Source organism: Amblyomma americanum, chromosome 8, assembly GCF_052857255.1.
Source record: "Amblyomma americanum isolate KBUSLIRL-KWMA chromosome 8, ASM5285725v1, whole genome shotgun sequence".
NCBI classification, from domain to species: domain Eukaryota; kingdom Metazoa; phylum Arthropoda; class Arachnida; order Ixodida; family Ixodidae; genus Amblyomma; species Amblyomma americanum.
This window is the reverse complement of record NC_135504.1, coordinates 88,749,864-88,821,388: the sequence shown is the minus strand read 5'-3', so window position 1 is coordinate 88,821,388 and position 71,525 is coordinate 88,749,864. Positions and strand designations below refer to the sequence as shown.

At 48.5% G+C, this 71,525-nt stretch overlaps 2 protein-coding genes across 7 annotated transcripts; one reads left to right on the top strand and one right to left on the bottom strand.

Annotated features, from left to right (window-relative positions):
• The first annotated feature begins 17,875 nt into the window (after nucleotides 1-17,875).
• LOC144101988 (uncharacterized) lies at nucleotides 17,876-66,620 on the top strand. 6 transcript variants are annotated; one of them, XM_077635229.1, is made up of 5 exons: nucleotides 17,876-18,164; nucleotides 18,970-19,141; nucleotides 20,966-21,167; nucleotides 34,969-36,242; nucleotides 64,064-66,620. In XM_077635229.1, exon 4 carries the CDS (start codon nucleotides 35,474-35,476, stop codon nucleotides 35,774-35,776), a length of 303 nt encoding a protein of 100 aa, XP_077491355.1. In that variant the 5' UTR covers nucleotides 17,876-18,164; nucleotides 18,970-19,141; nucleotides 20,966-21,167; nucleotides 34,969-35,473; the 3' UTR covers nucleotides 35,777-36,242; nucleotides 64,064-66,620. The 6 variants fall into 6 exon arrangements, 4 of the variants coding, with proteins under 4 accessions (XP_077491355.1, XP_077491356.1, XP_077491353.1 ...); XR_013308135.1 differs by lacking the exon at nucleotides 34,969-36,242 and having other exon boundaries at nucleotides 17,943-18,164; nucleotides 64,067-66,568; XR_013308134.1 differs by lacking the exon at nucleotides 34,969-36,242 and having other exon boundaries at nucleotides 17,943-18,164; nucleotides 64,064-66,568.
• Nucleotides 53,412-55,753, bottom strand: LOC144102593 (uncharacterized). The gene is made up of 3 exons (XM_077635822.1): nucleotides 55,548-55,753; nucleotides 54,325-54,445; nucleotides 53,412-53,804 (listed from the first exon to the last, which is right to left on the bottom strand). The coding sequence occupies exons 1-3, from the start codon at nucleotides 55,652-55,654 to the stop codon at nucleotides 53,412-53,414; spliced, it is 621 nt and encodes a 206-aa protein (XP_077491948.1). The 5' UTR covers nucleotides 55,655-55,753.
• Nucleotides 66,621-71,525: the final 4,905 nt, after the last annotated feature.

Genomic DNA, 71,525 nt, shown 5'->3' with positions numbered 1-71,525 from the left:
CCCTTCCCCTGATACATGGGTTTCGGACCACTACCCCATCGCTCTCAGCCCCAAGCCTGGTAGGAGGGTGGATGGGCGTATCTACAAAGTGGTCCACTGGGACCGCTTCCGGGACCTCCTCGGCAGCCTCCTACTCCAGGGCGATGTCTTGGCCCAAGTGGCAAGGTGCGCGGCAGCAGCCACCATCACCTGCGAGGTCCCCCCTCTCCAACCTGTTCCTGACCTCAAGCTACTCCACCTAAGTGCCCAACGACGGCAGACAGAGAGAAGGGCCCTCCGCACTGACAGAGCCGACTGGACTGCATACAACCGTCTAGATGCCACCTGCAGACGCCAACACAAGAGGCGTCGCAACGAATCTTGGGAGGGCATCTGTGCCTCCCTCGTGACTGCCCGCAGCCCAGCAAGGGCTTGGCGGCTCTTCCGCTCTCTTTGCTCCTCGGACCCAACTCAAGCCCCACCTGGCCATTGCTGTCTCCCAGGGTATCTCTTGCCAGGATCTGGCGGATCGGCTGGCTGATGCTATTTTCTTCTGAGGGGACTTCCGAACACCAGCCCAAGCTCCGGCTCCTGCTCTACCTGGCCTACACCAAGGACTACAACCTCGGGCAGCAGACAGAACCTCTACCTGTACTGCGCCCTTCATCCACCGGGAGCTTTCTGCAGTACTCAGCCACTCCAGGCTACACACAGCCCCGGGTATAGATGGCATCACGTACCAGATGCTGCGTAACCTCGGCCAGGACCACCTGGCTAGCCTGCTGTCCTCCTTCAACAAGGTGTGGCGGACAGGGATCCTCCCCGATGCGTGGAAAACAGCCCTGGTTGTTCCCTTCCTGAAAACAGGCAAGCCGCCATCGGCCATCAGCTCCTACCGGCCTGTCTCCCTCACTTCCGTTCCTTGAAAGATCATGGAACGCCTGTCATGGGTGGGCAACGTCACCGGCCACTTCCCGGAACATCAATCAGGCTTTCGTCACCATGGCTGCACCGCTGACTCCATTGCAGACCTGGTGTCGACCCTGGAGGATACGAAGCTCAACCACCACATAGTGTGCCAGGCTCTCCTCGACATACGAGGCGCCTTTGACAACATCCGGCACGAGGCCATACTGGAGGCCCTCAACATCATGGGCATCTCCAACAACCTCCTCCAGTATGTCCGGGGGTTCCTCGCTGATCACCGGGGGTGTGTGCGCCTGGGAAATGTCACCAGCTCTCTGCGGCACATCTGGCGTGGTGTACCTCATGGGAGCGTCCTTAGCCCCCTACTCTTCAACGCCGTCTTGGCCCTCCTGCCCGACTTCCTGCCTAAGGACCTCCGGCTACTCATACACGTGGCAATCTACCCGGATGACATTGCCATCTGGTGCCGTGGGCCCCACAGGTACAGGGCCCACACCATCAAGAACGTCCAGCGGGTCATTCATGCTGTCGACGCCTTCCTGGAGCGTGCAGCCCGTAGCATCTCTCCCACCAAAACTCAGGCGATACTCCTGAAAACCAGGGTTGGTGCCCGCCATAGCCGCACCTTCCTCTGCGTTGGTGCCGTGACCTCACCTGGAGCCGCCAAGTGAAATACATTGGTCTCCAAATCGACGTCCGACTCACATGGAGCCCGGCAGTGCGCCATTTGCTGGCCCAGTCGTCCAGGATCCAGGGGGCCATACGGTCCCTGTTAGCCAAGGGCAACGGCATCACCCCCAGGCTGGGACTTCAGCTTTACCAAGGCAGCTTTACCGTCCAGCAGCTTTACCGTCCGGCAGTTCACCTACGCTCTACTTCTTGTCCGGCTCACTGTAGCCCAACACTTGGACATCGAGCGCAAACTGCGGGCGACCATACGACTATGCCTGGGGCTCCCTCGCTCGTTTCCTAAGGCTGCCAATCTGGCTGAAGCAGGTTCATGGCCCTTGGAACTCCTCTCCAGGCGCACCTCCCTCCGCCACATAGAGCGCCTTCACAACGCGCCCGATGGGCGCCCCCTCTTGGACCATCTTCTCACTAGGCCCAACTCCAAAATGGGTCAGGTGACCCAGTACTTCGAAGACCTTGTTGGGGGACAGCCTGAGACCTTCCCCCTCCCTCCTCGCCCGGACCTTGGACACCTCTACGAGGTCCACCTCTCCCTTCCTGTTTCCCGGACGAGGCGAGGCGGAACACTGCTGCTGTGGGCCTACGGAAGGAGGTCGCTGCGGTCCTCCAGGACGAACCCCCTGGCACTGTCCCTATCTTCACGGACGGCTCCGTCCTCCCAGGACACTGCGCATCTGCGGCTGCACTGCCCCATCACTCCTCGTGACTAGACAGGCCAGACTCCCATTTGTGTTCTCATCTACAACCGCTGGACTTGCCGCCATTCACTTGGCTGCTGACTTGAGCGAACGCCCTTGGATCAAGGATGCAGCCATCAATACTGACTCCAGGGCTGCCCTCTAGCTGCTCCAGAGGCCCTTCAAAGGCCCACCCATCGCCCGCAGGCTGTGTTGGCGGCTTGACGCAGTTTGCACCAGGGGAACCCGCATCCGTCTGACCTGGGTCCCGGCCCATGTCGGAGTCCTGGGCAACGAGGATGCAGACTCCCTGGCCAAAGCGGCACACTCCCCTGGAACTCCTCTCTTCAAGAACTTCTGCCCCTTGGACCTGGCAAGGAGCATAGTGGATCGCCACTTCCTCCTCGATCACCCAGATTCCAGGGTGGCTAATTGCCATCCTCCACACCCTCTAACCCATCTGTTGGCTTCGACTGCCAAGAGCGCAGTCACCTCCTGAGGCTCAGGGTAGGCTGCGCCAACACCGGCTTCCGCCTCTTCCACCTTGGCCTCTTCGCCTCCCCTGGGTGCACCCTCTGCAATTACCCAGAGGAGACAGCCCAGCATTTCCGATGTGGGTGCCCTGCCTTCGTGCCCGCAAGGACAATCATAGAGGCGGGCTACCGCTCCTTGGGCCTCCCCTACAGCTCAACAGACCACTTTCTGTTCCCCGGCAGCCACCATCCTGCCAAGGCCTTCCGGCACCTCCTCTCCTTCCTGGAGGCCACCGGCCTCTCTGGCCGCCTCTAGGCCTGAGGGGGCAGCACATGTCACCTGACATGATCTTTGCGGCGGCGCGCCTACCCTCTCCTTTCAGTCTTTCCCCTCCCCTCACCCTTCTACGATACGCCGGCAGTGGGCGTGGAGGCTAGCCCTCCAGTAGACAAGCCCGTGTCTTCCCACTTTTCGTCCTTCCTTCAACCACAGAAGAAGATTCTGACGTCCACGAACGAAGTCGCAACAAACTTTGCAACACCGCAGGCGAGATTCTCAAACGGCGTCGCGGGAAACGATTAACATTTGTGCTATTTCTACTTCAGAAAGTTATAAAAGGGATCACATCGCGATCGTGACACAACTCGTTCGACCGCTAGTCGGCTAGACTTCGCTGAAGACGACCCATGTATGCAACCGTTCTAACTACGATCTAAGGCTTTTGCCTCCTAATATTTGAAGAGTGCCCCCATTGAAAGTTACGATATACCCTAACATGCAATAACGATTTCAGAACGACGACGCGATTCGTATCACAAATTCTCGGAGCCAAGGATACGGGACTAGAACAAGCTATAGGTTAGCAGTACATATTCGATCGTGTGAAATTATAACAGGGAAATTCACACAGCTGAGACAAGGCACAGGTCAAAACATCAGTTATTCAAACTAGCAAACCGCAGTCTTTTTACATGTATTTTAATTGCCTTTATTTTCTAGCTTTTCCATTAATCCATGGGCAGTTTAGTTGACAGTAACAATGCCAAGTAAACAGGCCTCCTTGCTGTCTCCCCACTTAACTGTTATTGCAAAACACTTCTGTATTCGTCAATATAGGTAGTGTGTATCTAAATTGTGCATGTATTAAAAATTGCATATTTTAGTACTTTACTTTCGAAGAAGAACCCAAGCACACAAAAATATTACGCCATTCCCAGTAATTTGGACTATGTAAAATCAGTTGTAACTGCAGCAGTTGTGCATTTCACAGAAGAGTGCCCGTGCTACAGTGCTGCTTTCTCTCTGTAATGTTATTCGGTCCGTTAGAAAAGGCAATATTGAAATAGCACAGTGTGGTGACAATTAAAGAGGCTAAGTTATCTATCACTGCGCTGAAATGAACAGCTTTGTTTTTGCGGTGACAGCGGGCGACCAGTTTTATTTTAGCAGTCATTCCTTAACTCATATTGCAATGACAATTGCACAAGCTAGAATGCAGCAGTGCAAAAGAGCCTGGAGAGTTGTGATCAGAGCCAGTCAATGGTGACACATGCAGAAACAAGCTGGCATGTTATCTATACAACTCCAAAAAAATTCTGAAAGTGCCCATGTGAGTGAAAACAAAGCGGTTACTTAGTACTTAGTAAAAGGCATACATGCCTTTCACCTTCAGTGTAAATATAACGTGATGTGGGAGTCGCTAAACTGGCTTACATCTGGACAGCTCCTGGCTGAGGTTGGGAAAGAATACTTCATATACATAGTTTTCACGGACGTCACGTGTGAGGGCTTCTGGGATACGTGCTGCCATCTCGAGGTACTGAGCGGACTAGCGGGAAGGGAGTTAAGATTTAAAAGGCGTTAGGTAGGCGTGAACGCGCGCGCTATCCATCCGTATTTCTGTTTCCGCACTGCGTCACCATGCCGATGTGTGCCATATTCGGCTGCGCAAGCACAAGCAAGTCTTCTGCGCAAAAAACTAACACCGAACCGGGCGTTCGGCTGCACTGTTTACCGAAGGTGATTACACGGCAGTGCGAGCGCACGAAGCTCCTTTCCGAGAAGCGCCGAAGCCTTTGGCTCGCACGGATCAACCGGAAGGACTTGAAAAACCTGGACAACGTCCGCGTATGCGGTCGGCACTTCATCACAGGTAAGAAAAAGTGAACTTTATGGGTTGACCTACGGTCGCTCTCCGAGATGTTTACCATGGCAGCGGCAACTGATAATGAACGTGGATGCCGTCCTCGCCGTCGCGCCTACTTGTTTGTTGCGACGATGCTGTTCGTAGTGAAATGAGTCTGTGTAACGGCGGGCGCACAGTCACGCCTTTGATTTTTCCAGGGAGACGTTCAAGTCTAATGGATGATGCAAACCCTGACTGGGCGCCTACGCAGCACCTGGGTTACGGGAGCGGGCAAAGGCACCCTGCTGGCATGTCCGCCCGTTTCTAACGGTCAAAGACGCGGCACCAGAAAGCTATCGCCGATGCAGCAGCTTATCAGTCATCAAATGACGAATTCACCTTAGAGGCGGCGCCTTCAGATGACTCGCCGAACGGAAGCGTCAGCGTGGGCCCGGAGTCGAGAGCAGGTGTGTTTGATACACAAAATACAAGTCTCCGTGAAGCCAGGTATTACGTTTCCTGTAACCTGCGAAGCTAATAATGGTTTTACTTCTCATATATTACAGAGGTGGCAGTACAGACTGATTTGACTGTGCAAGACATCTGTGCTGTTGAGGATGACAAGCGACTTACTGCAGAGCTGCGCGAAGCAAGAGCAGAAAAAAAAACAATCTAGAGATGACCCAGTCATCTTTTCGTGGCGATGATGCCAAGGTTTTGTTTTATACGGGACTGACTAGGTTTTTTTGTGTTGCTTGCTGTTTTTGAGCTTGTTGAATGTCACGTAAAGCACACTGCTCAAAATGGCCTACCGAAGTTTGAGGAATTTATTGTGTTCCTCATGAAGCTCAAGTGGAATTTTCCAGTGCAAGACCTTGCATACCGTTTCTGTGTTTCCGGTTAAACCGTGAGTAGAATTTTTGACAAATGGCAGCACGCAGCTTTCTGGCGTTTGAAATCGCAAGTTAGGTGGCCTTCACGGCAGGAGATTCAAAAGACGATGCCACAAGCGTTCTTCAAATCTTTTGGGTCAAAGGTGGCAGTCATAATAGACTGGTTTGAAATCAGAATTGAAAGGCCATCATCTCTTGAGGCAAGAACTGAGACGTGGTCCAATTACAAGGGCAGCAATACATCAAAATATCTAATAGGAATTTTCCCACAAGGACTCATATCCTTTATTTCAGAAGGCTGGGGCAGCAGGACTAGTGATAAGCACATAACTGAAAAATGCGGCATTCTGGATAACTTGACACAAGGCGATGTTGTCCTCGCCGATAGAGGTTTTGATACTGCCGACACCTTAGGGCTGTACTGTGCTAAACTGCACATTCCTGCCTTCACTAAAGGCAAAAAGCAGCTGACTGCTTTGGAAGTGGAGAAGACCAGACAGCTCGCCAATGTTTGAATTCATGTAGAGCGGGTGATCGGTCTGGTACGGAATAAGTACACTATCTTGAAGACTGTACAGCCAATTGACTACGTCGCATGCAGGCCTGGAGACAGGTACTCTCCACTAGACAAAATTGTGTTGGTGTGCTGTGCACTCACAAACATCTGCCCCAGCATAGTACCTGCAAATCGGCAAGCAGGTTCTTGACACTGTGGACCGCCAGCCCTGCATAAATGTTGTTTCTTGCATTTATGTATTTTGTGAGAGTCACAAGTGTTCATCTTGGCATCGAAGTGCTCCAGTCGCCAGCCTTATGCAAGTGAAGTGCTGTATTTCACGACTGTCACGCAGCATTAGTGTGTGCTTGTATGCACATGTGAAAAACATCAGTTCTTGTGAAGTGTTCCTAAATGAATCCTTAAGCTGAAGACAATTGTTATTGTTTTTCTGAGGGCTCAGCATGACAAATGCACTTAGTGCACCAGCCAAGATTTCTCCTTTGTAGAAATAAGTGTGCTTTCATACAAAGCATCCAACTTGCTCAAATGTTTCAGCCACTCTCCCCTTTTCTACAACCACTAAATGCACATTTCCAGCACCACTGGGATTGCTTTGCTTTGCAAACTTAGCTGTTTCCATGTCTGGTGCATTGCAGCCCATAATGAGCACAACAGTATGTTCGTATCTTTGCATTTCTTGTCTATTATGGGCTGAAAATGGCCATCTTCATAGTGTTCTAATGAGACAAATGTCTGTTTTCTGACTGTTGCATACCTTGCTTTGTAGTCCCATCAATCATCTCTGTGGATGTGTAGCCATTTTGAATGGCTAAAATTTTGATTGGTTCGTTCAGCCATTTTTTGGCCGTGTTACATAAGGTCATACTCAAAGTATATGCTATGTTGAAGTGTTTATTGACAATAAAGACACAATAGCAGAGATACAGTGCTGCGGCTGGGAACATAACATGATGTGCTGCTTTCCATATGATAGAGGTTTGGGCGACATTTCACTGGTAGGCCTGTCAGCAGTAAACTTGCCAACTGGCATACAAGGCTGCACTGATGTGCTGTTTCTCTTGTAGGAACAAGACAAACAGCTCACTGCGAGTCATTAGCCTGGCTTGCTGCACAGTCTTGGCAGAACCATTTCTTTCCCTTTGGGGCCCGCTTTATGCCCAGGCAAAGGTAATGGAACCACCCATACTTGCACTGCGGGCCATCACATGCAAGCATCTTCCCTGCCTCCGGACCTTGGCAGCAACAAAACTTGTTGACGTCACTTGTTGGCTTCTTTATCACCCTTTTTGAAAAGTGTTGCGAGAAAAGTTCTGGCAGAATTACTCGAGTAAAAAAAAGCTAATGCTGTTGGTACAAGACTCTGAAAGAACTTATCTCTCTCCACTCTTTCAATGTACTCTGACAATAGAGTCCATACAACAAAATCACAGTATGGAACGTCACACACTGCCATCTGAGTCTGCACTTGAAAAAAGTAAGAGTGCTGTCGCTTCAAACGCAGGCAGCCATCATTGTCTTCTAAGCAGAAGTTGCGGTCTTTCACAGCTTCTGCTATTGTACTGTCAGAGTGTGAATAAGGACACTTTACTTCCACGATGCCCATTCTGCAGCATGTGCAAGAAACAGAACTGTCGGGACTTCCTGCTATGTATGCATGTTTTGTACTTAAATAGACACCCGTCTTTTGATGGGAGAAGTCAATGTGGTTCTTCCTCATTTCTTCAGCATAGCTTGTGATTGCAACAGGTTCGTGCTGTAATCCCCACACCGTGGCTAAAGTAGAGAAGGTGTGTTGCTCGGGGTAGCATATCTTCTTTAGCAGACTTATGGACGGTTCGTTCACACTTGTCGAGCACACTTTTCATGAGTGAAGCAGGGATCCTTCCTGCACGATATGCATACCATTTTTCACACACTGACTGCTCCCGCGTGCATTCCTCAGTTCTATTCACCATATCATTGCTGATAAAAAGCTCTTTAACAATTTTCTCGGCAAGGCAAATCAGTTCAGGCAGGCCTTCCGACTGTGCTTCTGGGCACAACAAATCGCGAAAGAGAAGCGGTTCTTTCTTACATGGTGGCTGAAACATGGCATTGTACTTTGAGTGCAACATGAAGAATGCCGGTGCGGCACCAGCATCTACAAGTCTGCAATGAAATGCCGTCAGTTCTTCTTCTGTTGGAGGTGGCACAGACGGTAGCACTTGTGGGAGGACTTCAGGTGTGTACCCGCTACCTGGTTTCAGCTGAATACTGTCCATACGCTGCTTCTTTTTTTTATGACGAAAATTCAATATCCCTAATTGGCTTGTTGCCAGCCCCCGAGTTATGCGCAGGAAGCCACACATTCTTTTTGTCTGTGCATGTTTGGGAGTCTCTGAGTCGTACTGCCGTTTCAACACCAAACAACGTGGCACCAATGTGAGAGCAGGCTTCTCCTGCACCTGCCATGCAAGTGCAGTGTGCAGTCACGATGACTCCGTCAGGCTCGGCCAGAACTCACACCTTCAGTGGTGCCTCCCTTAGCCGTTGTGAATGGCTGACCTGAGAAAAAATGATCAGTAATTAGGTGCTGACAGAAATCCACATCCTTCACAAGAAGTCGCCGCTACCAGGATCACTAGTACGATTCCGGCGCAGGCGGCCGGATTTCGACAGGAGCTATGCAGAAACATTGCATCGGCCAGAAAAGTTCACGCGATACGCTTTTCTTGGGAGAAAAAAAAAAGATATGTTAGCACTGCCTCACGATCTAGTTGTCTTATATATCACCAGTGGAAGCATGCATGTTCACGCACGCTTTAGGACATTTAAGGCGATTGGCATGCGTGACTCTGGACAAGCCTTGTAGCCGCCAGCTGCAGCAGCATCCACAAACCCAACTACGAATTCCTTCCACAAGTTAAGGCTGCAGCGTATTCGAGCACTTAGTCTTGATGCAGTAAACTTATGCCGATTGCTCCATTTCTCTGAATTTGCAAGCACTCTGCACTCATGCATACGCTGTGTACACGAACTTCGATATGCTGTTTGAAACAAATCGACCAAACAGTCTAGAGCGTGCTGCGGTCGGCAGACTCGGCACATTAGCCACAAACAGTAGAACATGAATTAGAATCAGGCGAACGTGAACACACAAACGTGCGCCTACGTGCATAAGCGCCTAGAGGTTAGGCAAGCTCACCTCGCTCAAAACGACAAGCTTCGATGGCATCCGCATGGCAGTCACGCTATTCACCCATCCACTGGTGAAGTAATTATGCGCCTCAAGGGACTTGTACGCCTTCATTTGTTGAAGAGAGACGTAGCTCGTTGACAGCACAAGATAACTGATGATATCAACGTGCGTCACGCCAGGCAGCAAGTCGACATCGGGAGACGAGTCCGTCCCGACGCGTAGCTTGTACGGGTCCACGCCGCCACACATTTCCACCTTGGACTCGTACCGAGCCCGCGTAGGCCCCACAAGCTCGTCGAATACGAGTGGCAAAACTCTTGCCGGTCGGCGTTTGCCATCGTGTTGCAAGTGTTGCTCCGGTAAACTGAAACAGCCGCAGCGAACGAACGGGCATGGCAGCGAGCCAAGGAGGCTTTGGCCCAGCCAGTCCAGCTACAGTACCTGCTAATGGCGGACATCCGGCGGAAGCGGCTAGTGTGACGTCACATGAAAACTATGTATATTCAGGGAAGCAGGATACACTGACCATGCACAGTGTTATCTCAAGCAGAATCTGTAGAAATACATTTACAATGTGAAAGCTGTGCTGTTGCAAAACACAATGAAATAAAAAATAAGCATATATGTGTGTGTAGGGCATACATGCGTATATCCTCTCATATAGCTTTACAGTAATGTTTAAGACTCTTTTCTGAGCAGAAAACAAATGAGGGATCGTAAAAGTGATTCTAATTCCCAAAACAACAGATAAAAGTGAGCATTTTCTGCACAACTTGTCATGAATAAAATTTTTGATCATGCTAGCTGTTATTAGCAACATCTTCTGCAAAGTAAAGCTTCTTTCATTGCCATTTTTAGGTATACCTTTTGTTAAAATGGCTTAGTCGTAAACCTAACTGCTTGAAGATCTTTGCCTAAGCTATGCCCACTATTCGGCTTCATACAGGGAGTGTATGTGAATTTAAACAGTCCTAGAAGGGCTGCATGTATTAGGGAAACAAGTGTCCTGTTTTGTGGCCTCTTTTTTCAAAATAATACACCAAAATGATAATCCTCCTTAGGACTTTATATGAAAACTCTTGTTACTAGGGTAAGGAAAACAGCAACTCTATGAATGAATTAACACTGAGTACAGGTTTGTGCCTTTCCGTGCGTTTCACTGCCGTCAATGTAAGAAATCACATTCACACGCAAAATTCACAGCAGCTGTGATCTGACTCCATTCATGGCAACAGAACTATATGTGAAATTTAGCTGTATTGTAGAGGAGAAAGAGGCACAATTTTATAAACACTGTAAATGCTGGCCCCATAACATATCTGGATGGCCATTCCAGATGAGGTTAAAGATCAAATGACACGCGTACATAAAAGTCACATGCATAAACACGTGCACATAGCATTTTAACCACATCACATAATAGAAGTCTCCCCGCTGCTTCGCTTGAAACAGGGTAGGATACAAGCCCAAAGGAAATACTGACACATATCAGCTCGCAATGGAGACGGGTATGGTGACATTAAAAACTATTGATGCAGTCCTTTTAACATTGCCAAATAGGCCATTCCCGAGTACGCATATGGTTGTTCTGGAGGGTTGGAATGTTGATATTGATATTGGGATGGCAGACCATATAGCTATCAATGAAGACTAGTTAAATTAAACAGTGAAAAGAAGCAACGCAGCAATGTGGGCTAGTTGGTTGCACATTTAATGCGAATAATGCACTACACAGACAAGAACCGACAACTAAAAATGACGGATACAGGACAAGTGTACACTAACAACTAAAATCTATTCTAGTACGAGGGCACATAAATACATTTCATGCACATGCTCAAAACAATCAATTCATTTCCACCGGCTGTGTCGCACGCTCCTGTGTTTCTTGATTAGATCTAACTCCTCACTTGATAACATCGAAGATGTGCTCATGCACTTGTCTTCACCGGCCTCCTGTATCTCAAAGGCTTCTTTTTTTTCTTGTCTCTTGCAGGAGCTAATATTGTAGCCTGTTCAAAATAAGGTGAACATTTGTGATTTGCACACAGGGAAGGGGGGGGGGGGGGGGCTTGTCCTGTGTCCGTCATTTCAGTTGTCGGTTTTTCTCCGTGTGTAGCGCATTATTCCCATCAAGTGAAAGGAAGGTCATTAATGAATGTAAGAAAAAGGGAAGGGCCAAGTACAATGCCTTTGAGGTTGCCCGAGATTCCAAAAAAAGAAAGGCAGAATGACCAAGAGTTATCATGGGCCAACTGCTGTTAACTGGTTAGGATCACTTAAATCCCACTCAGAACAGTACGATGCAAGACATTATTTTATAAAGGATTTTATTACATGCTTTCTCAAGGAGACTAAGGAGCAAGTGTATGTCATGAAGAACGAAAAGTTGGCTATCACAGGAATTCTTTTCAAAAAGCGTACCGACCTGGAGGGAACAATTTAATGGGCCACAACAATTTAGCAGTGTGAGAGTATATAGTGTTTTTCACGATTAGGAACCCATTCTAGTCATAGAAATGGTGCAATGATTTAGTGCTTGTGACCATATCAGAACTAAAAAATTTAACACATTTTGCTGTTACGTAGCCATGCCTTGTTAATATCCACCCTGTGATATGGTGGCTTGAATTATGGGCAGTTTTTCCGGGGATGAAACTTTATCAAAGCATGCATGCCTTAACATGGAAACTTGCTGTTTGGACAAATGACAGGGATTAAATGCACAAAGCCAATTGGGACCTGCATATTTTTGTCGTGTAATATGGACTGCAATGCGAATGTCTGGACTGTGGTAGTCAGATGCTATAACATAGTGCAAGGACTGTTAGAAATGTTCGGCAACAAATACAGACTGAATCATATGGCTGTTGCACCCAGGAATTGCCCTCATACCACTTGTTGCATAGCGTGCAGTTTTTATTAAACATTGAACTGCCAGGCACGACGACTCTATCCGCTTGCACTTTCTGACTGACAAAGCACTTCTCTTTCTGGTGTCAAAATCATTGGCACTGAAAGGCTCGGCGACTCATTTCCTGGTCCACTTTGTTCACTGCACAAATATATAATTAAACAGCTCGCTGACTCTATAACTTTTTTGTTATAATCTCACAGATGTTTACTTGCAACCGTAATGTTTTTTTTAAACAGAGCACACGGCAAGAAGAAAAAAAACTACTCGAGTTAAGGCATGGCGGCCACGAGAATTCAGCACAGGTACAAAGCAGAGAATCTGCAAATACAATCCAAGCAGTAAGGAAATGGGTTGAAATTAAATGCGATCTAAACCTAAACAGGTCGATGGCTGCACCGGCACTGTAGGACTTTCAGAAGCGGCTCAATGTAAGCATCGCAGGGCCAACCACAGTGCAATAGCACATAGCACATTTTGAAAATCAAAATAAACCTTGTTAACGTGGTTTTGACAATATGCACAAATGTGGCCCTGCCACGAGCATACGACAAAGGTGAACAGATATGTGTCTACAGAAACCTATAGCTGAGCATTGTGGAAGGTGCAAACAAGCATCTACATTCAAGCAAACAAATTTAGAAATGCAGAAAATGCAAAGAAGGCGAAGGAATTCTAGGAAGCAATCTACAGTTATAACAAATGCATTCTCATAGGCCCACCATTGCCTTCATCAAGCAAACAAATAATGTTAACTGCAGGCAGTCACAGGTAAATAAACACAGCAGATGCATGTGCATTGATGACATATGCTTTTAAAGGCTTCGAGAATGTCTCACACAAGCTGGTACAGCTTACTTAGGGAAGCGCTAGTTAACAGCTGTTCGACACCAATAAAGTCAAGTTGTTGAGCACCTCAGCGACAGCAGTGTAGTGAAAGCAACAATAAATATAGGATCAGGTGCTTATTCAAAGAGTAAAGTTTCTATCCCGATTGTCATGGCTCACGGAGCACTTCGAGATTGCTGCATTTTACCAGTAGCCAAGGCAACCATGATAATGAACTTAATATTGCAAGCATTTGTCTAAAATGCATTTTCACTGCACGCTGCCAAGTAAAAAATAAATTGTAATCGCAGCAGTTTACTGAAAATGCTTTTCATTTTTAATCACGGTTCACTGTTATGGAAAACTCTGTATGTCAAAACAGATCTGATCCAGAACCAAAGTTTTCATATTAATAAGGCACAATTGTATATAAGCTACTTGCTTTGAGAAGCTTAAGCATCTGATGTACTTTTTTGGCATCAGATAAAATGAAATGCTCATGAAAAAGAGCTGCATTAGTGGGCCCATATTAGAGACTTCTGCATTGTGAAACACCGGTGAATGAGTTGTGGCAATGGTTTTTGTTCGTACATAAGTGTTCCTGATCTGGTGATATGTTACAACCCAAGCTTAACACTAATGCTTTGGCTCAGACCATGATCACATGCAGGGGAAGCTGGATTCATTCAATTTGTTACGCAAATATTTACTACAGATATGGGCCCGCTAAATGGGCCCGCGCAGCCAGCGGGAAATAAAAACAAGACTCTCCATATGTGAGAGCTGCTAAGCACACCGATGTTTTCACACAAATTTCACAGCGCCGCCGGCATACCATCGTAATCCGGCCACTCATAGCCGCACATTGCAGTTTATGGAGCACAATGCCGCAGATTGCTGACGACGCATCTGTAGTCCCGGCAGAAAACAGCCCAACGGCCGTGCAGCCGAGGTCGTTTCGCATACTCAAAACACAAATTTCAGAATGGTCTCGTCGCACTCACGGCGGTTTTCTAACACAGTACACACGAACTACGATCGATATCGGTGATGGATATGCCACAGTACGACGACTTGCGCTGGCGATCACTGCAACCGCTGCAACGAATGCGGCTCGCTGCAGAGCTCGAAGTTCATTTCGTCACGTCGCACTCACGGCAGTTATCAAACTCAGTACACACGCGTGCACCCGAACCAGGATCTATTGTACAGCTCTAAGTTAATTTCAGCACTCGGAAAACAAGGCGTGCGTAGTAAGCTTTTCAAACGTAATTATACTTGTAGGCAATATCACTGACTCACGAAAAAGCACTCGCTCTGACTGCAATCACTTTCACTACACTGACGCTTGTCACTGCGCTGTGAAGCTTGCTGTATGCACAGGAAATTCACCCTGGGGAGCTGCTTCTCGCGAAGATCGTCGCGCGAATAAAGAACACATGAAGCTATCATAAACGGCTCCATATAAACGCATCGCGACATCGGCATTGTTACGTTTGACGTACGCGCTCGGTCAAGTGTATACAGCGACGAAACAACTTGGGGGAGACTGCCGCTTGCCGCTGTTGCACACAGTGAAGCTCGAAGTCGCTGCCAACACTAGTAATAGTCACACGCAGCCAATATTATGTGTTTCTCGGCAGAGATACCACGTATCCATGGTAAAGCTTGCTCAGCTGTCCGTACTACTACCTACTAGGCCTGGTTTTTCGCTCCGCTTCTCGGGCGGCCATCTTGCGGAGGGGGCGCGGCCTGGCGCCGGTGCGCTTTTACGTCTCGGGACAGCAGCGCGACCACCCGCTCGTGCTGAAAAAGTTGAAGTTGAACGAAATTGTGCGCACAGGCGGATGCGTTCATGCGCTCCATTGCTCGGCCCTTGCGTACTGTCGCAACGACGCGTGCGCATGCGGAGAAAAGGTGATCGTACAGCGCCCTTAAGCGTCCTGCAATTTTTGTTGCAGTTGTTCTGTTCGGTTGACTATGCGTTATTGCCTTGTCGCCAGACGCACTGCTGACGCGGACGGCGTTGCATGTGTCCTCTCAAGAATTATGTTTTACTGCGTCAAACACCCGAGCGTCCGCCCCTGTTTGTTTATACTTCGTCGCAATGCAGACACCCGTCAAGAACATCACACATTATCCCGGACTTTCACGGACTCCCTCAGACGCCACTCCCATAATGAACTGGTCGCAAGTCATCTCCAGACGCGCCATAACAGCACGCGTTCACTAATTCCCGCAGAGCTGAAACATACTCGGAAATTGTCCATCCTGGCTCTTGCCACCTGCGTTGAAAACGCTGGCGCGCGATGATGACATGTGACGATAGGGAACATATTTGCTTCAGTATGGCGACCGTAGCTCTTCGTCTGTGGCGTCCTGGCACGTTGCGTTCGTCGTCGTTGCAGGTGGCTGAGTAGCTTAATTTCTTCGTGCATAATAATTGACAGCATCCTAATCATCGAGGGGATAAATGAAGAGGGGACCTTTGTGCTCTGCTGGCAGTGGCAACCCTTCTTACAGCGGCCTTTGGTACCAACTAATGAGAAACCGGGACCCAAGGCCGGCCCGGCTTCAGTATGAACGCCGGGGGCGACTGCATGTTGAATTTCGGTATACCGCTTACTGATGCATTATTTCTAGCAAACTCTGGAGTCTTCCTCAAAGAAAAAAAGAAAAGTGAAAGTCACTGTTTTTTTTTTATGAACGCTGACCTTCCAAGTCTTCTACGCAGCGTCGAACTCTCTTGGTTCCGTTAGGCCTCGCGTCTGTCCGTTGCCGCCATGCGCTTCCCACCCGTCGGGGAAGTGGACGCCGCCGTCGCACACTTGCGATTCGTGTTACAAAAGATTTTTTTGTTCCCCACAAAACTACTATGTGCTTGGCACTGTCATTCGACTGGTCCCTACATTACGCCTTGAATTAAGGCCCCTTGACTGCATTTTTCTGTCGATGCGAACGGATTGTAGAACTGGGATCTCGCATGCCCATTCTGATGAGACGCCATATTGTGTGCCGGGAAGAAAACGCGTCTACGGACGCCAGCTATTGAAATGAAGCACTCAACATTAATTTCAAGGTTTCCATTCTAAATGCTTGTAGCTATGCAGTATAGGCTTGCTATATACTCAGTAGATTATACAATTTCTGCTGTAATCCGGATCTACTTCCCGATGTTCATGGATTTCGAAGTGATGCCTTCGCACCGCGGTTTTCACCGAGTACGAACGATGCCTACAAAGGCAACCTCGAAAACTTGAAAAATAAAAACTCCATCAAAAAGCAGAATGCAGATGAGCAAGCTACATTAAACGGAACATCCATGCAATGAATCTTTTTGATCCCTGTTGGAAGGCGACGCTCAGTTTAGTCGAACAAAGGAAAATGACGTGGACTCACATTTGCTGTCGAAGTTGCGCCGACGAGGCTTGATGTGGCACCAGAAGCATACGGGCACAAACTAGTATTATTTTCTATAATTTTGCAGTGGCTTTTGCCGTGCGACCTAATTATGTCAATAGTAAGAAACTCTATGAATTATATAACTCGGGACCAATGTCGGTGGGATTTTGAAAGCAGGCCAAATCAGTCAATGCGGTGGCGCAGAAGACTCTGAAGGGACGCAGGCGAGGCTCAACAGCAAGTGCTATACGACTGACCTGAGGGAAGGACGCAATAGCTGAAATGAATATTGGTTTTTGAGGAAAGGAAATGGCGCAGTACCTAGCTGTCACATGACTAGGTGGACACCCGAACCGCGCCTTAAGGGAAGGGTAAGGAGGGAGTGAAAGAAGAAAGAGGCGTCGTAGGGGAGGTCTCGGAATAATCTCGACCACCTGGGGATCTTTAACGAGCGCCGGCATCGCACAGCACACGGGCGCCTGTTCTCGCCTGCATCGCAACGCGGACGCCGGGGTCGGCTTCGAATCAGGGAACTCCGGATCAGTAGCCGAGCGGCCTAACCACTGAGCCACCGCGGCGGGTGAGGAATGCGAAAACATTTGTCTTGAGGAAAGGAAAGGCCTTTGAGGGAAGGAAAAAATGCGAAATTAGTTTTTTGGGAAAGGAACCGGCGCAGTATCTGTCTCACATATCGGCGGACGCCGGAACCGCGCCGTAAGGGAAGGGATAAGATGGGAGTGAAGGAAGAAAGAGGTGCCAGAGCAGAGGGCTCCGGAAAAATTTCGACCACCTGGGGATCTTTAACGTGCACTGATATTGCACAGCAAACGCACGGCTTAGCGTTTGGCCTCCACCGAAACGTCGATTCATATCTGGCATGGGGAAACTTTTTTTTTTCGCACATTTTATTTCATCGCAATTTGCACCTCGTTTTGTTCAGAATCGCTTGAATATTATGCCGCGTTCTCAAATTAACTGCAAGCATCCGTTCATTTGATGCATACCGCGTTAATGTGAGCTGTCCGAAATCCGTCATTAGTGAGCTCGCACCGGCTTTCGAAAGCTTTCGTTCGCAGCGCCGCCAGACAAAAGTGGTTGCGAGTAGTCACTTTTTTTTGTTGCCTAAATCACTAACAATCAACTGCCTTAGTAATTAAAACAAAATTTTGCGTCGTCTATTGCACCACGCATATGGCAAAAATAACGTAACCAGTTTTCTTTTAAAGCATTTAACGTTACGCGACTTTAGCGCCGTCTTTTCCTTCGCCGGTGGCGGGGTTGAGCGCCCCATGCGTACTATCGGCCGTGTGCTACACTACCTCTTTTAGTACTGTTGTGGCTTTCTTCAGCTTGTTTTTGTCGAATGTGCAGCCTTGTCGGTGTTGTGATAGTGTGACTGAACTCGGAAGCTGACGGATGGCCCCTGCGCGCGGAAGACGTTCTTACGCGCACGGAGTTCTCAAAAACTGCTCTTACGTACCGCACCCAGTATCACGCCGGAGCGGCCGGCGCGCGACGCCCAATTGAAGAAACGGTTTACCGTGATTTCTGACGAATGTAAGTACAGCACTGTAAAATAACTTCTGTGGTGTGTCGTGGGCATGCATGAGGGCTGCGAATGCATTTAGGCTTGGTCTTTACGTCTTGTTCGCCGTGAGGTGCGAAATGCGAGCATGACACGATCACTTGCAGAGAGGTGTTCTGACACGCTTGCGTGCCAGCTATGCGGCTTTTAGATTCGGCCACTTGCTCTCTTTGCGTCAGCACCGTTGCGAAAAAGACGTGTGATAGAATTTGGTTGCACGCTGAGAACTGTGAGGTGCCGCTTGATTTGTTATTCTTACTGAACAGGAGCAGCGCGTAGAAAGTAGACCATTAGAACGAAAAATGCTTGTAGCGGCGTGCGTCTTTTGATTCTGCTGCCTGAGTGTGTACTCGATATGGAACATTGCCCGTCCTACGTCGCAGTCGCATGAAGTGCTACGTTTCTTAATGCCTTTGGTCAACGAAACTACGTTTAATAATATCAGAACCACTCCCATGCAGTGTAGCTGAGGAAATGGCTCACAGGGAGGTTTGTTGTCGTTTTATTTGAATTACGTTCTATATACTGAGTATCATTCCCCATTTTCAGTCTAAAGCGATAAAAGTATAACGTGACCCGCGAGTAATAGCTCTAAGGAAAATATGACTGGCTTTGTAAACCATTTTTATGCAAACTAATGGACGCATAGGTAATTACTCATTAGCCTCCACTCCTGAACACATTGGACTGAACCGCTAGAGGCTGTAATGGAATGTTGGTTCTTTGATTATGTTTATGAAACAATCTAATTCAGCCCGCCTTCAAATGTGTCCGCAGTAAAGGACTGTACAGCTACCCCACCGGTATCATCACGCTGCTATTGCACCTCCTTTCATCCGTCATTGAGCCAACGCTACCTCAACCTGGGGTTAATGGCATCATCGACCTGCTGGTGCAGCCTATCGGCCATTGATACCGGATATCAAGCACGTCACCTCTAAAAGAATAGGTATGTGTGGGTATCACAGACAATTGTTTTTTTCTGGTCTTTGCTTGTAGCCTGACAAAAGTCTTCTGGTCCAGGATATCTCTCTCTCTTGCATTTGTTTTTCATCTTTTGAAAGAGCATCAAAAAGGAAGGGAAAAGGTATTGCGGGCGTCATGAGAGCATTGCTCTAATCAAACGCATTGTGTTATAGTGTGTAATGATTTTTTTACAGTTTCTGTGCTCATGCTTCTCTTGCTTGCAAATCTTGACCACAGTATAGACCAAATAAAAAAAATATATGTGCTTCATGACCTTTCTACAGTAGTCCAAAAGCAGCAATTAAATTTCATAGCTTTACTTCACCAGTACATACCTGTTACAAGGCACAACAAGATTGAAGTGAACCAGTGGTGTGATAACTGGCAGGCATAGCAGAATGGGCAGTACATTATTGAATATTAGCATTCAAGTGGAACACTGTGCCTTAGAAGCACAGGTGTGGCTAGCATGAATGATTCGTACCATAAGAGATCGTCCTTGCATTACATGAAACATTGTGAAGCTTATATTTAAGCTGTACTGTATATTGAAAGGCATTTGTTCAATATGTCATGAGTGTTGCTAAGGTTATTGTTCTTTCACACTCCCTTTGTCACAACTGATTGCACTGTACAGTTGAAATGCATTTGGAATCTTTAGAATATTTGTTCATTCTTGTTTCTATTCATACAGACATTTAATTTCTGGTTGCACTACAGTAGCTGAGCTTACGTCAACAATTATTACTATGACCTTAACCATGCCCCTTGATTTACTTGAACCGACGCATTTGTCGTTGCCCCCCTCCTGAGCCATCAAGTTTTGCTATAAGGTGTGCAAATTATTTCATTCACTTTCATGAAGCATTTATTGCTGCAATTAGTAGCATGTAATTGCCTAAAGAACATCCTGGGTACTCATTTTTATCTTTGGAACACATTTTTTTGTTTACTTGTTTCCTTTGTATTGGCATGCCCCAGCACTGGAGTGATGTGCTGTGGGACAAGTAAAGAACTGTCAGTCCCGCTGTTCCCTTAGGGGCATGTTGCTGAGGCTTTTCTCGCTTCGTATGTCTGTGTGCCTTTACTTACAAGCATTGTAACTGACACAGTGTGTGCCTTAATGTTTTGATTTATATGCTTTAGAAAGGGCCACTCTGACACTCCAACAACGTTGCTCACCCATATACTATTTGTTCATACATTTTACCCCCCACATCTGCTATAGCTCCAAATGGTGATACATTATCTACAGACAGGTAAATAAACTTAACGGCAAGTAAAGTTGAGTTACTTTCTCCTAGCTACTCAAAAAGAAACGTGCACAAGTTATATTGCAGTGTGTTTGAGCTACCACTTTTGAGAGCAAAAGCTGCCTGAAGTTTGGTATATAGCAGTCAAGAGAGATGAAATTTTCATATTTGGTGGTGTGCAAGTTATCTTCAAATGACTGGAATGACTAAATATCTCTTTATAGTAGACCAATTAGGCATAACATGTTAATGTCATTTCCTGTGTATATCAGTCTTCAAATGTGGGGGTAGAATTGAGCACAACAGCATGTTATGGCTTTTTCTTGTTCAAGGAAGCATTGCATTTCAATTGTGTCTGCTGCTTGTGCTGTTACTCAGCAACCTTATCAAACCTGCTCTGAGTGCTGCGTTTTAGTGCTCATTACTCAGCAACTTTATAAAATTCGCTCTGAGTGCTGCGTTTTAATGCACATTTAGCTGATTGTTGCCTCTCCAAGGTTTGATTATTAAAGGATTCACTATAACTGTATACCTCGAATTTGTTTCTTACGCAGTTCTCTTGCCGCTGCATTCCGCCATGGAGTAAGCTGCCTATTGGTGCTGTTGATGCACACATCTCATGGCTAGGACTCTACCTTTTCCTGCTGGTAATGCAGACAAGTAACCACAAGGGGGCTGGCTGATATTGCGGACAAGTGACAGGATTGCGCACCAAATAGCGGACCAACCAGGCCACTTTGGTATCCTTGTGATAATGTATGTTCATTGAAATCACCTCAAATTTTGATATCTACATCGTTGTGGACTTTTAGCATATATTTAGCAGGACTTTTATTCGTTAGTGTTTACAGCCTTGAATGTCAGTCTTAAGACAGTGTAAGTACTGTTTCACTGTGAGAGATTTTTTAGCTGTTTAGAGAGGTCAGTAATCACATCCTTAAAAATATGAGTCTCAATGTGCATATTGTAGTGCTCTCAAGTGTTGAAAAAAAGCATGTAGCTTTTATGCTTGTCAAAGGTAAAAGTCCACATCTCGTTACATGGAGCAAATCACATGTAGGCAGTTCTGAGTTGCTGCACTTCAAGCAAAGATGTTAAGCACAGGGTGCTTCACATCTTTCATTTTGTCATGAGTTTATTTGGCTGCCTCGACTGTTCTGGATTGACTGGCGTGTCAGGAAGCTAAAAGTGAATCAGCCTTGATTTCTTGCTGTTTAAGCAACAGTGCTTCACAGTGTATAGGTGTGTGCATGCACAGAGTTTCTTCCACTTATATGGCTCATGGAACCTTCATGTTAAAGAATAAAGTATTTCACTTCTCCGTTGTACAGGAGAGTGAGCAGTAATAGTATATACACCAGGTATTTCAGAGAGAACGAAGTAATTTTCAAAAATGTGTTTTTGGGTTAAAAATATGGCTTTTGCAGCATAGTATTACGTGTTGGTGGACACCGGAAAGCCAGTGAATTGTATTTAATAAGCTGGTTAACTAATTTCTGATAATAAATTTTTAACTATCACAGTTAAGTTACTGGTTGCAATTAGAAGTTGTAGCCTGTCGTCAGTATTAGGCATACCAGTGTTTAGAATTTACAAAATGCGATTACCCTCGCCACTGTGGCTCATCAAAATTTGATTGCATCGTGCGAAAATAAATGTGCTTTTGAAAGCATGCAGGCAAAGCAACTGCTCTAGTACGTTATACTAGTCGAAAAAGCCAAATTTTGTCGAGCCATAGCTCAAAGAGCAATCGCATTTTCAAAATTCTAAAAACTTATTTGCCTATTACTAATGATCGGCTGCAAATTTCTTAATTGCAACTAGATGCCTAACTTTAATAGTTAAAAAGTTTGTAATTGGATCATTCCACGAGAGACCAAACTGTAAATATTTCAAATATTTAATTGTTTTGGCTATTTTGTATATTACGCACACATTGTTCAGTAGCCCAACAGTGAATTTCGTTTTGTGAAAATGCTACTATTTCAGGAGAAAAAGTATAAAATAAAATAAACGACATCGTAGCGATGGCAGCATTTTCAAACAGAGCTCAATTTCGCAAAGTTGCAATGACGTAAACATCCAGATAAGAAAGCCATGGTGTATTTTTCGTACTAAATATACAGGTGAGAAGGAATGTGTTGGGCTTATTTCCGCCATTTTGAGGAAGTTGTCGCTTACTAGAAAAAGTTTTGAAAACTACAAGTCTCAAGCGAGGCTTTCTTTAAGAATTTTTTCTTCGCAGATATAAAGCACATCTTCAAATTTGCAGATTGGATAAGCATCGAGGTGCTAAAAAAGTGTACCGACTTTCATTTTTATATAGCACAGGGAAGTGCAAGAAGTATTGCCCTAAATCTGTCATTTCTGACTATGTAATGTTTTTACAATTCAAAGGGAAAAAACCCATCTTCAATTTTTCTGAAAACTCCTGAAACAAGTCTCTAGAAGGAGGTGAAAAAGAATACGAAATAGCGTATTGCATTATTTTGTTTCTAACAATGATATCCAAGCTCTAACGTAGCTTTTTGAGCATCCGCAGGAGTTCCTAATTGAGGGCGGGGAAGCAGAAAACAAGCCCCCCGCTGCTCTAAATTTCCATCAGATCTCAAGACTGAAACATTTTCCATCAAGAGAGAGCATACCTAATTACTTTTTGTGGACAAACACCGATCTGTGATGTAAGCAAGATTCGGTAGCGCCGCAATCGTTGAGTGCAGGTAACAACTTGGAGTTAGACGCTCCTATCGATGCTCAGAAAGCTACAAGTTTTAGGTTGGATGTCATTGTTAGAAACAAAATAATGCAGCATGTTCCTTAGTATTCTTTTTCGCCTCCTTCGAGAGACTGATTTCAGCAGTTAAGAAAAAATTGGTGACGTTCTTGAAAGCACTATTTTATTAATAAATGCCAGATTTAGGGCAATACTTCTTGCACCTCCCTGTATTATATAAAAATGAAAGTCAGTACACTTTTTTAGCACTTGATGCTTATCCATTGTGCAGATTTGAAGGAGATCTGCTTTATATTTGCAGAGAAAAAAAAATCTTGAAAATTGCCTCATTTGAGACTTGTCTTTTCAATATTTTGTCTAGTAAGCGACAACTTCTTCTCAATGGTGGAAATAAACCTGACATGCTCTTCCTTGCCTGTACTTTTAGCATGCAAAATATATCCATCATGGCTTTCATATTTTTATTCCTACATCAAGCAAATTCGCGAAATTGAGCTCTATGTAAAAACGCTGCTTCTGCCATGACGTCATTTAGTTTTTTTCTCCTGAAATATTTGCATTTTCATGAAAGTAATTTCACTCTTGGTCTGCTGAATAATGTGTGCCCAATGCATAACATAATCAAGAATATTTAAAAATTGAAATATTTAGGCAGTTTGATCTCTTGTGGAATCGCTCTATTAAAAATTTGTTAACCAGCTAACTACTCAAGACAATTCACCAGTTTTCTGGTTCCCGCCAACACTGGTAATACTGTGTTGAAAAAGCCATATTTTTATCTCAAAAACCTATTTTTTTGAGAATTGCTTAGTCTTCCCTGAAACACCTCGTACAGTCAACGACCGATTTTTCGGACCATCTAGGGAACGTAAAAACGTCCGAAAATTCAGGCAGTCCAAAAAAATGAATGCATGCAAAAAAAACACACCTTTTTTCTTTTTTCCTCGGATCTAGAGGATAAAGGGTGAAGTACCGGGTTTCCGAAACCCTGCCAAAGCATCAGTGAAGCGGCTATAAAAAGAGACGTTCAAAAATGCAGCCGACTGCCGGTTTATTATGTACATGTGTACCGTCAGGGCAGCCGGTGTTATTGCTGCAGTGGCTTGAAGAACTTGTTTATTGTCGTTTGGGTGGCGTTCCGCTTGCATGCGACCATATTTTCCTCAATCTGAGCAAGGGTCGTGTCAGCACTGTACATCGATGACAGCGTCAACAGTGCTCGTGTCAACTCGGCGCTCGTAGGCGGTGCAGGCATTGGCTCCTCCTCATTTTCAACATCGGAGTCATCCGAGTTCCCCACAACCTGACGGACTATTTCTTCGTCAGTCAGTTCTGCGCAGAAGTCGAGCCCGTTGTCAGCGTCAACAAACTGCTCAAAAGTTATTTCTGTGGGTATGGAAACCCCAGCAGAGCGGAGGTCGTTGATCACGTCGTCCAAGGGCGGACTCACGTCGTCCATGGGCGGGCACACGTCAATCGCTTTGTTGATTTCAGAAATGTCTGCTGCCTCTGTGGCAAGTACAAAGCCCACGTGGCGAAAACAATTGCGAATAGCGTCTTGCCTCACTGCCTTCCATGCGTCAGCAAGCATTCCAACAGCAGACCGAAGGTCAACGTTGTAATCTTTGCCGTTTTCCGCACACAGCACCCTGCGGTGTAGTACACGTGAACGGTACAAAAGCTTTAAATTGCGGATGACGCCTTGGTCCATCGGTTGGAGGACTGCAGTCGTGTTGGGTGGCATGAATTCCAGCTGGACAGCCTTCAAGTTTTTAATGTGTCCATGAGCGGCGCAGTTGTCAATGAAGAGCACGACACATCTGTTCTGAAGTTCAAACTTCCTGTCCAACCTGCGGACGTAACTTTCGAACAACTGCTGAGTCACCCATGCCTTTCTGTTGGCTTCGTACAACACTGGCAGCTTTGCCTCTTTAAAACACCTCGGGTTCTTTGACTTCCCGATTACTAACAAGGGAAGCTTCTCGCTGCCAGACGTGTTGCTGCCGACGAGAACGGTCAGCCGTTCTTTACTATGCTTGCCACTGTGGCATGGGTCACCAGCAAAAGCCAGTGTTCTTTCTAGCAACAACTTAAAAAACAAACCAGTTTCCTCGCAGTTGAAAACGTTGTCAGCAGAGAACTGCTGCAACAAAAACTGAAGTTTTCCGTTGCGGTACTGCTCAATAACTGCACTGTCGACGGCGCCGCTCTCACCGCACATCTTCTTGAACTTGAGGTCATTCCGATGTTTACAGTTCCTCAACCATCCATCACTAAATTTAAAATCCTCAATGTCCATTTGAACCGCGAGAGTTTCCGGTTTTTCTTTCAAGATGCAGCCCGAGACCGGCAACCTCTTTGATATCATCGAATTAAGCCACACGACGAGAGCTTCCTCGAGCTTTGGATGGACACCCTGGCTTGAATTCTTTTTTTGGGCACCAGACAGTTTTTCAGCCGCTTCCAAGATCTTGCCGTTGTTCTTGAGGAAATCCGATACTGTTTGCTTTGAAATACCGAAATCCTTGCCCACGTCAGCCTGCGATCTGCCGCTCACGACTTGTTTAATAATGGCGGCTTTCTTCCCCATTGTTAATCGATGGTACTGTTTTCCGCGCTTCGATGCCATCGGCGAGGACGACGAAGACGGAGTGGGGGCCATCGCAGGCGAGCGAAATCCTCAAGTTGCAAACAGTGCAGTTCGCTGACGAGCGTCGAAGCAGCTAGGCCTAGCATCTCAGAGCGCACTTGACACAACCAAGGAGGGACACAACAGCACAACCACGCACCACACACCATGCTAGCCAAAATGTGGCCTGCGCAAACGAACGAAATGGCGCCGCGGCGCCTCCGGAAACTCCGCCGGAAGCGGAAGTGCGGAGTTGAACATAGCCAGCGTGGCCAGACCAAATCGCTGTGTGACGGCTAGATTCGGCTAGTGGTTCAGAGCGGTGATATGCTTCGGCTGCAAGTCGATTTCCTTCGCAAGGGTGCTGCGCAAGAAGCCATATGACCTTCCGTCGCGTCAAAAAGTCCGGAAAATTGGACGGTGGGGGGTTCGAGCGTCCGAAACTTCAGATGTCCTTATACATTGATTCTATGTGGCTCGTGGCGGTGCCGCGAAGGCGTCCGAAATATCAGGCATGTCCGAAAATTTGGGCGTCCGAAAATTCAATCGTTGACTGTATATAAGAAAATAACGACATGACATCTCAACTAGAGGACCAGCCTTTTTCAAGTGTACTACAGCATTCGAAGTACACAGCTGTTGTTTCAAATGGTGTAGTACACTCGAAAAAGGCTGCTTCTGCAAAAATGTCATGAATTAAATCCTGTTATGTTATCAGTTTCTGCTGACATTTTCTTGCATTGATCAATCAGTTGCCAAGAAATCACCTCTGATATATATATATATCGTCACGTAGTGGTGACGGCAGTTGAAGCAGCGATGAAGACGGACAAAAGATCTTCTAAAAGAAAGCTGTTTATTGGGCTGATTTGCGCCCAAAATGGACTGAATCACTCGGCGGCGGCGAAGCGACAAGCGTGCTCGGCGGTCGTCGAACAGAATGCCCACCGCTGTCGGCCGGGCTCTATTTAAAGCTGATAGCGAACTTTCGAGATAAAGCGTGCAAATTTACTACAACATTCTGGAACAACGTAGAATCAGCTCTGCCTGGTTGCGATCAATCGAGATAAATCTAATCGCGTCTTGCGTCGCAAAGCGATAAAGTGGTAAAAGTGGTGTGGCACCAGATTTGAAGAATGAACAAACACTGCAAATATTCGCGTCATTTCTCCCCTCTCAAAGAAGCATCGACCCGATCCATTAAAACAAAAAATGCGACTAGTAAGAGATAAAACGGATCTTGCGAAAATAGTTTGGAAATACAGCTTCCTTTAGCGCGCATAATACGGCTTCAGACAGACTACATGGACAACTTCTGGTCGTACGCGGCGTCAGTGGGATGAAGTCATTGTGTCAGGGATGACTTCATAGTCCAGTTCACTTAGCCGACGAAGAACTTGGTACAGGCCGAAATGGTTTCACTCAATCCACGGCGGTGAATGGGCGTCCAAAACCCAGACTTGGTCTCCTGGCTTGTATTCCACGTTGCGTCTTCCTATGTTGTAGCGTCTGGGACCGCTGCTGATCTTTGATCCGTAATCGGGCAAGCCTTCGAGATTCTTCTGTGCGTTGAAGGTAGGCGGCAACATCGACGTTCTCTTCTTCTGTACCGTTGGGCAGCGTGGCGTCTAGCATGGTCGTGGCCTCCCTGCCATGCACGAGGCTAAAAGGCATCATCTGAGTGGCCTCCTGCACTGCGGTGTTGTATGCAAAGACGACGTAAGGCAGGATGACATCCCAGGTTTTGTGTTCGGCATCGACATACATGGCGAGCATATCGGCGATTGTTTTGTTCAGGCGCTCAGTCAGTCCGTTGGTCTGCGGATGGTATGCAGTTGTCCTCCGGTGGCTGGTTTGGCTGTAACGCAGGATGGCTTGCGTTAGTTCCGCCGTGAATGTTGTTCCTCTGTCCCTGATGAGCACATCGGGGGCGCCGTGTTGACGAAGAATGCACTCCACGAAAAATTTGGCGACTTCTGCTGCTGTTTCCTTCGGTAGGGCTTTCGCCTCGGCGTAGCGGGTCAGGTAGTCGGTCGCTATGATGATCCACTTATTTCCAGACATTGACGTTGGAAAAGGACCAAGCAAGTCCATGCCGATCTGTTGAAAGGGCCTTGAGGGGGTTTCAATGGGGTTCAGAAATCATGCTGTTGTGTGGGAGAGGTCTTTCGTCGCTGACAATCTCGGCAGGTTTTCACATAATGTGCGACATCGGCAGACAGTCGGGGCCAGTAATACTTGTCCTGAATGTGTCGGAGGGTGCGAGTAAACCCGAGATGTCCAGCTGTCGGCTCGTCGTATGAAGTGTTCGGGGTTGACCTCACACCAGCCATCACTCGGAAGTGGCCTCAGTACCGAGAATTGTTTCCTCGGCCAGGGTGTCCGGTATGTAAGCATGAGGACATTGAGGCCGACATTCATCACTTACTGTGGGACTGCCGAGCTTTCAAGCCTACAAGGATCCGGCACCTGATGGTAGCAGGTCTTTCACCAAGCAACCCTTCATCATTGCCTGGACGCAGGGACCGTACCATTGTTCTTTACTAGACTTCATCAAATCCGCTAACTTTTTTCCATTCATTTAGATCATTTATCACACCTTCACCCATCATTGATGCCCTGGGGCAATAATTTTCGCTTTCAAAAAAAAAAAAAAAGTGCGTAGAACTTCTTCGCAGAAACAAGCAGGTACAAGAAGGAGGTAGGCTGTTTTCCTCGCTGCAAAGTTCTTCTTCACAAGGACCTCATGCGGCACACTGAAGGAAGACAGTCCTCGCTTGAATGAAGTGGGGGGTGGAGAAACCTTGCCTTCCAGGTACTCGATGAGGCGTTTTAGGTCGGAGTCCGAGCGTTGCTGCTGAGCAAAAGAACTGGGCTGATGGGTCCCAGGAAGGCGTCCTCGTCGTCGTCCGGCGGTGGTGTATCTACAGGGGTCCTTGAGAGGCAGTCGGCGTCAGAGTGCTTGTGTCCAGACTTGTAAACGACGGTGACGTCAAACTCCTGGAGACACAGACTCCATCGAGCGAGTCGGCCAGAGGGGTCCTTTAAACTGCCAAGCCAGCACACGCGTGGTGATCGCTGGCCACCTTGAGCGGCCGTCCGTACAGGTAGGGGCGGAATTTTGACGTAGCCCAGATGATGGCAAGGCACTCCTCAGTTGCCGAATAATTAGCCTCGGCCTTGGAAAGGGATTGGCTAGCGTATGCGATGACTTCTCCAGCCCGTCGTTTTTCTGAACGTGAACGGTGCCTAGGCCCATGCTGCTTGCGTCGGTATGAACTTCAATATCTGCGTTTTCATCAAAATGCGCGAGGATCGGTGGGGACTGTAAACGACGCTGAAGTTCCTTGAAGGCTTCTTCTTGCGGCGGTTCCCATTTAAACTGCATGTCTACTTTCGTCAGTTTGGTCAGGGGCTCGGCGATGCGCGAAATTTTTTTGATACATCGTCGGTAATATGCTCAGAGTCCGAGAAATCTGTACACTGCTTTCTTATCGGCCGGCGGTGGAAACTGTTCAATAGCAGCTGTTTTCTGTGGGTCTGGGCGTACTCCCTCCTTGCTAACGATGTGGCCTAGAAACAGCAGCTCTTCGTAGGCAAAGTGGCACTACTCAGCTTTCAAGGTTAGGCCAGACGACTTGATGGCGTGTAGTACTGTTTGAAGTCTTTAGAGGTGCTCTTCAGTTTGAGGCAAAGACAACCACGTCATCTGAATATACCAGACAAATTTGCCACTTCAGGCTTGCCAGCACTGTATCCATTACTCACTGAAATGTCGCTGGTGCGGAACAGAGACCAAATGCCATCACTTTGAACTCAAACAGCCAATCCGGAGTGATGAATGCTGTCTTCTTGTGATCTCTTTCATCGACCTCAATTTGCCAGTAGGCGCTCTTGAGGTCCATCGATGAGAAATATTTGGCATTGCAGAGGCGGTCCAGTGTGTCGTCGATGCGGGGGAGGGGGTAGACACACTTCTTTGTTATGTTGTTCAAGCGGCGGTAATCAACGCAGAATCAAAGTGCGCTGTCTTTCTCACTAGAACAACCGGGTCCGCCCGTGGGCTGTTTGAAGGCTGGATGATGTCGTTGCGAAGCATTTCTTCCACTTGGTCCCGGATAGCTTATCGTTCTCGCGGTGACACATGGTAGGGGCTTTGACGGAGAAGATCGGACGTGTTGGCCCGTTATAATTTGATGCTTGGCAACTGGCGTTTGTCGGACCTTCGGCAATGTCGAAAAACACTCACTGTAGCTTCGAAGCAGATTGCGGATCTGGTCTTGTCTGTTTCGGGGCAGGGCTGGGTTAATGTCGAAAGTGGGCGAGTTCTCTTGGTCAGGCGAATCTTCTGCGGAGGGGTTGGAGAAGGCGAAGGAGTCTCGTACGTCGGATATTTCGTCAAAGAGAGCAATTGTCGTTCCTCTGATTATGTGCCGATATTCTTCGCTGAAGTTAGCCAGCAGTACTTCGGCCTGGCCATTGCGGAACTGTGCGATGCCTGTTGCGATGCTGATTCCTCGGTCTGGAAGCAACTGCATGTTCCCCTCGATGACAGCTTCAGCATTAATGGCTTTCGTGGCGCCTACGGTCACGATAACGCTCGAACGGGGTGGGGCGCTCACTTCTTCCTCTAGGACACTCAGGGCAACGTGATTTTCCCGAGTTTTCACCGAAGCGATGGCTTCATCCGTCAAAAGCATAATCAGCTTGGATCACAGGTTGATCGCCTGATGCTCATTAAGGAAATCCATACCCAAGATCACTTCGCAGGAGCATTGCGGTAGCACACCAAAAGTCGCAGGATAGGTATGTCCTTTGACAGTCACTCACGCTCTGCATCGTCCTGATGGCGTAATGAGGTGGCCCCCTGCGGTGGGAATTTGTGGGCCGTCCCAAGCCGTTGTAACTGTTCTCAGCTGCGCACCGAATGTTCCATTCATCTCCGTGTAATGGGCTCCTGTGTCGACTAGAGCGGTAACATTCGGGCCGTCGATAGTCACTTCTAAGTCGGAGGTCCTGGGTCTTGCATTGCATGTCGCCCTCGGCGTCGGGTCACGGCTTCGTCGTGGGTGGGGCCTGTGGTCGAACCTTTTCTGGGGGGTGGCGTCGTTTTGAAGGCAGTTTGCGTCGTGGTCGGGGTTGTCATTTTTTGCGGCGTCGGTGCAGCGAGTGTAGGTTCTTCATGTGGTGTCGCGGGTGCAGCGTCTTCATGGGGCATGGTCGGTGGAGGATCTTCGGTGTTTCGCTTGTTAGCAACCTCACCTCCAGAAGCTGCTGTCTTTAGTTTCCCCTATGGGGGCTGGGAGACCTTCCTCGTACCGCGGCTGCATGGCTGCGGTGTGGCGACGCAAAGCGCGAGGTTGACGGCGATAATGAGCGCTAAGAGCGGTTCGGCGTGAACTCCTCGCGGCGCAGGTACTCGCTGATTTTCTGCGGACGTTGGCCGCAGCGTGGACGTGGGGCCTTAACGGCAAATGCTCGAAGACCGATACATCGGTATGGGCAGTGGCGAAGAATATGGCCAGCCTCACCGCAGTGGAAGCCCAGCGGCTGGGATCGGAAGTCCTCCAGGCGTCGCATTTCCTGGGGCTTGAGCGTTGATTGTAGGCTCGGCGGGCGGGGCCAGGGAGGTGGCGTTCGGGAACAAGGTGTTCATGTCGGACAGGATGCAGGGGTTGTCATTGGGGCTGAGGAGGCCTTACTGCAGCGGCTTGGGCCATGGCTTGGGGTTCTGTGGCCGTCGGGGTGCCAAGTGCCTGTTGCACTTCTTCCCGTACCACATCCATCAGAGTCGCTGCTTGTGGCTGTGGGGAGGATGGCAGTAATCGGCGTAGCTCCTCTCGGACGATTTCGCGGATAACTTCCTGCAAGCTGTCGCTGGTGGTGGCTGTCGTGTCCGAACGGATTGCACAGGCAGAGGAAGGGCGATTGTACTGCCGAGCTCGGACATCTAGGACGTCAATCGTGCATGAATTCCTCGACTGTTTTTGGCGGCTGGCGGACGAGGCTGCCAAAGAGTCGTTCTTTTACGCCGCGCATTAAAAACTGAACTTCCTTTTCCTCGGTCATCTCGGTGTCGGCGCGGCGAAATAGGCGCTTCATCTCCTCGACGTAACCGCGGACGGGCTCATTCGGAAGCTGTATCCGGGACTCGAGGAGTCGTTCGGCTCTTTCTTTCCTCACGACACTGGTGAATACCTTCAATAGTTCTCTCTTAAATAGCTCCTATGTCGGAAGGGATGACTCGTTTTTTTTTTGTGCCACAGCATGCAGAGCCATCCATGAGAAAAACACGTGTCCAATTTTTGCCGCATCATCCCACTTGTTGAATGATGCCACGCGCTCAGATTGATCCAACCATTCTTCAGGGTCTTCGCCTGGGGATCCATTTAAAGTTGGTGGCTGCTGCAGTATGATCGGGGTCGACAGCTTTGGCGAGGTTGAGGTGCTTGTAGCGGCGTCTTTTCGCTGTCTGGTGCGGTTCGGCAGGGTCTTGAACTCAGGCTCCTCTCCCTGGAGACTTCGGCTGGCTCGCTGAGCTGCTGGCTCGTCCTAGGGTGCGAAGCGCTGAGGGCTAGCGTCACGACCTGAAGGGGGCGACAAGCGTGCTCAGCGGTCGTCGAACAGAATGCCTGCCGCTGTCGGCTGTGTTCAATTTAAAGCTGATAGCAAACTTTCGAGATAAAGCGTGCAAAGTTACTAGAACATTCCGGAACCACGTAGAATCGGCTCTGCCTGGCTGTGATCCATGGAGATAAATCTAGTCGCGTCTTGCGTCGCAAACAAAGTGGTGTGACGGCAGATTTGAAGAATGAACAAACACTGCAAATATTCGCGGCAATATATATATATATATATATATATATATTACATGTTGTTCTGATTTTGTGGGACGCATTGGGGAAATTAAAACTTAAAATTACTAAAAACTTAAAATTACTTATAAACTTAAGGAAGAAAATTAAAACTTTATCTTGCATTTCCAAACTTGTAAAAACGCTGTGCTGTCACAGATGTGCAGCGCGGTTGAAACAACGAATGAGTCACGAGTCCCCTCACATGAAATTCCGGGAGGGGAGCACTTAAAAGGGAGAAAGAACGCAGGCGAGAGTGAAGGCACATGGGGAGAAGGAAGAAACAGAGGGAAGAGAGGAGTTCAGGGTTCGCAGATGAAGCCGGCGCATTGGTGGGAAATTCGAAACTGAACTCGGGACAGCGCACGTGCACACACACACACACGCACATGCGCGCGTGTGCGCGGTGAGATTTCATATTAATAAGCCGCCGCGGTGGCTGAGTGGTTATGGCACTCGGCTGCTGGCCCGAAAGATGCGGATTCGATCCCGGCCGCGGCGGTCGAATTTCAATGGAGGTGAAATTCTAGAGGCCCGTGTACTGTGCGATGTCAGTGCACGTTAAAGAACCCCAGGTGGTCAGAATTCCCAGAGCCCTTCACTACGGCGTCTCTCATAGCCTGAGTCACTTTGGGACGTTAAACAACCGTAAAACCAAAATTTCATATTAATAAGAAAAAGGCATTTATATCTCTAATGCCAACAGACAATAACATTAATTAGTGGTGGATCAGGCCTTTGCATAAAGGATAGCATAGCTAGACAGTTTCTGTTTGTCATTGTTAGCAAGCGGGAACTGAAGGGTCTAGGGCTTCTGTTCAGAAGGAAGCATTCTGTTCCCCTATTGTTCTCTGTGAGATATTTTGATGTATGATGCATATCTTGCAGTGCTCATGTATATTAGTGCTTGTGTGCAATAAATGAATGTAATAATTTGTATTTTGCTTCTGTTATTCTTTAAACAGTCTGGAATAGAGTTCCAAAATGATTTTGAAGTGCCAAAACATTGTTGATCAAAATGTTCTACAGTGTAGGTAACACACACATTTCCAGATGTTGATAAGTTGATAGGTGGCAATTATACTTTCTTGTACTTGAGTCTTTTGGATAACGGTGGCCAATTGTCGGAAGACCGTTGATAGGGCATTGGTAGTAGACATTGTTGGTAAGTGGTCGATAAGTATGTAGAAACTGTCGATAAGGGGATGATAAGAAGTTTGAAGACTTTCTATGTACTTGAGTTTTTTGGATAACGGCGGCCAATTGTTGGAAGACCTTTGATAGGGTGTTGGTAGACATTGTCAGTAAGTGGTTGATAGGAAGTATACAGAAACTGTCGAAAAGGAGATTATTGGAAGTATAAAGATTTCTATGTACTTGAGTCTTCTGGATAACGGTGGCTGTTGGAAGACGGTTGATAGGTTGTTGCTACAAAGTATAAACACATTTAAAAGACTGTCTATTCAATGTCGATAGGTTGTATTAACATTTCTCTGAAGACTTCCTAAAGAATGTTACTAAAAATTTTTGTAAAGTTAGATCACGTGGCTGGGACAATACATGTTTTTGAAAAGCTTGGTTACATCTAGTGGGGACACATTCTTTGTGTGTATTGTGTGTATATATATATACATACTTATGAACTTACACACTACCTAAAAACATGGGTTTACTGACGTTTCGACTGGGGAGCAGCACCAGTAATCCCAAGGCAGCGGCACATTGCTTAAACGCTGCATGACTGCGCCAGGAGTGGTAAAAGGACTCCGAGCAGTGTGTCAATGTCGATAGACAATGACCAGTTCCGCATTTATGGGCATTAACTTATTAGTGCTATCCGAACAACTTTCATCCGTGTACAATAGATCCGAACACCTAAGGCAAAATTAAAACCAAAGTGTTATTGCACCTAATTCTCACTTGGCCTAACTACGCAAATCGACCGTCACTTTTTTTTACTACATTGTCGGCACATTGTACACACTGAGCACCTGCTGTATTGTCTTCACCAGGCACGATGAATCTCATTCGATGCTGAATGTCTGAATGGTTTTTATTTTGTTTAATATCCTGCTTCGTTAGAATGCTATGTTAAACATATTTGCAGAAGCATGCTTCAATAGATTATGTAGTATAGAAATATTGCGAGTACTTTTTAATGTGGAATTTTTCAGGGTAGTGAATTGCTATATTCAGTGATAGTGAAGAACACTTAATGCATAATGCCCACCAATAGATAGTCTCCAAGACCCCAAATTTGCACGTTTAAGCATGTGTAGCTTGCGGGCTTTGTAGAGGCCGTCACTCTGCTTGTCTGCACGTAGAAGTTTGTTTATTCAGGTTGTGGACCCGGCGGGCCGTCCCCCCTGGATCCCGCCCCCGAGCGACCTCAGAACCAGCCGTTCCTGCCCCGGCGCTAGGCCTGCTGCCTTGGTGTCCAGGGCTTGATGACCCTCCCGCCTCCTGCGACGCGCCCCACCAAAAGCGAATGTTTCTATTTTACCGTGCCGGAGCCTGTTCCGGCGGATGACCCCATCGAGGCGGTTGTCGGTGTCAGGGGTCTGCAGTATCTGCAGCACCTCGGCGGAACAAAGTTCCTTTGTGCCATGAGCTTGATGGCTCAGGCAACGAAAATGGTAGTGGTGGGGTGCTTCCTCGTCGCTGGAAAGCAAGTGCCGCTGACGCAAATCGCCGCACCAGTGGTGTACGTGACGGTGTTCCGTCTACCGCCAACAGTCACTGACCCTGCCCTGGCATCTGCCCTGGGCGCCTACAGGAAGGTGCGAATGGTGTCGGAGTCCATCTTCAAGAGGCTGGGCTACGTCCAGAACGGGTGCCGCACGAGATGCAGCAGGCACCGCCGGACTTCCTCACCGTCGGGGGCCACCGTGCCATGCTTGAGTATCGTGGCATGAAGCGGGTGTGCTCACGGTGCAGAGGAGAGGGTCACCTGGGCGCTGCCTGCACCTCCACGCGCTGCAGTCGTTGCGGTGCGTACGGCCGCGAGACGGAGACCTTACAGGCGGCGTGCAAGCGCTGCGGGGGGACAGCACGCGACCTCGGACTGCGTGCAGCTCCACTCATATGCCACCGCAGCCGCTGCCGTTTCCAGCAAGGTGGCACATGCAGCACCTACGAGCTACAGTGAGCCCGCTACTCAGCGGGAAGAGGTTGCGGCCATCTCTGCTGAAGGCCAGGTGGAGAAGGAGCCGACTGACTCCTCGGCGCTTTAGTCCGAAGGCGCCTCCGACACCGTGGTGTTGGCCTCGCCGGACTCGGAGGCGTCGCAGTTCCAGTCGCCCCTAGCGGAGCATCCAAGCCTGGAGGTCTCTCCGATGCACCGACAGCGGTGCAGCAGTAGGATTCCGAGGCGGGCACCGAGTTGCCCGCAACGTCTTCCCCTGACGCTGCTCTGCACATGCCCGTAAAGGGCAGCGTGAACGAGATGCGCCCGCAGCAGGCGCACATTCTGGTCGCTCTGCCCCGCGCCCCCCATGCGCTGCAAGGATGGCCCGGGCTAGCGTGTGCGCAAGGTCCTGGACCTGGACGAGCCGAACTGCCAGCACTCGTCTGATGGGGGCCCTTCATCATCGGCCGATCCGACCTCGAAGAAGGTGAGGACGGCGGACGAGGAGAACGCCCTCATGGACGTCTCCTAAGTCTTCATCATGGCGCCTCCGATTAGGACCTCAGGCCTTAAAGGCCCTCTTTCTCCTCCCCCACTCGGTGGTGGCCTGGGCGCCGCCATTTTGGCGCTCAGCTGGTGCCATTATCTTATCGACGCGCTGGCTCTGTTGGCGCGGCTAACGAACGATGGGGGTGATCGCGCGGGGAAATGTGGCGGTGCGCGTGTGACTGTGTGTTTCTTCCGCAGCCGCGAACATCGGCGGGACCTTTTCACCACACATTCATTTGCACCGCGTGGCATCGACATCCCGCCAGCGCGGGGCCGCCAGCCAGGATGCCAGCGGGGACCCAGGACGCCTTCCATGTGCCTATCCTTTTCGCCGGTGTTTCACCGCACCCACAGTCTCTACCTGCAGAGCTGTACCATGAGTCCGTCACTGTCACCGTCACAGCGGGGGGACCAGGGCAAAGTCAGCCCTGAGTAGTCCGATTGTTGACCCCCTTCCGACCAGTGCTTACATTACGGCGCCACTATTTCGCACATATACTTTAATGACATAATTTGGTGCATCAGCGCTTACTTCATTGGACGATTTTCAGCACCTCCGGTTACTTGCAGAAGTACTGCCTGAAGATCCCGCAAACGTGCAGTTTCCGTCACACGACTATGTTGCTGGCTACCGCATCTAAATTTTTGCTTCTACAGGCCTGGTCTTGCGATCTCCCCATTGTCTCCGTATTGTGCTGAGCCAGAAACAATAGAGCACTTTCTTCTCTATTGTCGTCGCTACTCATCACTCAGGAGGCGACTGTTAAATGTTCCATTACACAATCTCAGTTTGCGTCTGTCTTCTGCGGTTGTTCTGTCTCTTGGCACTTCTATGCTTGGCCATACCAATGGGAATATTTGCACTGCCGTTCAAAATTATCTCCCAAAAAGAAAAAGTCTACAATCATGAGCTTTCGTACTGCCCATATCATCATAAGCTTTCGTATTTGGGTAATTCCTTTTGGCAATTCCTACATTTTTTCTTTTCCCCTCCTTTTTTCTTGTACTTACTCCCGTGCCTAAATTTAAGCTTGTTAAACCCCGTAACCACCTGCAACCACCTCTGTCACAGAAACAGAGTTGCCCAATTTTTTAAGTCATTGTATGTTTGATACATGCAATCTACAATGCAAAGAGTCACTGCCTGGTTGTGGCCTCTCCCACTTGTGATTTGTGCCGATTTGTGAGACAAGCAACAACAGCAGCCCGGCCTACTGCCACACTTAGTATCCTGCATGATGCTCCCTCTTCCGACAGGCGTGCGCGCTTTGAGGGATCACGTTCTCTTCTCGGTCAACTTACGGGCCGGAATGGGGTTCGCTTCCTTTCACGTGCAAGGTTTTTGCTCTCCCGATAAGCAATGGGAGGTGCTTCACCTTGCGCGATCGTTCCTCATTGATGTTTTGTTTCTGCAGGAGTGCAATTTCCGCACCCCTGCAGATGTTTTTTCTCTTTGTTTGCGTTTTCGTTGTGATGCATTTTTTTTGTTGATGGACTCGTGGTGTTGCAGCGTGGCCACTGGAACTAGCCCTACCTGCTAAGACCGGCTGCCTCCGTCTGCTTGGGGAGGGGGCCCCTTCTGCGAACTTAGGATGCGAACTTGGGACAGCCCTCGGCTGTCCCTGACCAATGACGACCTATTCATGGCGGTCCTCGAGGACCAGTAGCAGTTTTTACACCGCCTTTTGCTGTTTTCGGCCGCTTTTCATGGCTTCGGACTTAGCCGCGGGCTGCTTGGTCTGGCCAGAGGGGATGAGGAAGCAGAAGTTTCCTCCGGCCTCCTGAGCTGCCCTGCGGCCTCAAGGACCTCCGGGGCGCCGTTTCCAGCTGCGGCCCATGATCCCAGCTGTTCCTGCGGCCACCGTGGCGGGTTCGCGTGCCCGTCCTGCGGTTTTTTGGCCGTTTTCATGGCCAGAACTTCTCTGCTGGCTGCCTTCCTGCAGTCGGCCGAGGTGCCTGCCTTTGGGCGGGAGGCCACTTGACTCGTTTGCCCTGCGGTCCGCAGCCGCGCAGGTGGGCTTTTACATCACGGTCCCGCGCGCAGTCGCGGTCCTCACCGGCTCCCTTTTCTGGGGTGCTGTTGTTTCTGGGCCACTTTTTCACGGCGCTGGGACTCTGGGCCTCGTGATGAGGCTCAGCCCTAGCGAGGCCTAGGGTCGGCCCCGTTCTGTCACGCTGGTGGTCTGGCTGGCTCTCGCTCGCGGCTGCCACAATGAGTGTCTCGTGCACACCGTCTTCTGCATTGCCTATATTCCTGGCCCTTCATCGACTTTCACGCGACGTAAATTCGAACTCGGGCACTTCGGGAGCCCGATCCGACTCTGCGAGCTCCCCGTTCTCAGCCGCTGGGGACGACCCCCTGGCCCGAATTCCCGAACCGGGCTTGACTCTGCTGCCTCCAGCTGTTCTTCCGGGCGCCATGCGTCCCAGGCCTGAGGGGCGCCCTCCGTGGCCGCCATCTCTGAGCGACGTCCTCCCCGCCCCGGCACCCTCCTCAGGGGCGCCTCCTGCCATTCCCGAGGCGTCCGAGACGACTTCTACGGTGTGGTGGCGGCTCCCCCCGAGTCGCTCGCGAGTCGAATTGAGTCGAGTTGACCACGTGGCCATCCTAAACATGCTTGGAGAAGTCGTCTCACATTGCGCGCAGTACCAGGCACTGGCCATGGATGCGAGGGATCGTGCAGAGGTGCTGTGGGTTATGTACGTGGTCCGCTGAGAGGCGGGAGTTCTCCGACGCCAGGGCCCGGGCCTCTACTGTGGAGGCGCGACTTCAAGTTTCCGCCACACCCATCCCGCAGCCCACCACTGCGGAAGCGCCTCGGGCCTTCACGTTCGCCGATATCCTCCGGGGCTCGACACCGACTTCTACTGCGCTACCATCTGTGCCAGAGCCGTCGCTGCAACGGGAAGTTGAAACTAATCACGTTGCATTTCTCACATACGCGCCCGCGGCGAACGTACCGGAGGATGCAGGCATAGGTCCTGTAGTATTTATTATGAGCGACGTCGGCTGGCGTCACGGTCTTGGCGCGTGACCGTCAGACCGTTGACAACTTGCGAGCCGCAGTTCAAATGAGACGACATGCAATGTGGCGAACGTGCGGGTTGCGGAGCGCCGCAAACCACACGTGAGGGTTCATGCTGCAGACCCGGATGTCCCAGACGACGCGGTCATTGCTCATTTAAACGGGAAAAACCCCGGCCTTGATTTGAACCCTCGTACCACAAAGCATCGGTACACTTTTCGTGAGCATGACGGTGCAAAGACACACATTCTTTCCCTGGTGCCCGACAACTTTAGGGGCATTATTGCCCGTGGGAAAGTAAACATCGGTTGGTCTTCGGCCTCAGTCGTCGAAGACCTTCATGTGCCCATGTGCACATTTTGTGCTACATACGGCCACTCTTGCAGAAGGTGTCGTCAGTGTGCGCAAGAAGACCGCGCAGTGAGCACAAAATATGCACACCACTATGTTGCAGGGACTTGTGCGGTTCGCGTGGGGGATGCGGTGGCATGCACGGAGTGCCGGACGGCGGGTCGCGGTGGTTCCCCACATCCTGCGGGCGCTGCTTCCTGCCCCATTTTACAGGAGAGGGCAGCCAAATTGCGGGCCCGCACTGACTATGGCTCCAATTAGACCTTAAGCCCTGGTGCCTCGTGGACGGGGAGCTGCGCGCTTCTGTCTCTTTTTGCATCATGGCTGGCGTCGCACCTCGCGGCACCTCCGCAGCGATGGCATTCTTCTTTTATCCTTCTGTTGTTGTTCTGCTGCCGCAGGCACTTTTCATTCCTTTCTTCCTTCATCCTTCTCACGCTGTGCGGGTTGCTCCTTCGGAGCATGCATGCTGCTTCTTTTTTCAATCTCTTTTGTTTATTTTTTACTTTGGCCTCCGCCGCCGCATTTCTTTTTGTTTTTCTTGCGTGTCTTCCCCGCTCGCCGTATTTCGGGGGCTTACTGCGCGGCACATCCATCACCTCGCACAATGACCTACACGCAGCATTCCTCCAACAGTCCTACAGCATTTACGCATTACATTTTATTCGTGCCACGCTCCTACGCTTCATCATGACCAATATACTGACTATAAACTTCATTCAAGTTAATTTGGATCACTGTAGAGGTGCAACGGGAGTGCTGGTAACAGCACTTGACGAGGGCAATTTTACTTTTGCCCTCGTTTCAGACCCCTACGTAAGAGGGGGAAAAATACCAGACATTCCTCAAGACTGGCCTTGCTTTGTGCACGACTTGAGTCCCTGAACTGCCATAATCGCTTTCTGCACTAACACCAACCTTTTTCCAATTTTGCCACTCTGCGGGTAGTTGCAACAACTTGTGGCACCCTATACTGTGTGGCACCTTCTAGTGCTCAGTTCGATCAGCGAATGGGGGTGTCTGCGGAATCTCATTCATTCATTCATTTATTTTTTTTTCTCACTATACAGTGAAAAATAGAGCCAAGGCAAAAGCCGTTCAAGCAAGGCCTGAGTTGTCCTTGGCCCCACTTATTGGCAGCAACGAGAACAGCACAAAAAGCAATGGCCTAGGACGCAGCGAGCTCAGTCAGTATAAAGCAAAATATACAGCAATAAGAATGGAACTGCAGCAAGTGGCACAAACATTCAACTCATCAAGATAAACATCACACCGCACCAATTGAGCGCATATCACATGGTACACGAAATAGCAGAGTAAGATTCAGCGGATGAACATGGCGATGAGATCAAAAAGTTGCAGTTTAGAAATGTTGATACCTTGATTTATATAGTCATTAAGATACGTGATAACAGGTCGGGCTGCATTTGTCGACCGTATTTTGTCCGGCAGGCAGATGTTTTCCAAAATGGGGAAGACCTGGTGATGTGTACTGAATTGGATAAGCATAGTCTGGAAATGTCGGTAAGGGTATTGCTTCCATGTTGTTGACTAATGTAATATTCTCGTGATAACCTAAACCTTTGTAGCTCACTAACTCTGGGTATACAGTCAAAACTCGATTTAACGAAACCCGATTTAACGAAAATCTCGATTTAACGAAGGTATCCTAATTCCCCCTCAGACGCCCATAGGGTTCAATGCTTTGACTAACCCGAAATAACGAAACCGATTCCGTGATCTGTCCCGATTTAACGAACCTTTTTTCGAGAAATAAAGGTGAAAAAGTGTTAATTTTTGGTCTATTTTGTAGACAGCACCCCAAAATTTATTGATTGCGAGTCAGCGGTAACAGCGCGGAGCATCTTCATCCCGTCGCTTTTTTCAAACTGCGCGGCGCAAAACGAGTTTTAATTTTGAGTCGAGCTCACGAGATGGCGCCAGCAGTAAAAAAGTTTCGTGGCACATTTCATAGATGGCGCTGTTGCAGTTCGCGTGTTTTTTTTGTTTGTGTTTGTGTGTTGTGCTCTGTGTTCGCTCTTGTGCGGATTTCCCCGTGCCTTTGAACGCACGTCTTTGTCAAGCTCAGCTTGTTAGGCCTCCATCAGTCTAGCCTTGCTATCGTGACCGCGGACGTGGTGTGTGCGAGCAAGCGCGCCGCTAACCCTCCTGACTAGCAGATGGAGCCCTGCAAGAAACGAAAAAGGCTTACCCTGGACGAGAAAGCGGACATAATTCGTGCTGTGACAAGTGGACAGAAGAAATGTGACGTCCTCCGCGCCACTTCGTCGGGGAATCTCTCGCCCAAAAAACGCTGAAGACCACTCCTCAAAGCAAAATGGAAGAGGCCCTCTTCGCCTGGTTTATGGATTTGCGGGCGAAGAATAGTATTCCCGTGAGTGGAGACCTGCTCCAACAAAAAGCTCGCTCTTTCGCGTGCTTGCTGGGCGACAACGAGTTCAAGGCAAGTCCCGGCTGGCTGTCGCGCTTCAAAGAACGACACGGCATCGTCGGGAAAGTGCTTAGCAATGAAGCGAGCAGCGTAAGCATGGCTGTAGTCGGCGACTGGCAGTCTGAAAACGTGCCCGACATTCTGGGAAAATATGCCCCCAGCGACGTCTACAACGCCGACGAGAGCGGTCTATTCTACCAAATGCTGCCTAAAAAGACACTCGCCCTGAAGGGGCAGGCGTGCCACGGCGGCAAACACAGCAAACAAAGGCTGACTCTTTTGCTGTGCGTCAACATGGACGGCACCGACAAACGAGACCCGCTTGTCATCGGAAAGAGTGCGAGGCCGCGCTGTTTTAAAGGCACCAAAAAGCTTCCTGTGAAGTACGTTGCCAATTCAAAGGCGTGGATGTCGCGTGCCATTTTCGCTACATGGCTGAAGGAATTTGACAGCGACATGTGTCGCCAGAAAAGGAAAGTGTGCCTGTTGCTGGATAACTGCACGGCCCACTACGTTGCAGAGGTCGAGCTGACCAGCGTGGAGCTCCGCTACTTCCCCCCAAACGCAACGTCCGTGGTTCAGCCCTTGGATCAAGGGATAATTAATAGCGTGAAGTGCGCATACAAGCGTCGAGTCGTCGACAGAGTTCTCCTTGACCTGGAGCTGAAGCGCGAGACGAAAATAGATATTTTTATGGCGGTTGAGATGGTGGCGGCGGCTTGGAGAGCACTGAGGCCGTCGATAATTGTCAACTGCTTCAGGACTGCCGGTTTCGGTACACTAGGCCCTGAGACTGCCGAAGCTGGTCCGGACTGCGCGAGCGCCGTGCACGAGGATGCCCACAGGCATAAGTTTCTCAGACTACGTGAACGCCGACGCAAACGCAGTCACAGCGGAAGTTTTTACTGATGCCGATATGTTGCGGCTTGTAGGAAGTGTGGAGGGAGTGATGGCTGAAGACGCTGCCGACGACCCTGCAGGTGCCGAAGCTCCCGTGCCGACACCAGGTCAGGTGATGGATGCTCTCGATCTGCTGCGACATTTTGCCGGCGCATACGAGGAGACGGAAGACGCGCTGGACGCACTTCAGACCTACGAGAAATCGGTGCGGCCGTTGCTCACAAAGCGCACGCAGGCAAAGATCACCGACTTCTTTGGCGGAAAATAAATTTGTAGTCCCCTCGGGCCTTTCTTGTCGAGTAAGAATTTTTGTTGTTTCTTTTCATACGCGCTAGCGGCGCCAGTCGTGGTGTTGGCGCTACCCACTCGAAAGTAGCGCGGGGGGTCATTACGATGACCATACGGACCCCCAAAGATTGCGCTAGTTGTATGATTACCAACTTTGGCGCCAATTTGTCATTAGCTGTGTGGCTTGCCGTCCCGTCGGCGGTATTTAGGGAAGATTGTTGCGCCACTAGCCGAACCGTCCTTTAGGTCGGTGCTACCGGCGTGAATTCGTCATGCGCGAGTGCGAAGAAAAGTGAAAATGGTACGTGCTAACCGATACGACCGCGATAAGCTGGTACGGTTTATGCGGATGCAAAATGCATTATGTTCAATGGGTGCTCAGTCGGGGACTTGACTTTACTACTTTTAAAACGAAAGTACTGTTTAAGCGGGTACGTTTTAACGAGGTTTTACTGTAATCGAATTTACTGAATTATGTGCCCAAGAAATGCCTCATTCAAGTTAATGAAGTTCTCGATTTAACGAAATAATTCACGGCTCCCCTCAACTTCGTTAAATCGAGTTTTAACTGTATTGAACTATTTAAGAAGCTGAGAGGTAGATCGCAGGCATGGTACGTTAGCAATATTGCGTAGAAATTTCTTTTCTGTTATTAGTAACTTGTTTAGATTACCCTCTGTTGTTGTGCACCGTACTAGAAATGAATAAGTTAGGTAGGATGCAAACAGAGACCTGCATATGATTAACTTCACGCTCTCAGGTAAAAGACAGCTGTTTCGATTCACTGTCCCTATCTCAGTCTGTTCAACACAAAATTTACATGGTCATCCCACTGCAAGTGTTCGTGAAAATGTACTCAAAGAACTTTATCGCACTGCATAATTTCTGTCTTTGAAGATTTAAATATTAGGCTAGTAATCATGGCAGCCTGTTTACCTCTAGGTTGAAAAATTAGTTTTTGTTTTTGTAGCATTAACCTTTAGGTGGTTATTTCTCGTCCAATAATCTAACGCTCACGAGACATCGTTTGCTTTTAGAATTGTGTCATCGACATTTGCAGAGGCAATAAATATACCGGTGTCATCAGCATAAAGAACAAATTTAGTTTCTGACGCTATATTAACCAGATAATTTATGTACGGAATGAAAAGCAAAGGGCCGAAAAAGCTACCCTGTGGGTCGCCAGATGTGATTTGCTTCTTGCTCGATACCAGTGTTAACAGAAACAAACTGACACCTATGTGAAAGCTAGTTTTTCAACAAAGTAAGTGGAAGATCACGGATGCCATAGTGCTCTAATTTTTCGAAGAGAATATTATGATTGATATAATCAAATGCCTGATTGAACTCAACAAATATGCCTACAGCGAATTGTTTGATCCCGAAATTATGCAAAATATACTCTTTTTGATCCAGTAGTGCCAATTCTGTAGATCAGTTCTTTTGAAAACCGTACTGGGATGTTGCTATAATGCCATGTTTATTACAAAATGAATTCAAACGGCTATGAATTACTTTTTCCAGGCCTTCAGAAAACACGGGAAGGATTGATATCGGCCTATAGTTGTTGACTTCATCCCTCGAACCCTTTTTATAGACAGGTATTACGCGTGCTATTTGCATTTCTGATGGAAATATACGAAACGATATGTAAAGATTGTAGGTATAGGTAAGCATGGGGCTTATTATATCAATAACATATTTAATTGGACTTATCTGTACATTGTTTGCATCACAATCGTTAGTTCTTGAGGCTTAAAAATATACATTGCACTTCGTTTGTATCTGTGGGTTCTAAGATGAACTCGTATTTACCTGACCTAATACATTATAAGCAGCCTGCGATACAACATTAAAATCTCTACGAACAAAATAATCATTAAATGTATCAACCATAGCCTGCCCAGTAATTGTTCGATCCTGGTGGTGAATTTATTTAACTGCGTCTTTTTTTTGAATTCCGTCCTATTAGTGAATTAATTTATTCCAAAGTAATTTATTCCAAAGTACATGTGTGCCTGAACAAGGTGACAAAATTCATAGATAGTACATATCCCTCGCCCTCTTCAGCTCCTTACTTAACGCATTGCGAAAGCTTTTAAAGGCGCGAAGGGCAGCTTGATTTTTGGTCCGTATTAACTTCTTAAAAATGGAATCTTTTCTATCAATTTTTTTATGATGCGCTCGAGTAATCCATGTCTTATAAGCACCTTTAGCACTCGAACTATGCTTCTGGACAAATTGGTTTATAAAAATAGGAACAAATTGTTGCAAGAAGGTCTCATAAGCGGTTTCTGGGTCCGTTTCAGCTAGGACAGTATTCCAACCATGTCTGGAAGATTTCTACTCTAAAAGCATCCAGGGTGGCTTGAGTCACATGTTGGTATAACATGGGTGTATCAGCGTTCATAACGTTAAGACAATTTGAACACTACAGCACACAGGCATGTATGTGGTCACTCACAGGATAAATAAGAACACAGTTCTTTACCGAAGGAGTGCCATAAGTGCTTATAAACAAATCGGTTATGGTTTCCGAGGAGAGTGTCACTCGAGTCGGTGACTCAGTGCAGTTTCTGCAGTCATTGCAGGCAAGAATGTTTTCGCCACTACCTCTGCCTGTTTCACATTTCCACGACTCCTGTTTAGGTTCAGGCATTGCCAAAAACATCCGTTCACTCATTCATGAATATGCAGAGCCATGGGAGCGGAATTCGCATTCACTGCAGACAATGATGTTTCCATCATCCCGCAAGTTCGAGTGACATACATAACGCATCATTATGAAGTGCTCTCAGCTGTGACTCGTTAGACAGGGAAATAACACAAGCAAAACTGTACTGCACGTAAAACCGAAAACACTGGCAGCAGCACGGCAGGTAACAGGAGTGGAGAGAGGAAAAGAGGATCGCTACATTCAAAAATTGCCTACCTGCAAAAATGCAAAAAGTCACATTGCAGTTAGGCAACGTCTTTTTCCTGCCGCTGCCGCTGCCAGAGTGAATGGTCCTGCGAGCACACCACCAGTTGAAAGTTCCGGCACGAATTCTTCCGCTGACAATGGGGGTTGAATCCTCAGTGAAGGGTGATGCAGAAAATCTTCGTGACACCGGTGGCCGAGTAATATGCTGATAGCAAGGTGCTGCAACACGATGTGCAGGATGGGATGCGCCAGTCAGCTCACCACAGAAGACTGCAAAAATGCAAAAAGCCACATTGAAGTTAGGCCACGTCCTTTTGCTACCGCTGCCAGAGCTCTGCTCCAGCAGCGCACTGCTCCAGTCATTTCTATTCGGCTGAGAGGTGGTAGCCCTTCTGTGGGCTATGCGGTTGCGCCTCCACCTTAGGCGGCCCGTAGGGTTCCCCGCATTTGCCCCTTCTGTGAAACTTTGTGGTGCGTAGTCTGCTGGCGCTGGAGATGCCGCAGGGAGTGTCGGTCCAGGCTTATGCGTCCGGATGACGTGGTCGTCCTTCTGCCTGGTCCCAGCAGAAAGGTGCTCCAGGATTTTGCGTATGACGCGCTCGGCCGAGTCGTGTCTTGGGTGCGGAGGGCGAGAATTACCATCAGCCGGGAGAAGATGGTGTGCGTTCTCATTTCCCCTCCCAGGAGGGGCATGGCGCGCACCACGCCTGCAGTTAGCCTTGATGGTGAGCACTTGTCTTTCAAGCCTGCTGTCAAGGTGTTGGGCGACATCTTCGACCGCACTCTCTCCCTCATTCCCCATGGCGACTGGCTCAACGATCGTGCCGAGAAGCTCCCCGCGCATCTCAGCACTTTCTTGCGGCTTAGGGGCACGCGGGCGCCTCCCCGTTTGCGGGCGCTTTACCGCCAGGTCGTATTGCCCACCCTCGCCTACGAGTCGCCCGTGTGGTGGAGTGAGTGTCGCCATTTCGGCCTTCGCGCGCGTCTCTTGTCGGTGCAGGGGGCCCCGCTTTTGGCGTTGGTGCTGGCCTATTCTACGACTAGCACGAGAGCGCTGCAGATACTTCTGCACACGCCGCTGCTTGCACTTGACCTCGATCAGCTTAACGTGGAGTTTGCGCTCTTTGCTCTTAGCCGCAACATCTCTTTTGTCGAGGGACGATTTATTGTGACCGAAGTCGAGAAGCTATACGACGACACCCTCCAGCATCCGGCGCGGGTGGTTGCATTCCCGCACGTATGGTCGGACATGGACACCGCGGTGGCGATGCCGTCTCTTCCTGCTGTTCACGTGTACACCTATGGTGCTTACACACCAGTCGCTGCGGGCGCCGCGTTTATTGCTCTCGTGGCCGGCCACCGCATTTGGGTGGTCGGCAGGTTTCGAGTTGGCGCCTTGAGTGCTTATTGGACAGAAGTGGTCGCATTTGAGTAGGCATTCAGGCACGTGCGGGAGTTGCCCGGGGAGGCTCCCGTGTACTTGTACAGGGATTCTTTCTCCTCGTGGCACTCTTCGTTTATAAAATGACCCACTGTCGGGTTGCCGCTCTCAAGGATTCTTTGTCGACCATTATCACCAGGCGCCCTCTCAAAATCTTTCATCTGGCAGCACACTCGGGGGTTCTAGGGAACGAGCTCGCTGATGTTGTGGTGTCACGCGCCAGTCGCTTGTCCCGTGTGCGAAGGGTAGTTCGCTCAAGGGCGACGGTATGCTCCGCATTCAGAGAAGTAGTGATGACAAGATGGTCCATGTGGTGGAGGGAGAACAATGCCGGCACGGGCATTTTTGCCTGTGTGCCTGATATCTCACACATTTCCGCATCTTTCCCCCCACCCCGCCCACTTGTGACATTAATGACTGGGCATGGCCGCTTTCCTGCTTATTTTCACAGATTTGGTCTGGCGTCATCGGCGGGATGTCCTTGTGGGCATCCTATTGGTGACGTGCCTCATTTCCCACCTATTGTTAACTTACCCGACATATTTTGGAGTGGCTTCAGTGCATTGCTCGAGAAAGCGACGCGTGACAGTCCTCATGGCGACAATGGTTAGATGATTGCTGGTCATCTGCTGTTCTAATAAAAATTGTATCAGAGATTAGTCGGGTGCATCCCGACCACACACTGCGGACCGCGCGCTCCTGACTGAGGTTCAGCCCGCGTGCTCACTAGTCATTTCTTCTAGCTTGACCTTGGGGCTCGCTCGATGGGCGCAACCCACCTAACAAAACCCCGGCCGGACTTGGGGGTTTTTTGGTTGTGCGCATCGATTTCGGTGCGCACAACCCTTATTGAAGAGCGCGTCATGGACATGCTCCTCTTTACCGTAGTTTCGTGGCTCCTCGGGGAGGCCTTTCTGGCCACACGTGGTGGACACATTGATGTCCGCCCCTTCGGGGGACACGTGCTGCGGTGTTGTGTGAGTGATTGTCTTTTTTTCCTATTTATATTTTTCTTTTATTTATTTCTTCATTTATTTCTTTGTGTTCTTGTCTTTTTATTTATTTATAATTTTATTTTTATTACTTATTTGTTTTGTTTTCCTTTTTAATTTTGTTGCTAGGAGCACCTTGGAGTAACCATCTTCTTTCTATTGATTTTGTATGGGCAGGTTCTCATTTACATTTTTCTATTTGTTACTTTTCTACACTTTCGTCTCTTTTTGTCTTTTACATTGCAGATTTCTACCATGTTCTGCTTTTTCCTGTTCCATCTCCCACCCACCAGCTTCGTTGCATCATTTTCATTTCTCACTTTTTTTCGTGTCTTTTCTTTCTTTTTTTGGGCACCTTCATCTACATTTAGAAATCAATTTCACCAATAAACCAGCTCTTGCGGGGATATTTCATCTCTCTGTGCTCGCTGCGCCCTTAGGACACTGTTTCAGTTACCTACCGTGCCCACATTTTTTTTTTTCAATTGGCTTTTTATACCAAAATAATTTTTTGGCCGCTTGAGCCCTGTCCATTTTCTTTTGATTGGTTTAAGCCTGTTGATGCTCTGCAGGTGCAGGCTCTTTCTCATTCCGCTTTATTTTTGCTGTTACTGTTCTGATTTTACCCTGGAATGAGACTTCGATTGGGGCGGGACGGGTTGTGCCAATGTGTCCAACGCTTGGCGCATGGACGTATCACTCCCGCACATTCCCCGCAGTATTGCAGATATCTGAGCTGAATTGGTCGTAGGCGTCAGAGCTTTGGAGGAGGGCTTCAGCCCTAAAGTATGAGATGCTCTTAAAATGCAAAGCCGCACCATCCTGATATGCGCAAGGAAAGAGAAGCGTACAGCCGCATTGAATGATGTGCTGCACCGTATGGGCATTGTCCGGGGAACGAGGGAACTTACTTTTGCCATGCGTGGGTGAGTACAACCACATCCTAGAGGAGACTGCGCGAACCTCCTGCATAGCAGTAGACTTGCACCTCCCTGTAGACATGGCAGACTTGCTGCATGTGTGTAGCCTCTGCTTTCAAGGGGACCGTTCTGGTCATGCAGAGCAAGTGGTGCTGGAGGACGGCACGACGTCAGCCGATCCTGCAGACATCGCACCAGTGTTTCGCGGCCACTTCCGGGCGCTCTTTGCGTCGCAGCACTCGGGCGCGATTGAGGACTTGGACGTCGCCATAGCAAATCTTTGCGGGACTTTGTCCAGCCCACCGGGCGAAGCTGACGCGGTGCTCCGCGCTCCGGCCACTCGTGAGGAGGGTTTTAGTGTCCCGCGCGCAACGAACAAATCATACGCGCCGGGACCAGACGGCCTCGTCGTCGGGTTATACAGCACTTTATTTGAGGTTGTGGGCGGACCGCTGACCCAGTTTGTCGACGCTTTCCTTGTGAGCATACATAAAGCACCGTCTTTCAAGTTGGGACGCACAGTCCTCATTCCAAAGGAAGGATGGTCCGCCTTGGACCATCATGGAGGCCTTGGTCATGGAGGCCCATCATGCTGTTCAGCTCAGACTAACCTGGTGGCGTCGATCCTAGTTTAGCGCTTGCGTTCCCTCTTGACAAGCCTCGTCCGCTCCTTTCAGTCCTTCGCCGTACCGGGCCATTTTGTCTTCGCGTCACTGACCATATGACTCGGGATGTATTTGAGTGTGCGCGTGCAGATGGGTTTGGCGGGGTGTTTTGTCTCTTTGGACCAAGCGAAAGCATTTGACCGAGTAGAACACTACTACCTCTTTGCGGTACTGTGGTGTTTCAGCTTGCTCTCGGAATTAGTGGATCGGATCGCGACACTACACAGGCCTCGAGGGTGAGCTGGTACTTAACGGTGCTATTCTTCCTAGCTTCCCCGTTACAAGAGGCATGAGGCAGAGTTCTCCTCTGTCTCCGGCACTCTTCGCCCTTTCTTTGAACCTGCTGTTGCGGATTGTTGCCTCCAACCAACGGATACGCGGTTTCTCAATGAGGGGGCAAGAGACAATCAGGATTGTAGCCTACAGCGATGACATATTCCTGCTCATGCGGGACAGCGCCAGTTTTGCGGCCTTTCTGGCCACCTCGTGAAGTATGCAGCGCGGTCCAGAGCCAGACTGAACGCGGAGAAGAGCCATTCGCTCCGTTTTGGTGACTTTAGCGGCCCCCTTCGTGGATGTTGGGAGTCCTGTTCAAGGTGGGTGGCGTGTCACCACGTGCTTAGACCAAGGTGGTCGATTAGACGACCAATGCACTTGCCGAGGTGGCGCGGTTCAGCCTGTCCATGGCAATTACGATCGCCGTGGTGAAGAACCGCTTGTGCGCCATGACAAATTAACTAGTCCGAGTCGCGGTCATGCTGCGCCGTACCGCCACGCGCCTGGCATCACTCGTGGGCGTTTATCTAAGGGAGGAGAGACCCGCGCCAGTTGCGCACCATTTCCTGCAACTCCCGACCAGCTGAGGAGGACTTGGACTGCCGTGCATTGCCACAGTGGCCCGCGTTTTCAGCTTTTGGGTGATGACGCCTGTCCGGGATGATCCCTTTTGCTCTACTGGCTGAGCACGGCAAATAGAGCTTTCATCCCGGGTAGGCATGTAGGACCGCAGGCGGAAAGATGTTCGCGCTTTATAGCGCATCTGCGAGCTTGAAGTGTGCGTTGGAAGATGATCTGCCTCAGGTTGATAACGCGTTTGATCACCAGGTTGCTAACCCGTTTCACCGATAACTCGATGTAGCCACTCTTGCCGCGATTACCCTTGGCACTCTGGCTGGACAAAATTTGGCCGTATCGTGCGAAAATACATGCCCTTTCAAAAGTGTGCAGGCAAAACCATCCATCCAGTAGACGTAACTAATCGAAAAAGCTTAACTTTCTCAAGCCTCAGCGCCAAGGGTAATTGCGCTTTCGAAAATTCAAAAGCTGATATGCAGATTGCTAACAACCGGCTACAAATATAATTGCAACTGGTTGCCTAATACCCCTGTTACACGGGCACTTCCAACGGCCGTTAACGCAAACGGCAGTTAAACGCCGTAACGGCCGTGGGAACGGAACGGGGGTGGCTGCGCTCACACGGCACTTTCCATGTTCGGTCGGTTCCTTTCCGTTTCGACGATTTATCACGTGACTCTTGAACTTTTTACCTCGCCAACTCGAAAAAATTGTTTCTCTAATTATTTTTTAATGAGGGAGTAATTGCTGCGCTACATGCTCTACAGGGTATTTTTTTTAACTATTATGCAAGAGTGTTTGCAAAACTAGCGGAGAAGCTCATTTAGCCGATCCAATCCGATCCATGGCGCTGCAAAATGGCAGCGTTTGTTGTGGTACAGTGGCTAGTTGTGGTTTCAATGTGGTGAAGCGTCCCATTTCACGTTCCATCGCGTGTGCTAACCACAGCACCACTGTGCATTTCCTTTTTTCTTTCGTACCGCGAGTGACCGTCTGCGCAATTCAGCAGGTGCAGTGTTGAACGTGGTACGACTTTGTGACGCGCAAACGAGAACAGCCATGGAATGGCGCTTAGCCGGCCGCTTTATGAATGCGACCGTGATCGCCCACCCGATTCGCTTCTTCTCCTTGTTGCGCACTACGAGGCCTTGTTGTCTGCAAAAAGCGCTGAACTGCAAGCTGTGCGCATTCAGAAAGCGTCAATCAAGAAGAAGCGGAAGGCGGCCAAAAGGCGATGTCGCAGCCTCGCTGCACTCGCTGTTGTGATGTCTGCCAGGCAAAGGTGTGTGTGGACGCTTTCAAGACCCCCGTCTTGGTACGACACCACCGTGCCGACGTTGTCGGATGAAGATTTCAAGGCCAACTTTCGCGTGACCCGTTCCACATTTGCGTACATCGTGAGCTCGTGTTCCTCACTAACACGGGAGGATACGAACATGCAAGCTTGCATACCCCTGCACCAGTGCGTCGCCCTCTCGCTCTACAGACTCGCCACATCGGCAGAGGAAAGGACTGTGGCGCATCTTTTCGGCGTGAGTCGGCCATCCGTGAACCTGATCTTCCGTGAGTTTTGTGACGTTGTCGTAGATGTTCTCGAGCCACAAGTTGTGTGCTTTCCGTCACTTAACAATGTTAGAGACCATGTGCGACAGTTCGAAGGCTGCACAGGCTTTCCGCAGGGCTGTGACGTGCTGGACGGTTGCCATATAAAAGTCTCGCCACCCAAAGAAAATGCGCAGGACTATTACAACTAAAAGGGCTAGTATAGCATAATTTTGCTTGCTATTGTAGACCACAACTACAAGTTCATGTATATTAATGTAGGGTCTCCAGGGCGCAATCATGATGCAGCAGTGTACAGAGGCTCGGTACTACCGGACGTAGTCGGAACTGATGTCTTCACTCTACCAAGCCAAATTATTGACGGGATGCCGATAGGAGCGGTACTCCTCTGTGACCAGGCCTTTCCTTTGAAGCGTGACTTGATGAAGCCTTTCCCTCATATGAGTGCAAGCAACCCAACAGTGCAAACATTCAATTACACACTCTCAAAAGCGAGGCGTGTTGTTGAGAATGCTTTTGGGAGATTGAAGGCTAGATTCAGGGTTTTGAAGGGAATCGAGTGTCAAATCGAAAATGTCAACAGCATTGTGCGAGCTTGTTGCATCTTTCACAATGTATGCGAGCACATGCGTGATCAGTGCGACTCACAGTGGAGTGCTTGTGAGCAATAAAGAATGTGAAAGACTGGACAAGTCTGTGGCAATTTTTGGACCACGTTTGCTCATGGGGCTTTATTCACCGCTGTTGGAGGAGTCAGGCTGACGCTCATGCTGGACTTCAAAGTACTGGCGAATTATGCCTGCCATCTCCCGGTTTATGTTATTGGCCTCCTCCTGGAGACAGACTGTTTTCTTTGACAACTTGTATTCCTTTTTAGCCATCTTTTTGGCATGGTTTTCCTGGCTTTCTAGTAGCAGCACTACTTTATCGATTGCTGATGTTGGCTGTCGCCTTTTGCGCGCACGACCTTGCTCGGCTGAGGCAGCAGGTGTCGATGCCTCACTGGACGAGGCCAGACTGGTCGACGCCTTGACGTTTCCGGCGTCTGGGCTGCTCGGCGCTTCTGATGGCGGTCCAGAAGCAATTATCTCGGCATCCTCTGGCAGCCGTTCCACCATGTCCAGCTTAAGAAAAGAAGAACAACGGAACATTACCGAATGTTGCTCTAAGTGATCATCACTGCGTTGCATGATGAATGGAAGTGGTACACATAACGTGCAGAAACATTTCAATATACCAGAATTTTACACAATAGTTGCCGTTCTCTCTAAAAGTTTTGGTACACCCTGAAGCACGCGGCCTACCCTGGTACCCTTTTGTAACATGACCAGCCTTACCTATCTCGCACTATTTTCATAACTCCAAGAAAAGTAACAAGTATTGTGGCATCCAGTGTGTCGAAAATGTTAAGCAATGATTTCGACGCTACACTGACTGTGACGCTTATTAAAGTTATCTGTGCATTTTCAGTACTCTGGCACACAACAATGCCTCATGTTCATGTCATGTGCTTTAGTAAAATTAAATTCTCTAAACTTTGCTGCCACCTGTCTCCGGCGACAAACCTGGCCGGCAAAAAAACAATTTTGGTTTGTCAGTCCATTTCTCAGGTTTGCATACAACCAAAATAAACAAATGTTGCACCTGAAAGCTCTCCTGTACCAGGCTTCTGTCATTTATAGGCAGGTTTCCGAGGAACATGTGAAGCCGTCTGTAGTATGGGCACTGACTTGCAGCAGACCCAGTGCCAGCAGTGCTTGCCTTTCTGAAATAAAAACAAAGTACAGCTAAGAGTCACTTCATGCTGTAAGAGATCAGCACGATTTTTTGCTGCACAAGTACAAACTGCCAAGAACAATGAACCTCCTTGTGCTGAAAGTTAAAACTGCAGGCAAAGTGGTAAACAACAAGGAGAAAGCTGTTGAATTACGATGGGAGTTCAATAGGCTTCGAACGAAATCAGCTGATAGTCAAGATACAAGTTATTAGACTATAGACAATGTCAAGACACAAGTTTGGGAGAGATTCTTGATTAGGGTATGCATTCAGCGCTTTCTGTTCTATTGAAGACTTAAAGTTCAATCACTTCGGCTGATGCCATATGCACGACATAGTGTGCTTTTTCCTGCATTGCTATATGCACGACTTCGTCAGACAACATTTCAAGTTTTTTAGCACGCTGTGTTGGCAGAGACTTGATAGGTACCACCCCACACCTGCGTCTGAAAATAGTGTGTAACTATAATAAATTGAGTGGCTGCATTGTAAAGGTGGGTTCTTGATCAGTACAATAATGTTTTATGTTCGAAAACTACCTAAAGCGTACCACTCCACTCCGACTAAAAAAAAATAATGCATGGAATTAATTGTATTAGTATAGTGTTATTGTTTTGCGGCTAATAGAATTTGCAAATGAAACATGAAACCAGTATTGTTTGAATTTAATGCGGACACTACTGCTTTCATAGTAAGACTTTAGTGATTGTTAGCTGTACTGCATCGCAAGCTACAGGAAAGCTACTGCACATGTAAAGATCTTATTTCGAGTAGCTGATCAAACAGACATCTCGGTGCAAATCCTTTCTGTCAGGCTATGCCGGCCATGCCTAGATTACGGCAAACGGCTACATATCACAACCAGTTGTACGGCGCCAAGATGTCAGCGCTATTCCCGCATCGCTGCATGAGCGTTGCAATGAGCCCGAAGTGTCGAGAAAGTCACGTTCGAGCGCATGTTAAGCAAAATTCGGCGTCGCCTATGGCATTGAAACACACGTCGGGCACTGCGGGGCACCAGATTTCATTGAACATGCCTGACAAGGTGCTATGTCGACTTAAAAATCACTAATAAATTCATGGTAACTTACTTGTGAGCCTGGGCCAAGTTTTCCATCTTGTGCTTCACCTGTTTCGCTGTGACGCACACAGCGTGCCCACATTCTTCGCTTGCGAGCTGGTTGAAGAGTGCTGTCATCCTCGCGTACACGGGCGCATTGTGTTTCTGCGCTCGCAATTTGCGGAGGTTATCCTGCCACAAGTTAATGAGTAAATGCGTCAGTGACGCTGTCCAGGAAAAGCGTTTTTGCGCCGGCGCGCTCGCCTGCAGCGGGGACACATTGCTGCTGGGGGCTGCCATCTTGCCTATTTCACGACTACACGGACGGAAACGGCGGCAGAACGGAGACCGGCGAGCTCTGTTGATGTCAATCGCCATTGAATTTTCAACGGCGCTCGCGCTGCCGTGTAACTCCGCCTAACGGCCGTTTTCCTTAACGGCCGTTAAAGTGCCCGTGTAACAGGGGTATAACTCTACTAGTTACTACATAAAAATCATTTAACGAAGTCAGTTAGCAAGCTTACTACTTAAGGCTATTCACCGGTTCTCTGGTGTTTGGCAACAGGAGTAATACTATGCCGCAAAAGCCTTTTTACTCCAAAAAGCCTATTTGAAAATTTTGGAAGTGTTCAATGAAACACCCGGTAAATAATTACATCGGTTAGCTGCAAACACGGTAGCTCAACACAACATCCCTTCATCTATCCTATAATGAAAGCTTTGAATTCCTTGCTTAACAGCGGCGCTTTGGCAAAGTTGGTGTGACAGAGCGAAGGAATACAGTGCGGGAGAGACAAGGTAGGGCAGTCGCGTACCTGAATACCCAGTTCTTTCGACACGAGGAAAGGTCTGTTTTACGGCATGATAATCTCAAAACGCTTTGAATCAGCCATCACCATAATACACTGCCGTTAGACATTGTCATCAAGCACAGAAAAAAGTGGACACCTCGCGTAGTCGACCATGCATAACTCACATGGCCGTGCACTGGACGAATCTCACTAGCGGCAGGAACTGAGCGAGGTATTTCTGCCGCTCTTGCGTATCCGCTGACACCCACATAATGATGGCAGAGAAGGTGTCGTCCGCCTGACTGGGTTAGTGCAGCCGTTTGTCAAAGAGCAGGGTGCGCACCTCCTCCGGATCGAGTGACTCAAACTCTGCGCTGCCGTGCTCCACCTGTGTGCGCCAAACGTCTCATTTTAGTAAACGGGTACCTGAGATATCCATAATTGTTGTTAACCCATTAGCGGTTATGCATAATGATGCCAGGTGTGCGGCCTTCTTGAACATAATCAGACCACTTCTTTTAATATTACGTTTAACGAAGTTGCTTCATAAAGGTCCCTACAACCTATTCTCTTGCCGCAAGGCCTTCGCGAGAACCATCCACTTGCAGACGGGTTCTTACAAGATGTAACCACCAGGGTATACACTTCATTATCTGCACAGGGCCTCTCATGCGCTTTCTTTCATAAAACTCACATATGCTGGGTACCAAAGAACTGCCATTGTTGCCTGCCCTCTTGCTTCTTACTTGTGCACCCTGAGCGCCGTGCCTCATCGAAATACGGAACGAGGAAGTTTAATGCCTGTGCAGACAGCGCAGCGTATCCTTTCCTCATTGCCAAGTGGTGTGTACCGATGCAGGAATCTTCACAGAGGTTGCTCTCTAATACTGAGAGGCAGGGCTGCAGGAGACCTGCCACCTGCGCCGTCAGAAAAGAAGCAGTGAACGGCATGCAGTGCCTATGCTGCATAAGAGCATTCGTAGAGGCAAGTTGCCATGTACGACTGGTTATGGGTAGCCCCACAGCAGTACCACTTACCATGACAATGATCAGAAGGCAATGTAAGCACTAGCCACCATGCGGAACTATACAAAAATTGTTGCGTATGCATCAAAGGTACCGTGCTAATCGCCAGATTATGTAGATACGTAAGCACACTCGTGTACAGCCACTCTAGCACAGCGCAGTGGTGCAAAAAAGGTCTTAACCTATCTAAGGACAAGGTGATTGTACCTGCGTGATTGTGCCCTCAATGGAATCATTGGGCAATATTAGGCAGACAGTGCTAATCTCATTCCTGTATTTCCAATACAGCCTGTTGCGGTATAGTAGTGCAAGTCTTTCTTCATGCCCCAAGCACAGACTTGAGCGCTAACCTTTTTGCGGCTTGGCATATAGTGAATTTTCGGTTAAGAAATCTGTTCAGCAGCGCTGGCTTAATGCCGCGTTTACATTTGGACAATGCTGCCCTTGTCCTGAGGGTGCCACCCCTGCAAACGCGCTTAGCCTCAACAGCTTGCCAGTGTCAGTCGTGCTTTAACTGCCACTGTACGTGTGGCACTTGTGTAGCTCTGGACCCCGTAAGTGCTCCAGTACAATTCTCACAATTTCTTGCCATGTATCGCGGCCCATACTGCGCTGAGAAGCATATGTACATCTCTGTTTTCAGCCCCCCCCCCATCCTCCTGCTGTTTCCTTATCGCCGCTACCACGTTTCTGTTCAAATCTCATTTCAGGGACACATGAACAAAGCTTGCTCTCTTAGTTCTATAACAAAATGTAAGACGAAGATGAACATTCGCTTCAGCGGTATTGCTATCACTGCACGTTCCTCAATGACCCCTTACTTACTACCAAAATTCTATCGCGGTGATTATGACCCAGAATGTGGTGAAACAGCCACTTACGATCACATAATGTGGAAATGAAAAAAGGAGCCACCATCGCAATCTGTCATACAAGCTTCCACTCTCAAGCAATAGGAGGCAGTGTTGGCCAGCCCAAACCTGGGCGTTGAAACTCGGGCCATTGAATGGTATACTCAGGTCACTGTCAGCCATGCACTGATGGCCACCTAGCACGGACCATCTGTGTTTCGCCTTTTCTGGTGAAATAAATGTTTTGGTATCCAATCACTGAGGGTGTCTATGCTCGACATGGCTGAGCTCAGTCTGTTGTCGCTGCTGCTCCCGTAGTTCCGGATCCTCTGAATGAATGGTCGTCTCATGAGAGATGTGCGAGTCGTTCTGCAATGCACTCGGGAAAAGAGGAGCCGTTTGTCGTCCACAATTTTAAAGTAACAGCCAAGCGAAAGGTCAGGCATTGATTAATATACAGTCCAAATTTTGCGCTTAATTGCCTGATAAGCGAGACCTCGCCTAAATGCGGCTTGTTTACCGTAGAATGACTAAATGAGGTTAATACCAGGCACAAACTTTCATTCTACACTTTGTGCATTTGTGCCCTGTATCGGTGTACCTATAGTCTCGTCGACATTCCTTGAATAGCAGAAAAATGTAAGACCATTTCATCATCGAAACAAAACACATCGTAATTTACTACCGCCTTCACAAACTCTAAATGCGGGCGCTTACATTCTTAGCCTTCCACAAATTCTCTGTGCTGAAAATATTATTCACTTGATGCCTGAAACAGCATTGCTCACACAGTTATGCACGTAAGCCAGGGCTTTGCAGGCATACGGGACTCTGCTGGTTGTCAAATTAAGTGTCGAATTAACCACACTGGCCCGTGCGGAAAGTACACGTTATTCAGCTGAGGAAGTGAAATGGCCAAGCAATTCCAAAGAATACGGTAATGAGATTCTTCGAAGAGCACTAGCTGCAATTGAACAGTAGTTAGGCTGCCTGGCTGCGGCGACAGCGTTTTGATTTAGGCAATACATGAAAAAATTATCCGCCAACACTACCTCAATGTTCCACATAACAGCGTTAGCCATGGGAGCTTCAAGGGTTTACATCGGTGTGCTCAGCAAACATGGAGAAGACCAAATCCAAACATTCCTTCCAAGATACAAGCAGCGCTATAGCTCATGGATTTCGCACTACTATTGCGATTTACCATCTTCGCTATATCCGGTATAATTCCTCCTGTCTGCTGTGGACCTCCATTGCAGACAGACGCGTCCTTGGAAGAGGCAGCCATGGCATAGATGTAGAGCGTCCGCCTCGCGTGCAAAAGGACTAGGGTTCAAATCCTGGTGCCGCGCAATTCTCCACCGGGTTAAAAAAAAACCCGCGTGTCAGAACCGACAACGCACTCCCTCACCAGAACAGGACTTGGCCACCCTGGTGTAGTACTTGGCCACAACCTTCTGTGAATGAACCAATTAATCCTCGGCCTTCAGTCCCCAGCGACTGCAGAGCAACTGACCACGGCAGCGGAGGGTGCTAAGAATTCTTCCTCCAATAAGCGAGAGCTATTGCGTCCTTTCTTTCCCTTTCCTTTCCTGAAAACCAATCTGTTTCTTTTTTCTGGCTTATGCATGGAGGTAGGCTTGTAGCACGGTGAACAATTTGGCTACTATTACTTATTCACTTAATTCCACAAACAGTGCACCGTAAGCCGGGGCTTTGCAGGCATACGGGACTCTGCTGATTGTCATATTAAGTATCTTGAACTAACCATACTGGCCCCAACAGGAAGTGTACCCTATTCGGCCGAGGAAGTGGAATGGCCTAGCATTTCCAAAGAATATTATATTCGGATTCTCCGAAGAGCCCTAGCCACAATGGAACAGTAGTAGTTAGGCCTCTCGGGCGCGGCGACAGTGTTTTGATTTAGGGAGTATTCGAAAAAATTATCCGCCAACACTACCTCAGTGTTCCACATAACAGTGTTACCCCCGGGAGCTTCAAGGGTTTACATCGGTTTGCTCAGCAAACAAGCAGAAGACCAAATCCAAACATCCCTTCTAAGACACAAGCAGCGCTATATAGCTCATGGATTTTGCACTACTGTTGCGATTTACCATCTTCGCTATATTCGGCATATTTCCTGCTTGTATCAATTAATAAATTTTATAAACGTCTGCATCACAACACGAAAAATTGTTTCACGTCATCCGGAACCCCAAGCGAAAACGGTTCGGCCGTAATGGGCATTTGAAGGTCCTCGGAATGAACGACTTGGGGGCGGAAAGGTCAGCAGTGCGAATCGCACACATATTTGTGCTTCATCGCTATTAGTAATTTTATCCTCAGGAACAACTCATTTGATGACTCTTCCAACATTCTGCGTCAAATGGGCGGCCCCGAAATTTGTGGAAATGGTCATGGGAGGGGCTCCACCTCTATGGCCGCTATACATGCACACAGATAACGGATCGAAAGTGTAGGCATCAATTGAAGCAGTGCGTGCCCACTGCTGCTTATGTAATTTAGTGTGGTCACATGGCAACTGCTTTGGTCAGTTGGACTTCCATTGCAGACAGACGCGCCCTTGACAAATGGAAATAGAAAGTGCATACGCTCTAAAAAGGCGCCCGCCTTCTGTGCGATATGAAGTGCCCGCTGAAGATCTGCAGGTAGTCAAAATTTTTTCGAAACCCCCTCCCTTGCGACGTTTCTTTGGACTTATAAGCGAGATAGCTAATGCGTCCTTTCCTTTCCTGAAAGCCAATTTGTTTCTTTTTTCTAATTGGAACACGAGAAGAGTGCAAATGTTTAGCGATGTCAGTGCATGTGAAAGTTAAAAGTTGGTTAAAATTATTCCAAAGAGCACGACAGCTTTTATCTTCTTTCACTCGCTCCTTTATTCCTTCCCTTACACTGCAACACAGGTGTCCATGAAGATATGGCAGACAGTTACTGCGTGGTTTCCTTGCCTCAAAAAACCAATTTTCAATTTTTAAAAAACAAGGAGAAGCTCAAAGGCAGTGTGGGCTTACCTCTGTGCTGTAGGCCGCTCTCGCACATGGCGCTAGCTTCCACTTCGGCAGTCGAATGTGCGTAGGGTGTTGGTAGTGTCACCAGATGTCCCTACAAATTGGAACACTGCTACACTGGGCACATAACTGCGGCAGTTGAAAGTGTGTAGGGTGTTGGTAGTGTCACCAGATGTCCCTCCAAATAGGAACACTACTGCACTAGGCACATAACTGCGGCAGTTGAAAGTGCATAGTGTGTTGGCAGTATCACCAGATGTCCCTCCAAATAGGAACACTACTGCACTGGGCACATAACTGGCAGTTGAAAGTCCCCATATAGGAACACTACTGCACCGGGCACATAACTGCGGCAGTTGAAAGCCCGTAGGGTGTTGGTAGTGTCACCAGATGTCCCCCCATTTAGGAACACTACTGCACCGGGCACATAACTGCGGCAGTTGAAAGCCCGTAGGGTGTTGGTAGTGTCACCAGGTGTCCCTACAAATAGGAACACTACTGCACTGCGCACATAACTGTGGCAGTTGAAAGTGCGTAGGGTGCTGGTAGCGTTACCATGTGCCCCTCAATATAGGAACACTACTGCACTGGGCACATACTTGCTGTAGTTGGAAGTGCATAGGCTGTTGGCAGTGTCACCAGGGGTGGTATTACGGATCACTCTCAATCGAAACTCTCAAAAAGTGTCTCATTTGCCCCTCTCCTATTGGTCGGCCGTGGGCGGCGGCCATTTTGATTTTTTTCATCACTGACTGATGTTGTAAATGGCCCAGAAGTGTCAACGTTGCCCACCTAATTATGTGGGCAGATTGAGATGATTTTTTGAGATTGGGAAATGTAGTCTCAAAACGTTTGAGACAGAAAATGGCGGCTGTTTACATCATCGTATACGCGGGTGACTGCACGAGCAACGGTGTTGGAGGATGCATGAAGACTACTTTTACGCGCAGGATGAGTTATTTCGACGCTTCGACTTAAGAAGGCTACGCAGTGGCTGTGCGACGAACTGTGCGAACAACTTGCCGTTGAACTGGGAGGTGCGTGGGTGAGTGCGCTGTCAGTGGAGCGGCAGGTGCTGTGCACGCTGCGCTTCTTCGCCACTGGTGGGTTTCAAGGAACCGTTGGAGATGAAGAAAACTTCGGCGCAGCCCAACCGACTGTGAACAGGTGTTCGGGCGGGTAGCGGAGACCACTGTCAACGTTGGGTTGCAGATGGGGTGTGTTCGCTTTTCGAGGAGACCCGAGGAGAAGGCGGCGGCGAAGGAGGGCTTCTTTGCCTAAACTTAAACCGTGCCAGCATCCCCGGCATCGTCGGGTGTGTCGATTGTGCACTCATCACTATCAAGGAGTCTGGGGCCAGTGCTGCGAACGAGCCACAGGCGGGTCTACACTGCGAACGTGATAGTATACCTCGGCCACTGTTTTTGACCGCACAAGTTCAGCTACAAGTGCGGTCCTCGGCAGCTAGAGTAGGTTCGGGCTGTGCGTGTTTTTTCTCAGATCTGTGGTGCAAACGTGCAATCTGGCCGTGGACATGCGCTGACCTGCATCCTTCCACGACACGTTTTTCTGGCGGAACTCTGAGGCGGAGGAAGGCCTGCTGACAGTGTGTATAATCACTGTGCGTGCTGCACTTCACAGCCTGTTTTGATGCGCCCATGTCAGCAGAGGGTGCAGGCAACACTGCCACTGACCCAGATAACAATGGGCCACCTCTAAATGGTGGCTACCTCGTAGAGACAGGATTACTCCTAGTCTGCCTCCCGAGAAGAGCAATGCGCTACTGTACTTTCGGCCTCTGTAGGACAACTCATCTCCAGAGGCAGGCGTACCTAGGGATGGTGCAGTGACAGTTGCGGTGGAAACTTTAGCGTCCAGAGACGACTCACCATGCTGGCGTGGAGAGTCATATCAGCCATTTTTTCTGTTGCCACTGTCATTGCCTTTGTCAGTGCACAACACACATCCGCAAGTGTGTGAGCAACTGTGTGATGTGGTTGTGCCCTTGGCCAACCTATGTGCAGCCAGAAGCCTGCACTGACAAGTGCCCCCACCGGTTGCCACTTCATTTTCAGTGTGTTTGCCAGTATACCTCCCAGTCCGTCAGCAGCATGTTTCACAGTCTCTTCCTGAAGGCAGAAAAGGTGTTGAAGCAGCTTGCCCAATTTGTGAAAAGCATCATTTTGAACTCTCTTTTGTCACTGCTTATGTCAGCCCACCTGCCTCTTCTCACTATCTCCTTCCAGCTTGGTGGAGTGCCTGTGGTCATTACCTGTGTGACGAACATGCATGAACCAAAAGTGTAGTGCTGGAATAAGGCGTTAAATATTTGTGATGCTTGTTGGAATCAAAAACCCTCAATGCCAAAGCTGTTTTTAGTGTATCATACATGCAGTAAGCGCGTTTATTTTTTAGGCACAGCATGTGACATGAGTGTTTCTATTGCAGAAAAGGCAGTGTACATACAAGTATACTTTACCTTGTTGTAGAATTAGCATATGGCATCTTTGAGTTTCGTTAAGAAAAAATTTTTTTGTAAGGTGCAGTGGCTACAATGACAGCTGAATGACTAGAACATCTTCACTGATAGACAGACGTGTAAACATAAGACACATCAAGGTGATGGTGTGTGAGTAGAGGTTATTTCACAATAAAAAAACATGCAGCACCATTACTGGGAATGCTCTGCAGCTCAAAGCATATACAGGCAACTCCATTATGGGAAATTTTGAGCACTCGGTTATTGCCCCATAACTGACACCTAGCTTGGTTTGCGATAACACAAGGTTATGAAGTCTTGTTTATGATGACACGTGTGGAAACTTGTTTTCCCCCTCCATTTCGGTGCAGCAGACCATCTCCATCGCTGTGCGTCGGGACAGCCCCGGCTGGGCGAGGAGGGAAGTCTCCCTCATGGGGGAAAGGAAACGGCAACGGGAGCGCCACCTCGTAGGTTACGTGGAATTCTGTGGGACCGGAGAGAGTCTCCTCGGGATCCGGCCAGCGTCGTGAGCGGTTGCAGCGGCACGCTCTCGTCACCTTCCGCGGCAAGCGCGTGAGGATCCGTTGTGCCTTGCCACTGGACTTCTGGTTCCAGGCAGCGAAGCGAGTGCAGCAAACACGTGCTCTGGTTACCTTCTCCAGCAAATGCTAGGGGATGACTTCGTCCCAAGAATGCGGCGCGCACGGGAAAACCCAGCCGCCATTGTCGGCACATACAAATGGTCGCCACCGATACCTCTAAAGTCGCGCCCCTGCCCCAGCCGGTAAGTCGGAAGCCCTTCTTACGTTGCCTTCTAGTTCCGAGGAATGCCTCGTTGATGTTTTGTAGCTAGCTGGCCCGCTCTGTGTATTAATTGCAAGTGTAATAAATAGCATATGAGTGTTCATGCTGTGTCGTCCCCTCCTTTTGTTTCCTTTGAGCACAAGCCTATCCGCGGTTAGAGAGTGGGAACGCTGCATCCACGAAGTGAAAGTGCGGGCGGGGTGAAAGGCTTTGTTCCCCCCATATTTCCACAATGGCGTCCCAACGTGTGGCAAGCTCTTGGGGCAAGGGACGACAGTCAGTTCGGTTTGTGGAATGCCCGCCCGGATTTAGAACAGCGTTAGGCCTGACCCGAATTTGGAGTTGCTAGCAAGACTAAGGTGCTTTCTTGACAGCGAGATGAGCGTAATAGCAGCATGGGAGAATTGCCGTGCATGCTACGCTTTTAATGAGCACTTCATCGGTACACCTTTGGAAGGTGAACCTACGAGGTCCGCACATGGAGAGCGAGACCGAGACGTTCACGGAGAATAGCAAGTGAGAAGCGAGTGAATGCGGAAGCCTGACAGGTGGCCCGATTTTTCTTGTTCATTGTTGTAAATATTCTCTGTTCCGTCTCTTTGGCTTTGGGAGCCAGGTGCCGTAATCAGCTGTTTTGGATTGAAGTCGTGATTGCAGGAAAAGCAGTGGGGCGCTGCGACACCGCGAGAAGCAGTAGGTGCCGTTCACGTAAGGGTCACCGTGGCAGAAACGTATCTCCTCGTGGCGTTGTGTTCTAGTTATTGTCCTTGGCCCTTTGTTGGCACCCGGAAGTGTAAGAGCGAGTAGGCCTAAGGCTCTTCGGGAGCTGCCTGTCACTTTTGGGAGGACATAGTCGTACCGTGGCACAAGCACGCGCAATCGGGTTTGCTTGTTTTATATTTAACCTCGCTAGAGCCGAGAGGTCTCGCTCAACTACAGAAAGCTGACTTTGTTTGAACGAACTTATTTTTTGGGCTGCGAAGCCAATTTATAATTTTGCGGAACCAGAGACGTTAACGCAGCTCAAATGAGCTTAACATCACCATGCCGGAAAGCGAACCGCGAATGTGCTTCGACCGAAGAGAGCCAGCTACGTTCAAATGAACTGAGCGTTCGGGTGGTGCCGGATAGGATTGTTTGGCACTTGCATTGCTCCACATTTTACCAAATGGTGAGTTTGCGCGGTGTCCATTGTGTTTGATTCAAACTTTTGGAGATCCTAGGAACAATATGCAGAGTTCAAGAGAAGCTGACCCGGCCTCCTGTCCATTGTATGGGTCCCTGCCTGCTGCCTTGCGGCCGTGAGTCATCGAGCTGCGGAGTCTCTGGCGAGCAGTGTGCAGCTGATACGAGAGCGGGGGGCCAGCCCCCTATCTTCCAACAAAGGCACGTCGGTGCGAACAACACCCTCCCGGCACGGCTAATTTTGGATGCCTGCCGTGGGATAAGGACGGGTGCCCGGTGACCTTGCTGCTCGTCGGATGACCCCAGCACACCGCCTGTACCGTTTTTATCATCCATGGATGAGTTCAACCAGGAGCCGACATTTAAGGAGGGAGGGATGTGGAAACCTGTTTTCCCCCTCCATTTCGACGCAGCAGACCATTTTCATCAGTGCGTCAGGACAGCCCCGGCTAGGCGAGGAGGGAAGTCTCCCTCATGGGGGAAGGGAACGGCGACGGGAGTGCCACCTCGTAGGTTAGCGGGACCAGAGAGAGTCTCTTCGGGATCTGGCCAGCGTCACGAACTGTTGCAGCGGCACACTCTCGTCACCTTCCGCGGCAGGCCCACGGGCATCCGTTGTGCCTTGCCGCTGGACTTCTGGTTCCAGGCAGCGAAGCGAGCACAGCTAACGCGCGCTCTGGTTACCTTCTCCAGCAAATGCTAGGCGATGGCTTTGCCCCAAGAATGTGGCGCGCACGGGAAAACCCGGCCGCCATTGTCGGCGCATACAAACGGTTGCCGCCGATACCTCTGAAGTCGCGCCCCTGCCCCAGCCGGTAAGTCAGAAGTCCTTCTTATGTTGCCTTCTACTTCCGAGGAATGCCTCGTTGATGTTTTGTAGCTAGCTGGCCGCTCTGTGTATTAATTGCAAGTGTAATAAATAGCATATGAGTGTTCATGCTGTGTCGTCCCCTCCTTTTGTTTTCTTCGAGCATGAGCCTATCTGCAATTAGCGAGCAGGAACGCTGCACCCGCGGAGTGGGAGCGCGGGCGGTGCAAATGGCTTTGCTCCCCCCATATTTCCACACACGAGATGGTGACAATGCCGAATGGCCGGACAAGCTCCTTATGCTATCGCATAATATGTGTGACAAATGCAACTCCTTTCAAGCTTCTTTTCGTCTAGGTATTTAATGTCCTAGTCATTTTCAACTGGCTGTTTCCATTCCTACTGGAGCGGCCTGTATACAGGGTACCTCGATAAGATGGACCATAATTTAAAAAAACAAATGGTCTTCTGACCTGAAAGGAAGTGCATGTTAGAAGCTATGCAATGTATTTAAAGCCCTTCAAACACTGCTCTCACCAAGCCCAGCTATACCAACATCACTCCACCCGCTGAGCAAAATACAATAACATATTACACATCACTGCCCTGTCCTACCTACCTCACTGCCCTGGATCATATGCAATTCAAGCGCTGTGTACCAGCTAACTTGAACAAACTTGCTCAACTTTCTGCCCAGTTGCAATTAGCCTCTACACAGCCATACAAGCAAACTACTTCTTTCCTCGTTGACCCTGGATCTACTACAAGATCAGCAAATAACTTTAATGGAACAAGCTCGTTCTCTCATCGGTGACAGTAAGAAAGTTATCAAATCAAGTGCTTCGTTTGTCTCTAAAGAAACTAAGTGGAGCATGAACATCACAATTTCTGCATATTGCACAGGAAAAGACTACCACAACAACTGAACATCAACCGAACGGAGCTACAAAAATACCAACGAAACATCAAGTGCTTAGCCTGTAGTGGTCGGCATCACTTGGTTACGAGGCAGAAGAGTGATTGCTGCCACAGAGGAAGGCCGTGTCGGCTCTCATTTCCCACACCGAGATTGCAAGCTATCAGCAGCTGCACCTGTCGGCTCCAGTCTGTCGGCAGTTGCTTCTGTGTGATGATTCACGGTTTTTTAGTATTTTCTAAAAAAATAAACGGAACCACACGTCACTCGGTCATTGATAGGCGCTAACCGAGAACAGACTAAAGTTGTCTTAGTGGATTTTCGAGCCGAGCGCTGCTTGTAAGTTGATCTCGGCAGGCCCATAGCATTCACTGCCTTCAATCAGATTTTTCTACGCATTTAAGACATCCGCAAAGTGTCTTGATTTTAGACGACACGCAAAAAACAGGAACTAGCCATGGGATCAGCTGTTTTCTTGCAGGCCGCCATGTTCACGTTATACCTAGAGTTATACCTAGACTCTAGTTATACCACTGTCAGCGCGCCCTCATAACATGAGAAGTTACCCTACAGCAAATTTAATTGCAAAACTGAGAATGCTTCTAATTTCCCTTTGTGTTGTTGAGGTGTTAACTTAGGTTATTACCAAATTCAAACATAATCGATTTTCTTCATTGCGTTTCTGTTTATTTTTAGACTAACATATTCACGCTTCGCCGCTGACAGCACACCTTCGCGGCAACAAAAGTCACTGAACAGCAAACTTAATTGCAAAACTGAAAACACTGCTTGTTTGCTTAGTGTTGTTGAGTTTGAAATACAGTTTCCTAGCAAAATAAAACATTACTTGTTTTATTCACTGCGACTTTGCAGCAAAACATTAGTCTATGGTCCCTTGTCGTGCGAATAAATGGTGCCGGGGCAGAGCCCTGCTACTAGCCACCGCAACCTTGCTCCTCATTGGCCGATTCCGCAGTCAGCATCTCGCGGTGCCTACATTTTTACGTCACGATCTCAAAATTGAGACAGTTTTTGAGAGCGATCCGTAATACCGCCCCAGGTATCCCTCCAAATAGAAAGACGGCTGCACTGTGCACACGAGGTGTGAGCCACTGTTTTGCCGACAGGTCAACGCCATCGACGATGCCCACTGTCTACGATGGCCAAGTGCCTGTGCAGCGAATTTAGGTTTGTTAGACTGCAGGAGAGCTACGAGGCAATCTCCGCATCAACTCTTTTCTCAAGTAGAAATCATGCGACGCATTAAGTACAATCTACAATACCAAGGGTAATAGTGACTACCTGTGCTTATCTTTTGGTCGGTCATCGCCAGCTAGCATACATCCATCTTCATTTCGCTGTTCATTCGTCCACCGCGGCCACTTAGACCATAAGTTTTCTGTCCTAGTTTGGTTACTTACCCAGAAATTCTGGACAACCGCATTTTTTCAACAGAATGTTGTTTATGAATGCTTTTTTTTCAAGTATCCTTGATTGGTTCATAGCATTCACTGGTCGCTCCTCGGGACCTTGTAGTTTTATGCTATTTATTGTCGAAACTCAACAAGATCGGTTTTCTGTGGCAGTCTTAACTACTCGTTGCGAGAGTAGTACAAACTTCAAAAGAATGTATTGCTATACATAGTATTATTAGGCCATTCCCAGAAATGTGTTCATAATGGTATCATACAATGTTCCTCAGTAGCACTCTGGTTTTCTATGGCAGTCTTGACTGCTCAGTGCGAGCGCAAGAAATACTTAAAAAGCAAGATTTTACTACGTTTTGGAAGGTTACATGATTCCTATCATGCTCACAACAGCATCTCATAATATTCCACTGTTACCTCACACCTAAGTGATGTCCAAGATATCTGCAGTTGTGCTATGGATCCCGACTTATGTTTCCTTTTGCTTGGAATTCACTCTGTTACTTCATCGAATCACTGGGTTTTTGTGACCGCCACCTGACATCTGGATAAAATTTTTCGTTATCTGCTACCTTCACGGTTGAACTGGGGCAAGCGCAGCCATGCTGTGGACCGGACATTAAATGCTTTTCATCCAGTCTTGATTTTAGGCGAATATGCACTTGTTCATATGCCATATGTTTTAGCTTTTTACGGGAAGCAGGTGTCCTTGAAAAGCTTCTATATTCGGGAGCCTCCATACACTTGCCCAGCCAGAGATCGTCACTTAACCATCCAAAAGGTTACCCTATCGTCTTTAAAGCTTTATTACTACCAAGTTATAAAACTTCTCTCCTTTTTCATCACCTGTTAATACAGACTAAGTTTTTAGGCCCTTTACACCACTGTTGTTAAAATGTCCAGTTTTTATAAATTTACGCTGAAAGCAATTTTCCTTCATTCTTTGGGCTTGCCAAATGATAGCCCTATCATAGTAATGTGGCACTAAACCCAACAAAACACAACAGAAGAGGACATAAGCAAACAAAACATCCAGATTTCCTGCGGCCTCTCCAGAAGATGACGTGCAGTGTTAGCCCTGCAGTGACCACTGTACACCCGTCCCCAACTTTACTGCGCTGGCATGTCGGCCAGTGGAGATCACATATCACCCTTGGAATATTATAGAGAACTGCTCACATCCTGGCTCGCATGCATCACTCTTAAGCCGCCTGGTCATGTGGCCAATTTTGATTTCTTTTAGTGCCTAAAATCAGCACAGTAACTCACTAGCAGAATGATGTCCGTAATCTCGAGGCTGTCGTCGTCAGCCTGGATCCTCTCGTGGCTTACCATGTCGAATTCTCCGCAGGCAAAAAATAGTTCCTAGGTCCGTTAAATATCCATGTGATGTGCACGAGGTCGAAAACAAGCTCACACTAATCGAAAATGATCACAACAGCCCAAGCTCGCTTAGAAGCAGATTAGAGGGTCGCAAACGTGTCATGAGCAAATGAAGTGGCAGACATTCGCAAAAGCAGCATCGCAGTGCTCGCTGCTGCAAGGGCGTCGTTACAGTATGCAGGAGATGTAGCTACTAGAGTTGGCTAATGGGTTCTGTGATTTATGCGTATCCAGCAGTTCACTTAAAGGTGGATGACAGTGAAATAGTGTAATGGCACCGTGGTTCCAAAAATATGCATACTGGGGCCAGTTGCAAGGAATTAACATATTTCACTCCTCCCGTGTGCACTGTGCGTCGTCCTGCTTGATACCTTGCCCCTCCACACTCGACTGTCAGGTGGCTAGCACAAAGCTAACTTCACATTATGCACCTATTATTTAAATTATGCACCTATTATTTAAATGCTCCCAGGGAAGTCTCAATTCTATGCTGTCGCTGGTATGACACCTCTGGCCTTGCAGATATTTAACTCTAGTAGACATCCTTTCGCTTGCACCCTTTTAATTCTTTTAATTTTAATAGTCTTGTGGGGACGTTCACGCTGAACAAGCTGGTTGTCTGGAGAATCTCACTACGGGCTGTACTGCACAGTTTTCGAAACAGTCAGAGATGCTGACGGTTCAGAGGTTCACGCAAACAGTGTTATTTATTCCTGCAGAAACAATACGCGCATCACTGCTACTGACACCTCGGCTATTAGGGGGACGGTTTCAGGCTCTGCGGCGTCGTCATCTTTGGTCTCGCAGGCCACGCTGATTGGTCAGCACGCAGTTGCGTCACGCCTGATGCTACCGCAATTCGACGCGCTGTCCTGTCAGACCTCATGCAATAACGGTGCGCATGACGTAACCGCAAAGCAACATGGCCGCGTACCATGCAGATTGGTCCGAACAGGGCTGTCACTAGTGAGAGTACTGAGAGGACAGTGATGTCACGTGCACTGCGGCACGGAGTAAAACTGATAACGAACAAACGGAGTTATGTTCCCCATCACGAAAAGTTATCAGCGGCAGTTAATCCTCAATCTTCCTGTGTTGTTTTTTTTCTGCGGCATACCATTTGCAAGGCCTTCGTGCAGTTAGGGCCTGTGTTTTGGTATGTTTCGACTAAAATTTTCGCTGTAATTTGAATGCAATGTCGGGATCATGGAAGGCTGAATTAGCCATGAACGGGGCTAACACATGCACTGATGGTCAATGTGACCAATGCGCAGGAGAAAGCGTGATCATGTGGGCTAATAATAATA

Bases quoted from the DNA above. Each gene is read 5' to 3' on its own strand.
- LOC144101988 (XM_077635228.1), top strand. From the start codon at position 35,076: ATGACCCTCCCGCCTCCTGCGACGCGCCCCACCAAAAGCGAATGTTTC.
- LOC144102593 (XM_077635822.1), bottom strand. From the start codon at position 55,654: ATGACAGCACTCTTCAACCAGCTCGCAAGCGAAGAATGTGGGCACGCT. The intron at 54,446-55,547 runs GTAAGTTACCAT...TTTTTATTTCAG, and splicing joins AACTTGGCCCAGGCTCACAA to AAAGGCAAGCACTGCTGGCA. The intron at 53,805-54,324 runs GTGCAACATTTG...TCTTTTCTTAAG, and splicing joins TGGTACAGGAGAGCTTTCAG to CTGGACATGGTGGAACGGCT.